General features: G+C 37.3%; 4 protein-coding genes and 1 pseudogene across 4 annotated transcripts; all 5 read left to right on the top strand.

Moving 5' to 3' along the window:
• The first annotated feature begins 19,330 nt into the window (after nt 1–19,330).
• Nucleotides 19,331–20,290, top strand: LOC100773942 (olfactory receptor 143). Its single transcript, XM_027412227.1, has one exon. The coding sequence runs from the start codon at nt 19,337–19,339 to the stop codon at nt 20,288–20,290; it is 954 nt and encodes a 317-aa protein (XP_027268028.1). The 5' UTR covers nt 19,331–19,336.
• Nucleotides 20,291–31,957: 11,667 nt separating this feature from the next.
• Nucleotides 31,958–32,859, top strand: LOC100771919 (annotated as a pseudogene).
• Nucleotides 32,860–35,743: 2,884 nt separating this feature from the next.
• On the top strand, nt 35,744–36,685 carry LOC100773653 (olfactory receptor 143). The gene has a single exon (XM_027412228.1). The coding sequence runs from the start codon at nt 35,744–35,746 to the stop codon at nt 36,683–36,685; it is 942 nt and encodes a 313-aa protein (XP_027268029.1).
• A 19,110-nt stretch (nt 36,686–55,795) lies between these two features.
• On the top strand, nt 55,796–58,445 carry LOC100773361 (olfactory receptor 143). Its single transcript, XM_027412229.2, has 2 exons — nt 55,796–55,805; nt 57,505–58,445. The coding sequence occupies exons 1-2, from the start codon at nt 55,796–55,798 to the stop codon at nt 58,443–58,445; spliced, it is 951 nt and encodes a 316-aa protein (XP_027268030.1).
• Nucleotides 58,446–67,593: 9,148 nt separating this feature from the next.
• LOC100771627 (olfactory receptor 143) lies at nt 67,594–68,535 on the top strand. Its single transcript, XM_027412230.1, has one exon. It carries the CDS (start codon nt 67,594–67,596, stop codon nt 68,533–68,535), a length of 942 nt encoding a protein of 313 aa, XP_027268031.1.
• Nucleotides 68,536–72,089: the final 3,554 nt, after the last annotated feature.

Here is a 72,089-nt window from a genome sequence, read left to right on the forward strand (position 1 = left end):
TAAAGTGACATTGATGATAGAAACATCTCATCCATATACTATGTATGATATATGTCACTCTAAATGGTCAAAAGAGACACATAGCAAATTTACTTTTACTGATAACTCATTTCTTCTAATAACCATTTACTATTGTTCATTGGATCAAAGTTCATCTAAAGAGGCTATTGAAAAAGTAGCCCTGTGAATTAAGGGTGAGCTATTGAAATGAAAAAAAATACTAATAGAGTCTGCCAAAAAGATGGTGGCTAGTGTCCAGAAATTACCATGTTAACTCAGCATTTATTTAAGTTTCTTTTGTCTTTGGCAATAGTTAAACACAGGTTTATGTTAGGAAAGTGCTGGTGACTACAGCCTTGTAGGCATTGCTCCAATGTAAGGGGCCATGGGCCCAAAACTATGCGGCTTAAAGCCCACCTTTGTAAGCCTTTTAATGCCCTTTAAGTTTTTGGCTTAAAGCCAGCTCTGTTAGCCTCCTGTAACCTGTAATTAGACACAGTTTGGCCAAGCGGAACTGCTAACTGCTTCTGTTCCAAGAAAGTGTCTGGGGCTTTTCTGTTTGCTGTTCCAAGGAAGACCACAAGACGTTCCAGCTGATAAGAAAAATGTTCCAGCCCCAGCAAATACCAGATGTTCCTTCTGTTATTCCCCCCAATTCTATTGTTGCAGGGCTATTTAAGCCCACTCTAAGCCCCAATAAATCAAGACCTTGACATTGCATAAACGGACTCTTGTCCTTTCTTGTGCCGCTTGGTCTCCTTTCTTTCTCTCGCCCATGACTCTTTCAGGCAGGCCCCCTTTGGACCCTGAATAACTGGACCCACGGGACGGGTCACTCCAAAGTTGTTATACTTAGTAGTTGTCAATCTATGGGTCCTGGTGTTTCTGTAAACCTTAAAGCTATGTTAGTCACGCAATGAATGTTTAGCCTAGAAGGGGACTAGAGAGAAGAGGAAATTTTGGTGTATCTCAATCTTTTACTGCCTTTCTCTAAATGTTTGGCATGTTGGTGTACAAAGTTTAACAGAAACAATCTGACCCAAAGGTAAGAGAGCAGAGGATACTGACACAGTACAAAGGTGAAAATGTCAAACTTATGGCCTGTTTTGTCACCCTAGAACAATCTGCAGGTTCAATTGAAGAGTCTGTGCTTTAAGGAAAAGTCTATGAAAAATTACTCAGGTAACCACCAAAAATCATCATGCTATTTACAGCAAAGCAAAGTGAGAGAATAAGTCTTCTGTTCTTCATCTGCACAGTCCAAATTCGTGATTTTCAAATTAGCTGAGAGCAAGAGAAGTTACAGGGTCTACTTATATTTCAGTAGCATGTAAAAAAATTAGATTAAATTCTTAGGACATTTTGAAAATGTTCACATCTGTCCACTTGGGGGCATTATGCGCTTATTTTTTATTTAAATTCAATCTAGGTTACAGAACAAGTCTTGGAAGTTAAATGATAACTGGTCTCAATGCAAACACATGTGTCACTTCAAAGACATTTTTTTAAATTTTGGATTGACTACAGCTCAGAGACACAGATTCCAAATACCATGCAGGAATACTGTAACAATTTTATGGAGGCTTTTATAGTAACAGACCAAAGAAAGTCACAAATCAATGAACCTTTAAAACACTAGCAGGGCCACCAGGTAAGTGTAAATGGAGTTCTTAATAGTCCTAGATAGTAAAACACTGGAGTCAGAAAAGAAGGAAATGCTAGGCATCAGAGAGAAGGAGCAAGCCATGGCTACACCTTACCTCCTTAGCGTCTCAGCAGACAAGACAGTGATTTCCTGTTTCTCTCTGCTTATATCCTGTTTCTGCCCAGCTACCTCATTTCCTGTCTTTCTGCACAGACCTTCAGACCTCTATGGTTAGCTAGTGGTAAGCCCCAATCTCTGATCCTCCGACAGGCTTTATTTGTACAAGCAAGTTATCACCACATATCCCCTGTTTTTGTCTAAAATTAAATTTAATGTTGTTTACAAGCAGCTGCCTGCATGCTTCGTGGTGGAGGCATGGACCTAGAAATTCTCCATAGTTGTGGCAATAAGCATGGCTTCTACCAGGAACTCTGCCATGAAACTACTCCAAGAAAGTCAAGGAAAAGGGATGGACCAGCTATTTAGCATATTAAAGACTCATGTGGTCAGAAAAGGTAGACATATACAGTAAAGACAGATTCAGAAAAACAAACAAACAAACAAAAAACAAACCAAAATCCTCAATGGTTTACACTGTGTTTAAAAATATATGTAGGCTAGGGAGACAAAAGCAAAAGGATAAAGTCCTTAAGAAAGAATTAGAGTAGCTGGGTGTGTGGCACATGCCTGTAACCCCAGCACTTGGACAGCAGAGGCAAGCAGATCTCTGTGATCTCAAGGCCAGCCTGGTGAACAGAGTGAGTTCAAGGGCAGCCAAAGTTACACAGAGAAAGCCTGTCTCAAAAAATTCAAAATAAATAAGTAAATTAATTAATTAATTAATTAAAAGAATTAGAGTAGGTGCGCTGGATCCGAGTTCTGTGGTGGGATCCGACACACCAAGGCCCAGTGGCAGTTTTGTTTCCATCCAATGGCACAGCGGGACCCAACACACCCTAGCGCTGCCGAGGCCCTGGTAACAGTGACACCTCCAGCCAAGAGAAGAGGACAGACATCGGAGTATTGGATCTCTTTGTATCTACCAGAAGAGAACCTGGGTCCCACACCCACCAGGAGAGCAAGAAACTCCTGTTACACCCACCAAAAGAAAAGCAAAGAAGAGGGCAAGGTAAAAGCACATTCAACAACAGAAAACTCAATATAACACCACTGGAGACTAGGAACCATACACCAGCAAGAACTGAACATCACGATGCAGATGAACTAGAAAAGAATGACCTTAAAAACATTTTCAGAAAAATGATAGTGATCCTCAAAGAGGATATGAGAAAATCCCTTAAAGAAATGGAAGAAAAAACAAACCAAAAAATACAAGATATCAACAAATCTCTCAAGGAAACAGTACAAAACCTAAAAACTGAAATACAGACAATAAAGAGAGCACAATCTGAGGGAATGCTGGAAATAGAAAATCTGGGTAAACAATCAGGAACTACAGATGTCAGCCTAACCAAAAGAATATAAGAGAGAGAATCTCAGGAGTTGAAGACACACTAGCAGAAATAGATGCATCAACCAAAGAAAATCTTAAGTCCAACAAATCCCTAACACAAAATATCCAGGAAATATGGGACACCGTAAAAAGACCAAACCTAAGAATAATAGGTATAGAAGAAGGTGAAGAAATCCAACTCAAAGGCACAGAAAACATATTCAACATAATCATAGAAGAAAACTTTCCCAACCTTAAGAAAGACATGCCAATGAAAATACAAGAAGCCTACAGAACACCAAATAGACTGAACCAAAAAAAAGGTCTCCTCACCACATAATAATCAATATACCAAACATACAGAACAAAGAGAAAATATTAAGAGCACCAAAGGAAAAAGGTCAAGTAAACTATAAAGGCAAACCTATAAGAATCACACCTGAGTTTTCAATGGAAACTCTGAAAGCCAGAAGGTCCTGGATAGATATTCTACCTACACTAAGAGACCATGGATGCCAGCCCAGACTACTATACCCAGCAAAGCTTTCAATCAATATAGATGGAGAAAGCAAGATATTCCATGACAAAACCAGATTCAAACAATACATATCCACCAATCCAGCCCTACAGAAAGTACTGGAAGGTAAACTACAACCCAACGAAGTTAACTACAATCAGAAAAATATAGGCAATAGATAACCCCACTTTACCAACAGCCAAAAAGAAAAAGTGATAGAATCCCACAAATAATCTTGCCACCATCACCAAATCAAAACAAACAAGAATGAAAAATCAATTGTCATTAATATCCATCAACATTAATGGTCTTAACTCCCCTATAAAAATACACAGATTAGCAGAATGGATAAGAAGACAGAATCCTTCCTTCTGCTGCATAAAAGAAACACACCTCAACTTCAAAGACAGATGGTACCTAAGAATTAAAGGTTGGGGAAAGATCTTCCAATCAAATGGACCCAAGAAACAAGCAGGGGTAGTAATCCTAATATCCAACAAATTGGACTGTAAACTAATATCAATCAAAAGAGATGAAGAAGGTCACTTCCTACACATCACAGGAGAAATCAATCAGGATAAAGTATCAATTCTGAACATTTATGCCCCAAATACAAGGCATCCACGTTTGTAAAAGAAACATTACTAAAACTCAGATCACACATAAAACTGCACACACTTATAGTGGGAGACTTCAACACCCCACTCTCACCACTGGACAGGAATACCAGACAGAAACTAAGAAGCAAAAGAACTAATAGAAGTTATGGCTCAATTGGACTTAACAGAAATCTACAGAATATTCCATCCAAATACAAAACAATTTACCTTCTTCTCAGTGCCACATGGAACCTTCTCTAAAATTGACCACATTCTTGGAAACATAGCAAACCTCAACAGGTACAAAAAAATTGAAATAACCCCCTGTGTCTTATCAGACCACCATGCTTTAAAATTAGAATTCAACAACAACACGAACTACTGAAAACCCACAAACTCATGGAAATTAACTAACACCATATTGCACAATTCTTGGGTCCAGGAAGAAATAAAAAAAGAAATTAAAGATTTCCTAAAATTCAATGACAATGCAGACACAACATATCCAAACCTTTGGGATACTTTGAAAGCAGTGCTAAGAGGAAAGTTCATAGCACTGCATGCACACATGAAGAAACAGGAGAATAATCACACTAGAGAATTAACAGCACAACTGTAAACTTTAGAAAACAAAGAAGACAGGAAATAATCAAATTGAGGGCTGAAATCAATAAAATGGAAACTAGGAGAACAATAAAAGAATCAGCCAGACAATGTTGGTGCACGCCTTTAATCCCAGCACTCAGGAGGCAGAGGCAGGTGGATTTCTGTAAGTTCGAGACCAGCCTGGTCTACAAGAGCTAGTTCCAGGACAGTCTCCAAAGCCACAGAGAAACCCTGTCCCGAGAAACCAAAAAAAAAAAAAAAAAAAAAATCAATATAACACAGAGTTGGTTCTTCGAAAAAATCAACATAGACAAACCTTTATCTAAACTTACCAAACAACAAAGAGTGAACATGCAAATTAATAAAATCAGAAATGAAAAAGGGGACATAACAACAGACACAGAGGAAATCCAGAGAATCATCAGGTCATACTTCGAAATCCTATATTCCTCAAAATTTGAAAATCTAAAGGAAATGGACAATTTTCTGGACAGATTTCACTTTCCAAAATTAAATCAAGAACAGATAAGCAACTTAAATAGACCTATAACACCTAAAGTTATTTCAGCGCACCATTCAGTACAGCAGTAAGAAGCAGAAGGGTCATTATCAAACTCTTTTTATGAGGCTTTAATACCGTTGATACCTAAGCCGCACAAAGACACAACTAAGAAAGAGAACTACAGACCAATATCCCTCATGAATTTCTCAATAAAATTATACTGGCAAATCGAATCCAAGAACACATCAGAGAAATCATCCATCCAGATCAAGTAGGCTTCATCCTAGGGATGCAAGGGTGGTTCAACCTATGAAAATCCATTAATGTAATCCACCATATAAACAGACTGAGGAAAAAAAATCACATGATCATCTCACTAGATGCTGAAAAAGCCTTTGACAAAATCCAACACCCCTTCATGATAAAGGTCTTGGAGAAATCAGGGATAACAGGAACATACCTCAACATAATAAAAGCAATATACAGCAAGCTGACAGCCAACATCAAATTAAATGGAGAGAAGCTCAATGCAATTCCTCTAAAATCAGGAACAAGGCAAGGCTGTCCACTCTCTCTATACATCTTCAATATTGTACTTGAAGTTCTAGCTAGAGCAATACGACAACAAAAGGAGATCAAGGGAATACAAATCGGAAAGGAAGAATTCAAACTCTCACTATTTGCAGAAGATAGTATAGTCTACATAAGTGATGAGAAAAACTCTACCAGGGAACTCCTACAACTGATAAACACCTTCAGCAAAGTGGCAGGATACAAGATTAACTCAAAAAATCTGTAGCCCTACTATATATGGATGACACATTGCTGGAGAAAGAAATCAAAGAAATATCACCCTTTACAATTGCCACAAACAACATAAAATACCTAGGGGTAACACTAACCAAAAAAGTGAAAGACCTGTACTGTAAGAATTTTGAGTCTCTAAAGAAAGAAATTAAAGAAGATACCTGAAAATGTAAAGATCTCCCATACTCATATATGGGTAGGATCAACATAGTAAAAATGTCAATTCTGCCAAAAGCAATCTACAGATTCAATGCAATCACCATCAAAATCCCAACACAATTCTTCACTGACCTTGAAAGAACAATTCTCAACTTTATATGGAGAAACAAAAGACCCAGGATAGCCAAAACAACCCTGTACAATACAGGAACTTCTGGAGGCATCATAATCCCTAACTTTAAGCTCTATTACAGAGCTATAGTCCTGAAAACAGCTTGGTATTGGCATAAAAATATACAGTTAGACCAATGGAATAGAGTTGAAAACCCTGATATTAACCCACACACCTAAGAACACCTGATTTTTGAAAAATAATCCAAATATGTACACTGGAACAAAGAGAACAGAGATCAGTAAGGATGGCATCAACTGGCAATCTAAGTACTAGTGGAGAGGCCAGCTTAAATGCCCTTTCCAGATAATGAGATTGATGACTACCCTAAATGTCATCCTAGAGCCTTCATCTAGTGGCAGATGGAAGCAGAGGCAGACACCTACAGCTAAACACTAACCTGAACTCCTGGAACCCAGTTTTAGAGAGGGAGCAGTGCTGAGCAAAGGGGTCAAGACAGCTAATGAAACCCACAGAAACAGCTAACCTGAGCAAGGGGGACCTCATGGACCCCAGACTCATGGCTGAGAGGCCAGCATGGAACTGATCTAGAACACCTTGAATGTGGGTGTCAGTGAGAAGGCCTTGACAATCTAGGTGGCCTCCAGTAGTAGATCAATATTTATCCCTGGAATATGAATGGACCTTGGGATCCCATTCCACATGGAGGGATGCTCTCTCAGTTTGGATACATGAGGGAGGGCCTAGGCCCTGCCCAGGATGATATGTTAGTCTTTGGAGATCCCCATGGAGGGTTTCACCCTCCCTGGGGAGCAGAGGGGTGATGGGGAGGGGGTTTGGGAACATTGGTGGGGGGAATGGAAGGAGGGGAGGGAGAGGGAGCTTGAATTGACATGTGAAGCAAGTTTGTTTCTGATTCAAATAAATAAATAAATAAATAAATAAATAAATAAATAAATAAATAAATAACTCAAATGGTCCTGAATAATCTTGATTGGTTATAGAACAAACCAAACCAAAGTCAACACTAAATGGCCTATACCCTCTTTACATTTATTGAATAAATTCACATTGCAGGATTAAAAATAATACTTATTTCAATTGAATCTTTTTAAGTATAATTGAGCAATGTTAGCCTGATTTTGCGAACTTGATGTCCAATTTAAACCTACATTACTTTATATTCTCCTTTGGGTCTGGATCATAAAGGGAGTGTTTCAAACTTAAAAAAAGAAATAGAGTAATAAAAAAGCCATATAAAGATGACAAATATACATGTTTTGGTTACTGTAAGTTATTATGTTGTCTTTCAATTTTTCGATTGCTGAGGAAGGAGCAATAGCTGCTAAAATCACTTGATTATAAATGCTGCAGTATTAATCCAATGTATATACCTTTAAAATGCCTTGACTACAGAATTTAAGTCTGAAGACATGTTATTTTGGAAAAGAGGTTCTGTTTGTGTTTCCACAGCTGAAAATCTATGAATTCCTTCCAGACTAATATGATTTGATCATGCAAGACTTCTTGAAACACTGGCTCAGGTGTTCTAACATCCAAAAAAGTTGGGATGATGCAGCCTTGCAGTTTACTACTGTCAGGAGTTGGCCATGATTCTGGGTTTTCTCAGGATCCCCTTGGGACTGAGAGTGCCCCCCAAAAGCAGGAAGCAGTTTGGAGAGAACTATACCCACATTCCCAAATATTGTTTATAAATGCTTGTTTCACTTAAATGAGGTTGATTATAAGTGGTTAATGATCAGATTCAATCTCTTTGTAAAGAAAAAAAAAGGGACTATGATATGGCAATGAATACTTTGCATTGGTGTGGATTTTGTTTTTTTGATACAAATTTAAGGTCAATTTTGTTATAGGTATGTTTCTCCTCTTGTTTAGGTGTTGTGTTTATATAGCTCATTTAAAAATATATTGTATAGTTAATACTTCACAAATATTTAGGTTTACCCAGAGTGACAGAATCAGCATTATATGAGGGCTTATTAATCCTTACATAAATTCTACTACATCTTTTTCAAAAAAAGTCAAATTGCAATTTTATACAAACACATAAAGCAGCATGTATGATTTGTACAATTATCACTTTGTCTATCTACTATTACTTTGTGTTGTATAAATGGTTTTCTAAACTTTGTCTCTTCTGCAGAGGTGAGGGGGATGGACAGAGGGTAGTTAGTGTGTGCAGGAATGTATAAAACTTGGAGGAATAACTTTTAATGCTCTAGTATGCAGGACGAAAGCTATTGTTGTTAATTAGTGGTATACTTCTAAAGAGCCAATAAGGAAGGTATTGAATGTTTTAAACCCAAAGAAATGAAAAATGCTTGGAGTCATGGGATGTGCCAATTACAGTCATTTGTTGAATATGCATTGTATACTTTATTTACATATCATTGTACTCAGTAATTATATAAGTTTTCACTTATCAATTAAAATGAAAGCATATATATTAAAAATGTATTGTATAATTAATTACAGATTACATATTTTCACCTATAGTTGTCAAAACTTATGTTAGTTAGGTTTTCTAGATATACAGAGATATATTTGAGATGGATAGAAAGTCTTCAAACCTTTACAGAATATGGCATTTAAAATGGTTTATTAGGGGTTTTCATGACAATGGGACACAACTGCTCCTGGCAACACCAATTACATCAGAAAGGAAGATAGAAATCAAAGAAACTCAATATGGAGTTTGTTTTCAATATGGTGAGACTGGCCATTTAGACAAGAAATTGCCCTTGCCTGGACTGTTTGACTGTATGCTGTACAAAATGGACATGCAGGACCCACAGAAAAGGGACTGCTGAATTTAGCAAAACAAGATGGGGCAGTCCTTCAGGGTTCAAGCTTCATGAAAGAGTCTGCCAGGCATTATGCAGGACACAGAGAAAATTGATTGACAAACTGTCAATACAGATAAAGATGGATGCCCCAACATTAGAGAAGAAATTTGGGTGATTGTGCAGGCAGCGAGATGTCTCTGTCAATTCTAGAGTATATGTATTATCCTTCTGGCATCATTGAAATAGTTGAAGACATATAGTTATGGTTTCTCTTAGGTATGTTAAAAGATAAGTTACGTATAAAACTTTACATTCACAAAGATAGGATGATGATAGAATATTTTCTTTAAATTTAGCCAAATGTAAATGGACTATATATTGTTAACTATAGTTCTTGCTTGATAACTTTTTTATATATAGTTTTACTATGTTAAAGTTAAAACCTAACTTTTTATTTAGACAGAAAAAAAGGAGATAACAGGGTATTACTCTTGTACATAAGTTTCTCTTATATGTTGATTAATAAAACACTGATTGAGCAGTATCCAGTCAGAAAGTTTAGGCAGGGACACCAATGGGGAGAATTCTGTAGAGAGTAAGGCAGAGAGGAGCCCCCAGAGATATGCCATGTATCCCCTGAAAGAGTAACATCCTGGGGCATTCTCCAGTAAGCCAAAACCACATGGATATACACAGTTTAATAGAAATTGTTTAATAATTAAGGGACAGTTAGCTAGTAAGAAGCCTAAGCCAATGGCCAAATGGTTTCTAATTAATATAAACCTCTGTGTGTTTATTTAGGACTAAACAATTGTGGGACAAGGTGGGACAGAGCCTCTGTCTACAGGAAGGAGATTAGAGCAAAGAAGAAACATCTTTGTAATAGTTCTCAGAAGCTATCTGTTGACATTTTTATAATTGGAGTTGGTGGAAACTAGTGGTTAGTTAGTGTATTCCAAAATGATTTTGTCTGATGGTTACAAGGATAGAAAGACAGGATTAAGGAGGGTTGGGTGAGTGATAACTATCACTAAACTGTGAATGAGATATCAACATTACACTCCCTCATCCCAAGGTGCAGGCATCTTCTTGGCACATAGGGAAGAATAAATGTAAGATCAAGAGGGAGTAGACATTACCAGGGAAACAACATTCTTTGGCTATGATAATGAAATACATCCATTTGCTCTACTAATGGCCTGTATCCCTGTGCACAGATTTGATTGTAATCTGTTAAAGCAAAGAAATTTTTATTTGCCAGAATAGAATAATAAAAAATCATTTCAATGAAGTAGTCATTTTTTTTATTATACAGTGCTTTTCTTTAAACCCCACAATACAGCTTTACTTCATAGTTTTCAAATATTCATACTTGGTTATTTAAATAGTGAATCAAAACATGAAACATAAATAAATAATATGTGGTATACATACTTTTAGTAAAAGTCAAACATTATAATTCAACTTAGACAATATTAATGGTATGAATTATGTTTGTTTCTCTATGAATGACTGCAGAGGGTCCTAGCACCTATATTGAAAGACTGCATAATTCTAAGTGAGAAGTACATATCAAGTATCAGGAATTTAGGATATAACATAGGTACTTTAATTTCATCCTTTCCTATTTGGTCATCACAGAGGATTCCTAAGAATGTCCCACTCTGGAAGTCTAAGAAAGTCCAGATGAACCTTATAAGTCTCATGAAAATAACATGTGTGTTACAGCATGGTGACCCTGCTATCAGCTCTGTACCTTTCTTTCAAATCCTCTTGGTTAATGATGAACTAGTAATATGATCTTTGCTGCATAGTGATTCCTGAAACACTCAGAATGCTTCTTGTGTGCTATCTTGCTATTTTTCTGGTAAAGGGAGAAGATTCTCTAATAGTCACTGATCCCCTTTGACACATCCAGAGCTAGAGACTCCTCCAGGAAAGTGGAAGTGAGATACACACAAGGGTCAGCACTGCTTTCTCTGGGGGGATGCAGAGTGAGTTCATCAAACTTCTATTAATCTCATTCATGTGATTGATAGAGTAAAATTGGGTTGTAGACCAGCAGTAAACTAGACAATACCATCTCTGACTTACTATTTCTCTCTTTCATCTGAGATTTTGCTGTGTTGACTGCATTCTTAATCTGGTAGCAAGGCAGATTTAGGAGCTCTAGGTGATTTAGCAGCTCTAGTAGCAAAGCAGATTTACGAACTTCAGGTACACAATGACATCATTTGTTCCTTCACAAAAACTGATGCATGCTATAGATAAAAGGATGTTATATACAATAAAAATTCATTTGTGCATTCTTTCATGTTTAATGAGTAATGAAATAATGCTCACATTAATTATTTCTCATTTACCCATAAAACAACCTTTGAAAACATTTTTATCCTGTATTAATCCCTTGTCTATCTAGAATGGAGTAGAGAAGACTCCACAGAGCCACTAGGATCTGGTATGTGATTAATTATAAAGCTTAAGGTACCAACTGTTTCTTCATATGTCATGAATTGTTCAGTATGATATTTGAAAACCCTGTAGAAGAGGCAGACTATATTTTTAGTCTCTTCCTGAGAGGAATTCTTTTTCCTACTAACCATCATATGGGAACTGAGTTGTCTAGTAAAATAATGGAAAGCATGATGGTGATTAGAGTTAAAGGGAGGTTTGAGAGAAAATTCTTTATAAACAAACTCAGCAGGCAGGTTTAGATATCAGGTAATTATTTATCTTCAGTAAGGAATGGAGAAATAATTTGTCACATTCAGCTCAAGTACAAAAAAACCAGAAACTGCAATGTTGAAGGTTGTGTGTGCTTGTTCATTCAGAATCTATGGACAAGGGAGAACTTTCTTCATACTTTTCCACCAGCCCCTGGTTATACACATGAGTTGGAAGCAGATTTTTGGTGTGTTTATCAAGGAAAATTTCTTCTGTCTCCCCAGATTAATAACAATGACAATTCTGGCTGTAAGTGGCTCCTTCATGACTGAGTTTGTTCTATCTGGATTGACAGATTTTCCATAGCCCCAGTTGTCCTTCTTCTACCTGTTTCTAATGATCTACAATGTCACAGTGGTGGGGAACGTTGGGTTGATCATCCTGACTGGCCTCATTCCTCATCTGCACACCCACTTCCATTTCCTTTCCAGCCTCTCCTTCATTGATCTCTGCTGTTCTTCTGTCTCCAGTCCCATAATGCTGATGAATTTTGTCTGTGAGAAGAATGTCATTTCCTGTATGGGGTATATGAGTCAGACTTTTTCTTTATCATTTTTTGTCATATCTGAATGTTACATGTTGACTTCAGTGACTTATGATCAAAATGTAGTCATGAGTTAATTTATTGTTTGGAGAAACCATTAATACCCTTGCTCTTACAATTAATAAATAATTAAATAGTAATTCCTACTAATTATAAACAATTTTAGGGTTTAGTTTGTCACTAGGACTTTGGCTTTAGATGATCCTGCTAAGCTCTTTTTCAAGAGAAGCAGGTGGATTGTACACAGTTGATGATGACCTGTGGCTGTTAAGTCTTGTGTGCACTGTAGTGATCAGGGAAAGGTAGGTTTACTGTGAGATTCTGTAGCCAATGACTAAGCATGGTGTATCTATGTGCCTGGGTTGACTATTTTCTGCCTAATATACATTGCTCATAAATCTGTTCAAGATTTTTTCTTCTTTTAAATTTAAATTAGAAAGAGGCTTGTTTTACATGTCAATCCCAGTTCCCTCTCCCTCCCCTCCTCCCCTGGCCCCCACTGACCCTTTATGCCATCCCCTTTTTGCTCCCCAAGGAGGGTGGGGCCATCCATGGGGCATGTTTAAAGTTTGTCATATCATTTTGGAGCAGGGCCTAGACCTTTAGAAATCCCCTGTAGTTTGAGACATTTTCACCACTAAGTCCTTCCATTTTTCTCCTGTTTCTTAGCTGTCTTTTGTTATTTTTTCATTAGTTAAGATATTAGTTCATCAGTGGGCACATAACCTAATCATGTGACTTGCATGTTATTAATAATGGCCTAATTATCAAAATTTTACGCAGTAAGATTTATTGTGTGACTTTAGATCTTTATGGTATATACCCAGGAACAATGAAGTTGGATTACATGACAAGTCCAGTTGTAGTATTTTTTGATGACTTTCTATACTGATTTTCATAGTGACTGGCCTAGTTGACATTCCCATTACTAGTGTACATAGTAGTGCAATTTTATGAAAATATCTTTTACATGAAAAAAGACTGGACTTTTGCTTGGTTTCAAACCAAGTTAATTATACATGTTGATATTATTTAAGCGTTAAGGTTTATGACACTGTATATTCATTTTGTTTGTTTATTCTGCTTTTAAGAGAACAATGTAACAAGCAACCATATTTGCCTTGGATTTTCCATGTCTTCAGCTTTTACAACTTAATCTAATATATAGCTTTGATGTTGGATTATTTGTTCTTTTATATTCATGACCAAAATTATTCTTCTCTGTCCCTGTCCCAGAGTGACATATAGGTGTAGGTGCATGTTTTGGTACTCATTTGCTAAATACAGTCAACATGTTGGAAGCAAACTTACAATAAAATTTGAAAGCAACATACAGGTATATCTTGATAATGTCTCTTTTACTATTTTCAGTGAGTTGGGGGAGTCAGTGAAGTGACTTCTACTCTTTAAATTTCTGTTATATACTTCTGTAAAGAATCCTTCATTTCTTCCTAGGACAGACTTTCTATGCTGTTCAAAAAATACAGAGCAAAGCCCTTTATTAGTAAGAGACATTAGAGCAGCCAAGCATCATATAGATAAACACAGTGGCCAGAATACAAATAGACGAGTAGTCATAAACTATGTATAGACAGAAGTCATGGGGACTGAAGTGGAGATTTCAAATTTGGCTTTGTCTTGATCAAATTACTTCAAGAGGAAGTCTGTGTCTTTAACCTTTAATACATTATTGACAAAAATGTATAATTGAACTTATAAAATAAAACAAATTAAGAAAGTTTTAAATGGCTCAGAACAAAATGTTGACTTTGTATTTTAGTGTGTAAAGTGATTGAAATATAGAAAGCAAAATGTCATATATGAAAAGGAGAAAGTTCTGTAGGATAGCACCTGGATAGTGAAAGTTCTAGGTAAGGAACAATCATCCCATGCATCCTTTCCAAAATCCTAGTGAAGGCTAACATGCACAAAAATGAAAAAAAAAAAAAAAACTCTAATAAGGAGAAAGGTGCCTCAAGAAATATATACCTAGGTCGGCATAGAGATCAATAGACTTCTTAATATAATATAGTGATGATGTGAGATTTCAATATTTCAGATTTGTATCAGAGAATATCATCCATCAATATATGAATGAACCAAAAATCCACCCAAATTATCATTTTAAAAGAAGGGATTTAATACCTGAAACTGGTTGTACTCAAAGAAGAGTCATAAAAACTTAGACAAGTTGAGAAGAAATCAGAGAAATACAGGGTATACTATGAAAACCAACAAAAAATGAAAATGGATATCAAAGAAAATTTAATAATGATGGAGCAACAATTTACAATATTTTAGAATAGTTGACAGTAGAAGCAAGAATATTGATACAATTGAGTTCCTAGTTACAATAATAATGGTAGGAACTGGTAGAGGGAAACATCAAGAAAAGTTTATGCATACACACAGTGCTGGGGAGTAGTAGGAGACCAACTTCGAATCTGTCAGAATACCTCAAACATAAGAAAGATCTGATAAGTGTGTACAAATGAGAGGAGTCCACGCCTTTCAAGGAGGCAGTTCTTGGTTTTAGAGGCCAGATGAAAACAGTGAGATAGGGAGGAATCAATGTTAGATTGTTCATCAGTTGCCTGCATGATGGTGAAAATAACAGAAGAAACAAAGAACTGGGTAAGAGAGTCACTGGCTATCATAAGAAAAATTTTGAAGATTATTTGAGTTTTAAGCACATCAACAGGAACGAAGTAGAATGGTCTGTGAGGTAGATGTAGTAGAAGTTCAGGCTTTAGAGTATGGGAAACAATGAATTCCTGAGTGAATGGCTGTTATTGACAGGAGAATCATATCAATACTCAAATGCATTAGACTCAAGGTAGGGCAAAACCTTCCCTGAGTCAGGCTCAGAGAAATAGCAAAAAGAGTTGCCCTGTTCTGTGTGGATATGGACAGAAAGTATTATCTACAGCTTCCTCCTCCCAGATGTTTACAATCTGAGAGTGCTCCTCTATAGAAACCTCCTACTGAGATTAGGTAAATCTGTTTCCTCATTCAGCTGATGGAATAAACCTGCCTCCTCCTTCAGGTATATACAATAAACTCACTATGATAATTTGAATAAGAATGACCCTTGCAAACTCATACATTTGAGTACATGGTCTTCAGTTCATGGAACTGTTTGGTAAGGATTAGGAGGTGTGTCTTGTTGGAAGAGGTGTGTCACTCATTGTTATGGGGATCCATTCTGCCAATATGTTTAGATACTAGCCTTAGTTTGAGGTCTGGGGTGCTATGTGAAGGACTGAGAAGCCTGAAACAAAAGCATGCTTTGTCTCTCTTGCTCTGGCTTGTTCTTGGCATGGACAGAGACCTAGGAGGCTGAGGGTCCATGTAGAATCAGAAGTGGCTTCAACCTTACTCAGTATCAGTAACTTTGTTCTTTTCATTGCACACCTTAATAAATTGGCTGTTTATACCTTTGTGATTTCACACTTCAACTTTTGTTGGTCTTTGAAGTTTCAAATGCCTATTCCAAACCCAATCTCTCTCTCTCTGCCTCCTACTTGAGAATAAGGATTCAAGCCCTTGACTACTGTTCCAGAACCATGCCTGCCTGTGCTCTGCCATGTTCCCCACCACAATGGTCATGGACTCTAACCTTCTGGAACCCTAAGTCCAATAAACTATTCTATAAGTTAGCTTGGTCATGGTGTTCAAAGTAATACAGTATAACTAAGACACCTACCTCCTTGATTTAGATGTTTAGAATAAAGAAGCTGAGTTTCTAGGCTATTTTTGGTGCATTTCCATTAGAGTGCCTCATCCATTCAATCTCAGCTTTTCTGTAAATGTGTCTGTGCGTCTTTCCTTTCTTTAGTACTTATACACCCCAGACATGTTTCCAGGAAACATTCATGTGGACTACAGAAGTACAATTAGACCAGTGATTTATTTGAACATTTTTACCATGGTAAAGATGGACAGATATGTTCCCTTATCTACTGTTACTGCCATTATGAGGGTCATGACCATTCTTTCCTTTACCAATCTTTCTTTCTTCTTTTCTTAATTTAATCCATTACCTTTCTTTTTTTACTATATAACCTTGGATTTTTGATTCCTCATCTAAGCTTCTTGAATGCTGTGATGCATAGAGTAACTGTAGAACAAGTCTAGCATTCTTTTTTTTATAAGGACAGATTGATAAAACAAAAATATAATAGATTAATTTGCCCAAGGTTTTGAGTGAAATAGGAACTATCGGGAACAAAAACTTAGAAATCAAGGAAAGGAACCCAATGTTATGACTAGGACTCAGAGAGACTGAAAGGTGAACTATAAATGTGATTTCACAGAAAGGTAGGGATTAATTACAAACTTGGAATATGACGCACAGTTAGCCTGTCTATTCTGGTTTTTCTTTGTCATTTTGTGCCATATTCATTCTTCCTGAGTACACACCAATGCCCATTCTGGAATGGATGTTTATTGATTCACCGTAAGTTAGGGAAGGTAGGACAATTTCTTTTTGGTCATCTGACTCACACATAGAGACACAGAATTGGGAAGAAGATTATTTCTGTTTGATGGTTGATTTTATGGTGAGTGATTCTATATTCTATAGCTTAGCTTATGGAAGTTCTTTGTTTCATGGTCTACCTTAATAGAGGAAAGGCTCAGCACAGAGTATGGACAGTTGCATTAGAGAAAGTTCAAGTTACCTACAAGTTCTGTTTTACTGGAATAAGATCAGGTTACTTGTCAGAAAACATCAAAGCCATACAACTTTTTTTGTTTTCAGCACATTGTTTTTCTAATCTGGAATATTGCCTATGAAACATATTACAATGTCTAGAGAAATGTTATTGGCCATGACTGGTTTGTAGGTGGTGATGATGTGCATTGTAATATTGGCATGCAATAATGATCAGAGTCAAGGGATGATCTTCAATCTCTTACCCATAAGAGCAACACAGCATACATTTATTTCCTCTGTATGCATTGTGATGATGACGAGAAATCCTGGTTTATCTGTATAAAGATATGCAATAGAGAAGGGAAATTACACCCTTATATATGTCTAGGATAGTCTTACATGCTATATTATGTGAATCTTTGAATTTAATTAAACAATATTATGATAACAGTAGCTCTTTTTTCCTGATTTATATTACTATTATTATCATTATTACAGTGCTAAGATTAGGCCTAGAAGTATATATATGCAAAGTAAGGCATCTACCACTGAGCTATATCCCACACCCTCTTTTACGAGTCATATTATATAGATATCTAGATAAGTATGGATGTGTAAATAAAATTAACAAGGTGAAAAATTATAACTTCACTAAATAGTTTATTTAGTGAGAATTAGAAAAATCTGGATTTAAACTCATACTTTCTTGAGTGCTTTATTGCTTCAAAACCTTTTTTTGTGGTAGAGTGTTCATCTATGAACTAATAGTTACTGATGCAACTGCCAGGATTGTAGAAAATTACTAGAAATGACAAGGGAGTTTGTCCCTGGATTTTTCTCTTGCTGAGTTGTGCAGGGAATAATGAGTAGAATTCTGAAGGGAACAACCCAAATATTCTTCTCAGGGAACTAGGTATTCCTGGTGGGAAATTACAATCTAAGCAGAAGTTTGTGTCTCAAAAGAAAGAGTATTTATATCCATGCTACATGATAGAAACACAGGCTATGTTATTTCTACCCTTAAGGGACTCACTCAACCTGGGAGGTATCATCAAACAGAGAATAATTTTCTATACTTTTCTGAAGGCTGTTCTTGGTTGTCAACTTACTATAACTGGAATAAACTATAATACAGAAATGGAGGACACAATTGTGATCCAGATGTTGAGGCAGAAAGACACGTGCCATTAATCTAGACAGTGTGACTAGAAGGCACACCTTCAATCTGGGCCACACCTTCTACTGCAAGCCTGTAAAAAGACAATGGAATAAGGAGGGGTTCAGTTTTCACTTGCTTGTCCTCATCTTGTCAGAACATCTATTCCTTCTTGGGGATTCCAGAAGACTAGGTGAGATACCCAGCCTTGTCTGACTAAGCAGCTACTAGATTCTTGGACTTACCATTAATAACTAGTCATCGCTGGAATATATATATATATATATATATATATATATATATATATATATATAAGTTCTGGTTCTGTGTATCTAGAGAACCCTGACTAACACAACTTCTGTTAAATTTTGCTAGAATGATAGTTTATAAGAATCTCCCTTGAGGGAAATAATGTATTGGATGCACATATGAGATCATTATTTTCCTTTGTACAAATAAATAGAACATTTAAGATAAATTCTTAATTTCAAATCATGCCATATCACTGGCACATATATTTTAGAAGGTCAGATCCAGTTTTGTATTGATAGCTAACATCACTTCATTATCAGAAATGGAGAAACCTTAGGACATTGGAGTAAAAGGTCCTGTGTGGTCCAACAGCAGTGAGATATTCAGGTGAACAGAGGTTAGAGTTTCATTAATCTTCAAAACATCACTGAAATCTCAAAGCTATAAAAATTATGTGTTCAAGAGACAGTGGTAGTTTATTTCTCCTTCTATCCCCAACCCCTAAGGAAGACTAAAGAGGCAGGAGGAAATGGGCATTTAAAGACTTCAGGAGGTGTGTCAGTGTTTTCTCAGAGTAGATGCTCATCATGCTCAGGAAAAGAAGAAATGGGGATGTCTCAGGAATGGGAAGGAATTTTCTTTGAGTGCTTTTCTCAGTGGCTTCAGGTAACAATGAACTTGTAACTGGTTCTAGCTGTCCCTTTGGAGTCAGTGACAGAGTTCCTTGTTAATGTGACCCTTCACTACTGTTTCTACAGATCTCCTGGTGACACAAATGGCTATGAAGAATGACTCATCAGTGACTGAATTCATTCTCACAGGATTGGTAGACCAACCAGAACTCAAGCTACCCTTGTTTGTTGTGTTTCTGGTGAATTATATAGTCACTGTGGTGGGAAACTTGAGTTTAATGAGTCTCATTTTCTTAAATTCCAACCTACAGACCCCCATGTACTTTTTTCTCTTTAATCTATCCTTTATTGATTTATTTTATTCATTTGTGTTTACTCCTAAAACACTAATGTGTTTTGTCTCAGAGAAGAACACCATCTCCTTTGGAGGATGCATGAGTCAGCTGTTTTTCTTCGGCTTTTTTGCCCACTCTGAGTGTTATGTGCTGACAGCCATGGCCTATGATCGATATGTAGCCATCTGTCAACCCCTTTTGTACATGGTCATCATGTCTCCTAAGAAATGTTCCCTGCTGATGTTTGGTTCATACTTGATGGGGTTTGTTGGTGCCATTGTCCATACAGGGTGTATGATAAGACTCAACTTTTGTGATTCTAACATCATCAACCACTACTTGTGTGACATCTTTCCCCTTCTCCAGCTCTCCTGCAGCAACACCTATGCCAATGAGCTTGTGAGTTCTGTTGTTGTCAGCACAGTAGTCCTTGCATCTAGCCTTATTATCTTACTGTCCTATGCTTTCATTCTTTTTAATGTTACTAAATTGTCATCAGGTAAGGGTTTGTCCAAAGCCATGAGCACCTGCAGTTCTCACATAATAACTGTTGCCCTATTCTATGGATTTGGTATGCTTACACATATCAAAACCTCATCTGATGAATCTGTGGGTCAGGGCAAAATTCTTAGTGTATTTTGTACATTTTTGCTGCCCTTGCTGAATCCTTTCATTTACAGTCTCAGGAATAAGGATGTCAAGCTTGCTCTAAAGAGAACTATGAGGAGATTCACAGTGAGGGAACCACTGAGGCTGCCCTAGCCTAGGCCTCCAATTTAGGTCTTTCTTACTACTGCATTTTCTTATCACCTCCTTTTTGACATTGTCTTTCCTTCTGTTCACCTTTCTTTTTATATTCTGGAAAGATTTCCAGTTTAATAAATCTTCTCTTTGCTCTACAAAAATTCTTGACTTTCTTATCTGGGTATAAGAAATTATTTTTGATCTAGGGACTCATCCTGAATGTGGATCCAGGTTCATCTTTGTACAAGGTAGAGACAAGATGACATATGTTGTGTCTTAAGACACTTCTATTTACTATTTATCTATGTACTTCTATAACCAAGGATAGCAAGGGAGATGAACATTTTCTAATAAGTTTACTTGTGTTGGCCTTTTGAGGGAGAAATTTGTAAAGGATTTTCCATTACAGGTTTTTAAAGACACTTGTGATTTGCAATAACACAGAGAATGGATGATAAAAATTGTGGTCACAGTAAAGCTGTCAACATTTCTAGGACTATTTATTGTCTTTTAAAATTCTTATATTTTGGATTTTGTACCTCATTATTACAAAATGGCATTATGTATTTTCTTGAAATAACTATCAATTTTTAAAATTATTGAAGTATGAATTAGGCTAACTTTGTATTCAGACTTTTAAAATATCTCTAACAGTGACAGTGGTTTATTTGTAATAGGGTGATTTGTCATAAATACAATTTGTCACTGCATTTGACTATTGATAAAAACTGATTACTTTTAATAACCACATAATAACAACATGTAATGTCCAAAGTCATTATTCCCTTGTAATATAACAAGGATGATGTTTTCAAATAACAGCCTACTTACTTCTGAAAAAGAAACTGTAGGTGACATATAACCCAGTGATAGAGTGCTTATATATGCTCTTGTTTGATTCTTACCAGACATGTCCATACACCTATTCACATACATCTATGTATACCTTTTAAACATATGTTCATAAAAATGTGTTTATGGCACAAATATTGAGCAACTGGAGTTTTAATTTAAGTGTGGAAATCTAATTTTTTCTTTTGTTTATTTATAGGAAGTCCTCCTCCAACTCACGTGCTATGTCAAACAAAAAGCTAATCTACCTGAAAATTTGTGTAATGTGTAACATTCTTTAATTTAATTCTTTAATTACTACTTATATTTATCCATTCCCCCATTCCTCCGAACTCCCATCCTCTCATGTTCCCCACCAATCCTCCCCAACCCATCTCAAACTCCTCCCCAAGGATAGTGAGGTCCTCCACCAGGGACCTTCAAAGTCAGTCATATCGTTAGGCGGAGGGCCTAGGCCCTCCTTGCTGTATCTGGGCTGCAATAGTATTCCTCCATAAGGAATGGGCTTCCAAAGTCCATGTGTGCTCTAGGGTTAAAGACTGGGTCAACTGTTAGAGGTCCCATAGACTGTCTTGGCATCCTAGCTGGCACCCACATTCTGAGGGCTTGGTTTGGTCCAATGCTGTTTCCACTGCTTTATGACTAGGGTCTCCATGCTTTCACTAGATCAGGTCAACTGTTTCTGCAGGCTCTGTTTCCATCTTGGCTCTTTTGCTAATCCCTCCTCCCTCTCCACAATTGGATTCCAGGAGTATTTTTCAGTTCCTAGCTGTGGGTGCCTGTTTCTGCTTCAAAGAGCTACTGGATAAAGGCTCTAGGAATAGACACCAATCACATTATGGAGGAGGGCATCAATGGAATTTTCTACATCACTGCTTGGATTCTTAGTTGGTGTCATCCCTGTGGATCCCCTAACATTCCCCTTCTGCCAGACTTCTCTCCATACCTGTACTGTCTCCCTCTATCAAGACATCTCCTTTCCTGCCCTCATCTATTCCTCCCCTGTCTCAGTCCTTTTGTTATGCTCCCCCCTCCCCTTCTTCCCTTCCCACCTCCTTCCCCTCCACCCTCTCTCCATGCTCAGTGGTTCTTGTTCCCCTCCCCTTCTTCAAGGGACTATGAAATCTTCTCTTGGGGGTTCTCCTTATTTCCTAGCTCCTCTTGCAGTATGGATTGTAGACTGGTAATCCTTTGCTCTATGTCTAAAAATCACACATGAGTGAGTACATACCATGTTTATCCTTTTGTGACTGGACTACCTTACTCAGGATGGTTTCTTCTACTTCCATCCATTTCCCTGCGAATTTCAAGATTCCATTGTTTTTTTTTTTCTGCTGAGTAGTATTCCATTGTGTAAATGTACCACATTTTCTCTATCCATTCTTCAGTTGAGGGGCATCTAGGTTGCTTCCAGTTTCTGGCTCTTACTAATAATGTTACTATGAGCATACTTGAATATATGACCCTATTATATGAATATGCATTCTTTGGGTATATGCCCAAGAGAGAAATTTCTGGGTCTTAAGGTAGACTGATTCCCATTTTCCTGAGAAACTGCCATACTGATTTTCAAAGTGGTTTTACAACTTTGCACTCCCACCAGGAATGGAGGAGTGTTCTTCCTTCTCCACATCCTCTTCAGCATATATTGCCATTGGTATCATTGACTTTAGCCATTCTGACAGGAGTAAGATGGTTTCTCAGAGTGGTTTTGAGCTGTATTTCCCTGATGACTAAGGATGTTGAACACTTTCTCAAGTGTCTCTCATCCATTTTAGATTCCTCTGTTGAGAATTCTTTATTTAGTTCTGCACTCTACTTTTTAATTGCATTGTTTGGTGTTTTGGTAGCTAGCTTGTTGAGTTCATTGTATATTTTGGTGATCAGCCCTGTGTCGGATGTGGGATTGGTGAATATCTTTTCCCATTCTGTGGGCTGGTGTTTTGTCTTGCTGAGTGTGTCCTTTGCCTTACAAAAAGCTTCTCAGTTTCAGGAGGTCCCATTTATTAATTGTCAATCTCAATGTTTGTGCTACTGGTGTTATGTTCAGAAAGTGGTCTCCTGAAACAATTTGTTTGAGGGTACCAACTACCTTCTCTTCTAGGAGGTTCAGTGTGGCTGAATTTATGTTGAGGTCTTTGATCCATTTGGAGTTAAGTTTTGTGCAGGGCAATAAATATGGATCAATGTGCAATCTTCTACATGTCCAAATCCAGTTATGCCAACACAATTTGTTATAGATGCTTTCTTTTTTCCATTGTACAGCTTTAGCTTCTTTGTCAAAAAATCAGGTGTTCATAGGTGTGGGGGTTAATTTCAGGGCTTTCAAGTTGATTCCATTGGTCAACCTGTCTATTTTTGTGCCAAACTGTTTTGAGGACTATGGCTCTATAATAGAGCTTGAAGTCAGGGATGGCGATGCTTCTGGAAGTTCTTTTGTGTACAGGGTTGTTTGGGCTATCCTGGGTTTTTTGTTTTTCCATATAAAGTTGAGAATTGTTCTTTCAAGGTCTGTGAAGAATTGTGTTGGGATTTTGATGGGAATTGCATTGAATCTGTAGATTGCTTTTGGCAAGATTGACATTTTTACTATATTGATCCTACCTATTCAAGAGCATGGGAGATTTTTGCACTTTCTGGTATCTTCTTTAATTTCTTTAAAGACTCAAAATTCTTACTATACAGGTCTTTCTCATTTTTGGTTACTGTTACACCAAGATATTTTATGTTGTTAGTTGATATTGTAAAGGGTGATGTTTCTCTGACTTCTTTCTCAGCATATTTATCATCTGTATATAGCAGGGCTACTGAATTCTTTTTTAGTTAGTCTTGTATCCTGCCACTTTGCTGAAGTGTATCAGCTGTAGTATTTCCCTGGTAGAGTTTTTCAGGTCACTATCATATCAGCTACAAACAGTGAAAGTTTGACTTCTTCCTTTCCAATTTCTATCCCCTTGAGCTCCTTTTCTTGTTTTATTGCTCCAGCTAGAACTTCAAGGACAATATTGAAGAGATATGGAGAGAGTGGACAGCCTTGCCTTGTTCCTGATTTTAGAGGAATAGCTTTGAGGTTTCTCTCCATTTAGTTTGATGTTGGCTGTTGGTTTGCTGCATATTGCTTTTATCATGTTTAGTTATGTTCCTGGTATTTCTGATCTCTTCAAGACCTTTATCATGAAGGGATGGTGGATTTTGTTAAGGGCTTTTCAGCATCTAGCAAGATGATTATATGGTTTTTCTTTTTCAGTTTGTTTATATGGTGGATTACATTGATGAATTTTCCTTTATTGAACCATCCCTGCATTCCTGGGATAAAGCCAACTTGATCATGGTGGAAGATTTCTCTGATGTGTTTTTGGATTCCATTTGCCAGTATTGTGTTGAATATTTTTGCATAGATTTTCATGAGTGATAGTGTTCTGTAATTCTGTTTTTTTTTTCATTGTGTCTATGTGTGGCTTGTTTACCAAGGTAATTTAGCCTCATAGAAAAATCTTGGCAATGTCCCTTTTGCTGCTACTGTGTGGAACAACTTGAGGAGTACTGGTGTTAACTCTTGTTTGAATTTCTGGTAGAAGTCTTCACTGAAGCCATCTGGCCCTTGGCTTTTTTTAGTTGGTAGACTTTTGATGATTGACTCTATTTCATTAGGGGTTATAGGTCTGTTTAAGTTGCTTTTCTGTTCTTGATTTAATTTTGGTAAGTAATATCTATCCAGAAAATTGTTTATTTCCTTTAGATTTTTGAATTTTGTGGAGTACAGGTTTTCAAAGTATGACCTGATGATTCTCTGTATTTCCTCAATGTACATTGCTATGTCTCCCTTTTCATTTCTGATTTTGTTAAATAGCATGCTCTCTCTCTGTCTTTTGGTTAGTTTGGATAAAGGTTGTGGACTTTCTCAAAGAACCAACTCTTTGTTTCATTGAGTCTTTGAAGTGTTTTCTAATTTATTGATTTCAGCCCTCACTTTGATTATTCCCTAAAGTCTACTCCTTTGGGGGGAGTTTGCTTCCTTTTGTTCTAGAGCTTTCAGTTGCACTGTTAATTGTCTAGTGTGGCTATTCTCCATTTTCTTCATGTGGTCACTTAGCGCTGTGAACTTTCATCTGAGCACTGCTTTCAAAGTGTCCCATAAGTTTGGGTATGTTGTGTCTTCATTCTCATTAAATTCTAGAAAGGCTTTAATTTCTTGTTTCATTTCTTCCTTGACCCAGGAATGGTTCAATTGCACATTATTCAATATCCATGAGTTTGTAGGGTTTCTGCAATTTGTGTTGTTGTTGAATTCTAGCTTCAAAGCATGGTGATCTGATAAGATACAGGGGCTATTCCAATTTTTTTGTATTTGTGTAGTTTTGCTACATTGCTGAGTATGTCATCAATTTTAGAGAATGTTCCATGTGGTGCTGAGCAGAAGGTATATTCTTTTGTGTTCGAATGGAATGTTGTATAGATATCTGTTAAACTCAATTGGGTCATAACTTCTGTTAGTTCTTTTGTTTCTTTGTTAAGTTTCTGTCTGGTGGTCCCATCTAGTGGTGAGAGCAGGGTGTTGAAGTCTCCCACTATAAGTGTGTGAGGTTTTATGTGTGATTTAAGCTTTAGTAATGTTTCTTTTATGAATGTGGATGCCTTAGTATTTGGAGCATAGACGTTCAGGATTGAGACTTCATCTTAATGAACTTTTCCTGAGGTAAGTATGAAAAGCCCTTCTCCATCTCTTTTGATTGATTTTAGTTTGAAGTCTAATTTGTTAGATATTAGGATTGCTACACCGGCTTGTTTCTTGGGTCCATTTGATTGGAAAGTCTTTTCCCAACCCTTTACTCTGAGGGAACATCTGTCTTTGACATTGAGATATGTTTCTTGTATGCAGTAGAAGGATGGATTCTGTCTTTGTATGCATTCTGTTAGCCTGTATCTTTTTATGGGCAGGTTAAGACCATTGACATTGAGGGATATTAATGACCATTGATTATTGATTCTTGTTTGTTTTGGATTGTTGTTGTTGGTGTTATTATTTGTGGATTTCCCCACTTTTTAGTGTTTGTAAAGTGAGATTATCTAGTGCCTAGAGTTTTTTGAGTGTAGTTATTTTCATTACATTGTTGGAGTTTTCCTTCCAGTAATTTTTGTAGGGCTAGATTTGTGGATATGTATTGCTTAAATCTGATTTTGTCATGGAATATCTTGTTTTCTCCATCTATAGTGTTTGAAAGCTTTGCTGGATACAGTAGTCTGGGCTGGCATCCATGTTTGCTTAGTGTTTGTAGAACTTCTATCCAGGATCTTTTGGCTTTCATAGTTTCCATTGAGAAGTTGGGTGCAATTTGGATAGGTATGCCTTTTTATGTTACTTGACCTTTTACTTTTGTTGCTCTTGATATTTTTTCTTTATTCTGTATGTTTGGTGTTTTGATTATTATGTGGTGAGGGGTCTTCTTTTTGTGGTCCAATCTATTTGGTGTTCTGTAAGCTTCTTGTACTTTCATAGGCATATCCTTCTTTAGTTTGGGGAGAGGGCAGAGGGTTGTGTAACATTATTAAATAGAGTGCTAATATGATTCTTCTTTCATGTTCTCTGGACTTTATCCCTTTTAGGTTATATAGTTAGTAATACAAGCCCTAGTTTTTAACCCATTGTGCATCCAATAAGTAAAGAGAAGGAAAGAAAGACCGAGATTTATGAAGTGACAGAGAAAGCTAAAGAGTTGTTCAGAATGAGTCTGAAATTATGGTAGGACCTGGTGATCACATGGGCAGCCTGATCCCTGTACCTCTGCAGACTTGGAGTATATTATAATGACCAACAGTTCCCATATCTGAGACAAGGAATTCTTTGGGAACTGAAAGCTGACACTGGCAATGTTTCACATCATAAAGACAGTATATCGGGAGACATGAAGCTCTGGGAAAATACTGACAGATCACTGGGCTAGGTGGAAAGCAAGATTTACTCTTTACAGCTTTTATGATTCTATGTTGAAGAGGATTATTCCCTCAGATCCCATAACTTAGCAATCATCAATTTTAGCCAGTTGAATTGCTTATAACATTGTTTCCCACATGATGCTTAGAGACATTCTATGAATTTTATATGGTTTTGACTTAGAGTCAGAGTTCAACTGTACAAATGCATTAAGATGTGTAAACAACTAACAACAGTTGCTCAAAGTAGATTGCTGAAAAGCAGGAGGGAGAATGAACACTTCAAAAAGGTCATTATGCTTTATGCTGATCTATACAGTGGAATAAAAACATGTCTTATATAATCTCTTTAATTGTTGTCCTTATAGTAGATCATGAATATCAGAGAAGGTCAAAGCCAGACAACAGATTGAACAATTTCCTTGTCTGAGGATATCTTTACCCAGTTCCAATTCTGAACTTGAAAGTTAGAGAAACACTTTCTTACTGGTTTCTGCTGTTATCTTTAGAAATGATGGGTTGTTTATCAGAATGAATGTCAGGTTGCTTAGCCATGAGATCAACAAGGCTTATACTTCATAAGAATACATACGTCATTACAGAACAAATTTGATAAGTTAGTGTGTAATTCACCTCCGCTCTTCATGGAACATAATGAAACACCAGAATTTACAAATAAAAGAGACAAGTTTTGAGAGCTGACTATTCCCAGAAAGATTCAGTTAAGACCAATTCCACAGTCTCATACAAAAGTATACCTGAATAATAAAATGTGATATGACATACACCTACTGCATAATCTAACTGTGCACCTTGGGTATATATTACCAGTACTTTTGTTATGAATTAATCCTCCTTGCTTATGTAAATTTCTATTTTTAGTTGGGGGGGTGGTAGGGGAGGAAGGGAGGGAGAAGGGAACTGGGATTGTCATGCAATTCAATCCTGTTTGTAATTCAAATAAAAAAGTCAAAAAAGGATCAAAATACATTGTACACACATAAAATGTCAAAGAATAAATAAAAATATCATTTAAAATAAAAAACAACAAAAACTAATCAAGTAAAGAAACAGGCAGAATTAAAATTTTTAAAATGAGGTTTTTTTCCATTTTTTTTTTATTTTACAAACCAACCCCAGTTTCCCCTCCCTCTCTTCCCTTCTCCTGCCTCTCTCACCTTCCCCATTCTACCCATCAACCACTCCTCACAGGGGGTAAGGCCTTCCTTAGTGAGTCAACAAAGTCTGACATACCATATTGAGGCAGGACCAAATCCCTTCCTCTTGTATCAAGACTGAGTAAGGTATCCCACCATAGAGAATGAGCTCATAAAAGCCAGTTCAAACACTCAGGTTAAGTCCTAGTCCCACTGCCAGTGGTCTCCCAACAGATCAAGCCACATAACTGTCACCTATATTCAAAGGGCCTAGTTCAGTCCCATGCAGGTTTCCCAGCTGTCAGTCCAGAGTCCATGAATTCCTCCTACTTTGGGTCAGGTGTCTCTGTGGTTTTCACCATCATGATCTTGATCCCTCTTACTTATATGATCCTTTCTCCCTCTCTTCAGTTGAACTCTGTAGGTTCTGTGACAATTATGATAGTGACTGATTTGAATAAAGCAGGATGCCCCTTCAGACACCCTCTTCACTATTGCTAAGAGTCTTAGCTGGGGTCGTCCTTGTGGATTCCTAGAAATTTCTCTACCATTGGGTTTCTCCCTATCCCCATAATGGCTCCCTCTATCAAGATATATCTTTCATTGTTCTCCCCTCCTCTCCCTCCCTTCCTCCCTCCCTCCCACCCACCCGCCCACCCCAACTTAGCCATCTTGATCCCTCATGGTCCTATCCTTACCCCTCCCATCTCCCTTTCTCCCAGTTTACCCAGGAGACCTTAACTATTTCCCCTTTGCATACCTCAAAACCCAGCAAGCTATATCACTCTTGGGCATACACCCAAAGAATGCAGGATCATACCACAAGGCCATTTGGTGAACTATGTTCATAGCAGCATTATTTTTGATATCCAGAGCCTGGAAACAACCTAGATGCCTCAACCAAAGAATTGGTAAAGAAAATGTGGTACATTCATACAATGGAATATTACTCAGCTGTAGAAAAGTAATGCCATCTTAAAGTTTGTAGGCAGATAGATGGAACTAGCAAAAAAAAAAAAGCATCCTGAATGAGATAACCAGAAAGACAAACTTGGTATTTACTTACTCATAAGTAGATATTAAACATAAATCAAAGAATAACGGGGCTATAATCCACAATCCCAGAGAAGCTAGGTAAAAAGGAGGACCCAAAGAGAGACACACATGCAGGGCTACTGGATTGGGAAATAGTTAAAGTAAAAAGTTTTAAACAAAAAAATTTAAACAAGAGAGAAATAACATCAATTTGTTATGTTCTAAAATCAGTATTGGAGATATTTATTCTGACTTGATGAGCCATTAAATAAATATGCTTGAAATTGTTAGAAAAGTTTTTCTACTATTGACCTGAAGATAAACTTTAGTGAATTATACTTGAATATACTTACCATTGTTCTAATATTATTATCTTATTGTCAGCCAGACAGGGGATACTTTCTTAGTGATATTTGTTGATAAATTTTTTATTATTTGTCTATCTTTTTACAATTTGTTACATTACAATGAACATTTGTATAGAAGATTTTGTTAAGGACTTTGTCATTTCTTTTGAGCACACAATGTATATATTTATAGACTACTTATATCCATGCATTTAGAATGTTTCCTCAGATGTTCCATATATGTGTGGCTTGGTTGTAAAACTTGAAGGTATCTTCGGAAGTGTTTGTGTAACTTTACTTTCATGATAGTTGACAAGTATCCCAGTTGTTTCTCATCTGCATATGTAATTGGCATTGTCAACTTTGTTGCTGAGATGACTGTTTCAAGTCAATATTTGTAGCCAAGCTGCTTTGTGGAATGTTGACTTTACACATTTACTAGATAGGCAGTTTAGGAAGAATGCTATAATGTTTCCTTTTTTCCTGATATGAAAGCCTGTCAAAAAATCTGAATAAAATAACCATCAAAAACAACCACTGCAGCCAAATGACTGAAATGGAGATCCTGTCTTCCCTGAGAGGAAACTGATTCTCACATGAGACCTTTTGCTTCTTCCTTATATACCTTTCTATTGCTGGGATTGCATGAGCTCTCTTACTCTTTTAGACTGATTTACTTTTGTGTGGCCCAGGGTGGTATGGTACAGAGATCCATCTGCCTCTGTGTCCTGAGTCCAGGGATTAAAGGTGTGTGCCATCACTGCCCAGCTTCTATAGCTAACTAGTGTGGCTGGATTTGCATTTTGACCTCTATTGGCTTTATTACATCATGAATAATATTGCCACACCATGGGAAGGACTTGAAAGCTATATTGACTTGGGATTTTGGCTGAATCTCTCTCTTATGGCCAACTCTATGCAGGATGTGTTTTCTGTGTGTTCCTCCTGCTATAGTCAAATGGAGCTCCTTCTACTTCTGTGGTTCCCTGTAAAGACAGCAAAATCCCATGAAATTCTGAGACTAAATAATATTTTTGCCCTTAAATTGTTTCTATGTTTTGCAGTAATGCATATGAGAAAAGCAACTTACAGTATATTTATACATAAATGTATGTGATCTAAGCAAGAACTCTACTACCAATTCAAAACTCACATGCTTTTTTTTCAAATCTCTTTGAAATAGTCTATTTATTAGGTGCACAAGATATAAGTATATGCAGATATAACTATATGTACATAAGGGTCCTTGAACTCTATATCTACAGTGTTAAATATGGAAAGGCCTAGATGTAAAATCAGATTACTTGTATGTCTGTCTCCACTCTCTTAATTTATCTGTACAATTTATTCTATCTGTCTGTCTGTCTATCACTCTATCTATCACTCTATCACTCTATCACTCTATCTATCTATCTATCTATCTATCTAGTAGAGTTTTCAACCTGTTGGTCTACTATTTGTTATTGCAGTCATTGATGCTCATAGAAAAGTTGCAAATTGCATGTGAACAGTTCTCTGAATACTCATTTGTAGAGTTGTGCAGAGCATCATGAGAATGACAAAGGGGACAAATAATAACAATAACCTGAGAACTAGATACTCCCTGGTGGTAAATTATAAAGTTGAATCTCAAAAGATCCAACCTTAATTTTATAGCATCTGATGTAAACAAACTCAGTAATTTTTACCCTCAATGGACACATCCCACAAAAGAATACTCTTCTGTACCTAAAAAAAAAAAATTGTTAGACACCTTGATCTTCATCTTCTCATTTGGGTGAAGTGGTGTTTTGGAACTTCATGTAAGATTGCTGTTTTATTTTGAGTGTGTGTAAATGTCATTTCCTGCAATAAAACTCTTCTAGCAAGTGATACATTATCTGTACTAGTTGCAATCACACACTTCATTACCACTAACTTTGGTTCTCCTTGAACAGTGAGAAGTAATGTACCAAGAGGTACTACCAAAGCAAGAATATTTCTAGATGACCAATGGTAAGCATCAACAATTTCCCTTGAAATTCAGAGTTTCAGAAATCTTGAGTTTTGGAAGAAATTCCATATGCATTATCCTTTTCAACCCTAATTAACAGGAAAGCCCAAAGGAAATGGAATAAATTGTATACTGAGTCACTGAAGGACAGTTGACATCTTTTTTGGTGGATACATATTATTGGTAGAGGAAACAAAATAGGGATTTCTTAGGAATCATCATGAAGACATGTTTACTCTTGGAAGTCCAGTATTCTCTCAACTCATGCTTGCAAATCACTAGATCAGTATTCATTTCCATATCAACTTGGAGTGAAAAATGCGCTATTGGTTAAAGTTAATTTGTATAATTTTTCTTGAAGACGCTACACATGAAGCAAATGATTATGGAAAATGACTCTTCAGTATCTGAGTTCATTCTTATGGGACTGACAGATGAGCCTGACTTCCAGCTGCCCTTATTTGTTCTGTTCTTGGTGAACTACACAGCCACTGTGATGGGAAACTTGAGCTTAATGAGTCTCATTAGCTTAAACTCAAACCTTCACATTCCCATGTACTTTTTTTTTTAATCTGTCCTTCATTGATTTCTGTTATTCACTTGTCTTTACTCCCAAAATGCTGATGAGACAAGAACACCATCTCCTTCAGAGGATGCATGACTCAACTATTTTTCTTGTGAGCTCAGAGCATTATGTGCTGACATCCATGGCCTATGATCACTATATGGCCATCTGTCAGCCACTGTTGTACAAGGTTATCATGTCACCTGGGATATGTTTTATGCTGATGTTTGGTTCTTACTTGACAGGATTTGCTGGGGCCATTGGTCACATAGGGTGCATGATCAGGCTCAGTTTTTGTGATTCTAACATCATCAACCACTACATGTGTGACATCTTGCCTCTCCTCCAGCTCTCTTGCAGTAGTACCTATGTCAATGAACTTGTGAGCTTCATTACAGTGGGTACAGTTATCTCTATCTAGCTTCATTATCTTAGTCTCATATGCTCTTATCCTTTCCAATATCATTCAAATGTCATCAGCTAAGGGTTGGTCCAAAGCCTTGGGGACCTGTGGGTCTCACATCGTCACTGTTACTCTCTCCTATGGATCTGGGTTGCTTGCATATGTGAAACCATCCTCTGCTGAAACTGTGGGTCAGGGGAAGATTTTCCCAGTCTTTTATACCTTCTTGTTGCCCATGCTGTATCCTCTCATTTATAGTCTTAGAAACAAGGATGTCAAGCTTGCTGTGAAGAGAACCATCTAGACTCTTAGAACACTCTTTTACTGGAAGGAATAATCTGTTTTCATATTCTTCTGACTGAGATTTATTCTTACGTATTTTTATGCAGAGGCCTGAGAGTCAGGTCAGTATGGCATTAGGCTTGGAGTTAGAAAATTATTGACTGAAATAAAAAAATGATCTTATGGGAGACCTTGAAAGTCCTCCAGAGGCTCAGGACCCCAGGATCTCAGCCCAGGACTGAGGCAACCCCAATCACCAGGAGGCGAAAAATTGATGCAAACAGCATGAGGCTTTATTGCAGTTGTTTAATGTTCTAACCCCATGTTAGCTCGGGCCTTTCATCCATCCACCATGGTGGATGGCTAGGAAAAGGCTCTGAGAAGCCACGGGCCTGAGATCTTATAGGACAGTGTAAGGGGAGTGTCTAGGGGTAAGCACAGGCTCAGGATTGGTGTGCCTTCAGGCTTGGAGAACTTGCCCTGTATTGATTGGTCAACTGGTTGTTATGGCCCATAGGCCCTCCCTGGGCGGTTGCTGTGCTCTGCATGTCATTGCTGTGCACTTGTCCATAAAGCACACCCAGAGCCGTAAAGCAAAGCACCACCAGCTAACTTCTGATTAGTTCCTTGCCACGAGGCAGGCATCTGACCTCCTAGTGACCAAGGCAAGGTCAGACAAGCAGGTGTTAGGCTGCTATGGCTGCCAAAATGGGGAGCTTGTCCCTTCAACCTCAGAAGAAAAGGTTGTATAGCTGTGATGAACAATGTAAAAGATGTGTCATTAATAAGTGTTCCATGGCTATTTCTGACAGACCAAACAAGTGCTCCTGTGTGAAAGGAAGGAGGGGTGAACACACATACACATACAGATGAGAGAGAGAGAGAGAGAGAGAGAGAGAGAGAGAGAGAGAGAGAGAGAGAGAGAGTTTTTTTCCAAATTCCTGAAAATAAACTTGTTTCCCTAAGGTAATCTCTATTAGAAACAGAATGCAAAGACATTTCCCCAGGCTTGTCTACTCCCTATGCTTTGAGAGCATTCTTTGGCTTTTTTACATTAACTCTTTCTCCCTAAATTTCCCATTTCCAATTTCCCTGTCCTGAAATTTTCCTCTAATGTGATCCAGGCTGAAACCCTCAATTCTCTGATAAGACTAATGAGATTTGTTTACAGTTAAAGGTCAGCCTAATATAAAAGTGTTTGCAGATCTGTAAGTCCCAGTGTTTTTCTCATTTTACAGTCTTTTTGTAAGTGTTATGGCTTTAGTCTTTGTATTTAGATAGATGGCATGTTGTGTATTAATTTTTGTGTGTAGTGTACATAATTCTTAATTTTATACTTAAACTTTCTTCATATTTCCAATGTCCTTTTGTTCAAAATAGTCCCCATCAGAAAAAATACTTCAGCGTGTCATTTTCTAAAGGAGATTGCTATGCAATGCACATTTGATAATATCTAGAGGAATGTTGTAGGCTATAGTTCATGTGTGTATAGTAGTGAAGAGGAGAGCATGTCATGAAATGAGCCAAATAATCTGTTTTGTTTCCACTATACATGAACAATAGCACAGCAATAATGTTGTTTCTTAAAGTGTGTCAAAGAAATGACAACTTCACTTATCTGAATAAGCACATGAACAGTATAAGGAAACAAACACTGTTGTATTTTTATTTATCCAGTAAACTTCTAATACATTGTGTAAATTGTCTCAAAACATGACAGGTCTTTTAATATTTTAATTTATTATTCTTTATACAAATTGTGCCCATAAATTTCTGTTTGATAACCAAGAAATTTACTACTGGTCTAGAATTTAATCAGTTTTTATTAGAATTTCTTATAGTTATTTATAAAAACATGCATATATAAATAAATAAGGACCAGCATAGTCGATAGTTTCATATCTGGGAAGTGGAAAGCTCTAATGTAAATTTGCAATAACAGCCTATTTAATGTAAATTTGTACTAACATAAGAGCCTATTCATGCTTTTATCCCTTTCATACAATTATTTTTGTACAGCATTAATCCTTGGTCAACAATTTATTACTGAAATCATAGGAAAGTTAAAATGGCAAGTGAGTATGTCCCTGGATATTTCCTCTTGTGAGTGAGTTGTGCAGAGATTAATGAAGAGAATGACAAAGGGGACCACTCACAGTTCTGCCCTGGGGACTAGATACTCATGGAAACTGAGTAGAACTTTTAATCTCTAAAGGACTGGTGTTATTTCTGGGGCACAAAATCAATAACTTCTACTCTAAAGGGATTAATCAAACATGGGGAATATCATAAAGAAGATAATAATTTTCAGTGCTTCTAATGAATTTTCTCAAAAATCTTGACAATGAGACATTGGAGACTCATAAAAGAAAGTCATTGTCTTTTTTGTGTTAGACAAAAATCTTTGTGAAAATCTCAGAGACCCTGTCATCTCTTCTAGGGAGCATCCTCTAGCAAATCCAACACATTGTCCCTACTGAATGCAACTGCTTACTCCATTAATGGCAACTTTGGCCCACTGAGCACAGTGTGGAGGAAGATGTCATGAATTCCCATGTCAGGGAAGGACCCAAGTGAACCAAGGTGAGCACTGAATAATCTTTATTTTGACATGTCACCTTCAAAACCACAACTATATAAGTCCTAGGTTCTGAGGAAAATGTAAGCATTTCTCTTTTCATCATTAATCCTTAGTAAACTCTTAGTGAAAAAAAGGATGTAATGTTCAAGAATCTTTCTGGAGTGATAAACACAACATGGATAGAGAAAAGAAGAAACAGAGATTACTCCATATTCCTTGTTCCTTCACTCAAAATTGGAACTCAGTAAATCCAACTCTGCTGTTGGAGTGAAAGATCGTTTATGGTTTAAATTTGCTTTCTATACTTATTTTTGCAGATGCCACAATGATGCAAATGGTTATGGAAAATGACTCTTCAGTATCTGAGTTCATTCTTAGAGGACTGACAGACCAAGCTGAGCTCCAGCTGCCCTTATTTATTCTGTTCTTGGTGAACTACACAGCCACTGTGATAGGAAACTTGGGCTTAATGAATCTCATTTGCCTAAACTCAAATCTTCACACTCCCATGTACTTTTTTATCTTCAATCTGTCCTTCATTGATTTCTGTTATTCACTTGTCTTTACTCCCAAAATGCTGATGAGTTTTGTTTTGGAGAAGAACACCATCTCCTTCAGAGGATGCATGACTCAGCTGTTTTTCTTCTGTGTTTTTGTGAACTCAGAGAGCTATGTGCTGACAGCCATGGCCTATGATCCCTATGTGGCCATCTGTCAGCCTCTGTTGTACAATGTTGTTATGTCCCCAAAGATCTGCTGTCTGTTGATATTTGGTTCTTACTTGATGGGCTTTGCTAGTGCCATAGTTCACACTGGGTGCATGATTAGGCTCAGGTTTTGTGATTCTAATATCATCAACCACTACATGTGTGACATCTTCCCTCTTCTCCAGCTCTCCTGCAGTAGCACCTATGTCAATGAACTTATGAGCTCTGTTGTGGTGGGTACAGCTATCATTGTATGCTGCCTCATTATCTTTATCTCATATGCTATGATCCTTTTCAATATCATTCATATGTCATCAGGTAAGGCTTGGTCCAAAGCCCTGGGCACTTGTGGATCTCACATCATAACTGTTAGTCTCTTCTATGGATCTGGGCTACTTGCTTATGTCAAACCATCATCTGCTGAGATTGTTGGCCAGGGAAAATTTTTCTCAGTGTTTTATACCTTATTGGTCCCCATGTTGAATCCTCTTATTTACAGCCTCAGAAACAAAGATGTCAAGCTTGCTGTGAAGAGAACCTGGCAGAGACTCACAAGCTGATTCAATCCTTGATGATTCATTTAGCCCCATCCCTCTGAGCTTGATGTGTCTTTTTCTTTCTTGACTTTTACATTACCTCTATTCTATTATTTTGTTTATCATTGCCCTTCATTAGCATTGATGGAATTTATACTATAACACCTCTTTTCTCTTTCCTCCATGCAATATAATTCTGTGTGACCCAGGAGGAAATGAGACATCCTCTGATTTAATATGTTTTTATGAGGATCTCATGTCCATTGCTTACAGAAAATTAAGACTGTGTTCTTACCAGAGGATAAAGATTCTTAGTACTTTTTCTTTCATATATTTCTATTTAAACTATTCATACATTTATTTAAAATTTTTATTTTTGTGCCTGAGCCTTCCTGAGGATAAGTTTACCATATGCCTACCGAGTGTGTGGTGAACAGAAGAGGTGTTAGAAGTAGAGTTACAGGCACTCAGCATCTACCATGTAGGTTCTGAGAATGTAATCCATGTCTTCTGTAACAGCATTAAGAACTCTTTACAACTGAGCCTTCCTCATGGCCCCAAGTATATGTATTTTTTTCTAGTTAATAAAATTTCTGGAGTCCTATAATTTATTTTTAATTAATTTCTATCTTCATTTTCTGATATAATTTTGAGTTATTTATTTGTAGGGTTATTACCTGCATATTCACTCAAAGAGATGAGAAGACAATTGTGGACATAGTATAATTGTCAAAATCCTACCAATTATTTTTTTGGTCTTTTCGTAGTGTTTTACCTTGAAATTGATGATGGAAATGTGTAATTTACTAGCATAAGCTTTTACTTTTATGGTTATCGGAGCATGTATTAGGCATATTCCTCTGCTCTTGTTTCTCCACACTGACACGAGTTTTAGTAGCATAGCCTGGTGCAGAACAAATTAGCAAATAACCTGGGTCAGTTCCAGGAAATGAATAGGCTTTTTTGACATGCATAGTTGTTTGTAGTGTCCTAGGAAAATGAAATGATTTGACATTTTAAACAAATCTGCAAGAATATTTTTAAAATAATGTTTATGTTTATTTTATGAATATGAACATGACTGCATGCATGTGTATTCATGTAGTGCCCACAGAATGACATTAGATGACATCAGATTCTGGAATTACAGATATTATGAGGAACAATGAGGTTGTTGGAAATCAAACTTGGGTCCTCTGGAAGAGCAGCTAGTGCTCTTAACAATTGAACCATCTTTTCAGCCCCACATATTAATACAAGCCTATGATTTTTAGAAGTTCACACAGAAAACAAATTAAAAACAACATAACATTAGTACATATAAATATATTTGATCTCTGTGGGTCTAAGGATTGTTGCTTGGTTATCATTTACTTAATGGCTAATATCTATTTATAAGTGAATATACACAAGATATAGCTTTTTGGATCTGGGATACCTTACTTAAGATGATCTTTTCTATTTCCATTCATGTACTGCAAATTTTATGATGTCATTTTTTAGAAACAGCTGAGTAGTACTCCCTTGTTCAAATCATTATTCTGTTCAGAAAGTCTTCTGTGCCAATGAGTTCAAGGCTACCTCTGGCTTTCACTTCTATCATGTTCATTGTATTTGGTTTCATCTTGAGGTCTTTGATACTTGGACTTGAATTTTGTGCAGGGTGATCTTTGTGCAGCATGGATCTTTGCATTCTTCAACATGCAGACAACTAGTTTAATCAGAACCATTTGTTGAAAATTCTATCTTTTTCCAGTGTGGATTTCTGGCTTCTTTATAAAAAAAAATCAGGTGTCTATATATGTGTAGATTTATGTCTGGGTATTCAGTTTGAGTCCATTGACAACATGTCTGTTTTTATGCTAATACCATGAGATTTTTATTACTATTGCTCTGTACTACAACTTAAATGTTTGGAATGGTGAGACTTCCTACAGTTCTTTTGTTATTCAAGATTGTTTTAGCCATGCTGTCTTTTCTTTTTTCCCATATGAAGTTGAGAATTATCCTTTCAAGATATGTTAGGAATTGTGTTAGAATTTTTGTGGGGATGGCATCGAATGTGTAGATTGTTTTAGGTAAGATGTCCACTTTTATTACATTAATCCTACTGAACCATGAGTGTGGAAGATCTTTCCATCTTCTGATATCTTGTTTAATATCTTTCTTCAAAGACTTGAAGTTTTTACCACACAAACACACAAACATTTTACTTGCTAGGTTAGAGTTACCCAAAGATATTTTATGTTGTTTCACAACATATTGCTATTATGAAAGGTGTTTTTTTCCTGATTCCTTTCTCTCTCCTTTGCCATTTGTATATAGAGGGCTATTGATCTTTTGTTAATCTTGTATCCAGCTACTTTGCTGAAAGTGTTTATTAGCTGTAGGAGTTCCCTGGTGAAATTTTTAGGGTCACTTATGTATATTGTCATATCTTATAAAATTTGTAGACAGAAGTTTCTGTCCTACTTAGTTCCACAGCTGTTCAGTTCCACATAAACACACAGAGGTTTATATTAATGATAAACTGTTTTGCTAATGGCTCAGGCTTCTTATTGGCTAGATCTCTCTTAATTATTAACCCATTTCTATTAATCTATGTATTTCCACATTGTTTTGACTTATAAACATATGCCTGGGCATCCTACCTTGAGACTCATTCTCCACATTCCTCTTCCCAGAATTCTCCTAGTCTGATAGCTCCACCTATACTTCCTGTGTGGCTTCATCCTATGTATCCATTGGCCAAAACAGCTTTATTCATCAACCAATAAGAGAAACATATATTCACAGCATAAGAAGGACATCCCCCATCAGAAAATAATGATAATTTTTTTTCTTCTTCCTTTCTAATTTCATCACCTTGATCTATTTCTGTTGTCTTATTTCTCTAGCTAAGACTTCAAGTACTATATTGAATAGGTATGGAGAGTGTGGATGACATTGTATTGTTCTTGATTTTAGTGGAACTGCTATGAGTTTCTCTACATTTAATTTGATGTTGGCTATAGGCTTGTTGTAAATTGCCTTCATGATGTTTAGATATGTCACTTGTATCTCCACCTTCTCCAGTGCTTTTATCATGAAGGGTGTTGGAGTTTGTCAAAGGACTTTTATGCATCTAATTTGATGGTCATGTTCTTGTTGGCTTTCAGTGTGTTTATAGTGTGGTTTACATTTACAGACTTTTTATATTGAATCATCCCTGAATCTCAGAAATGAAGACTACTTGATCATGGTGAATGATCTTTTTAATGTGTTCTTGGATTTGATTTGCAAGTATTTTATTGAGTATTTTTGCATCTATGTTCATAAAGAGAATTAGTATGTAATTCTCTTTCTTTGTTGAGTCTTTATGTGGTTTTGGTGTTAGGGTAACTGTGTGAACTCATAAACTAAACTTAGCAACACTCCCTCTAATTTTATTTTGTGGAATAATTTGAAAAGTACTGGTGTTAACTCTTCTTTGAATGTGTGATAGAATTCTGTGCTAAAACCATCCCACATGGGTTATTTTTTGGTTGGGAGACTTTTAATGACAGCTTCTATTTCACTAAAGGTCTATTTAAATTGTTTATCTGATCTTGATTCAACTTTGGTAAGTGATACCTATCAAGAAAATTATATATTTCTTTGAGATTTTCCAATTTTGTGGAATACAGGGGTTCCTTATGATTCTTATGATTCTTTGGACTTCCTAGTTGTCTGTTGTTATGTCCCACTTTTCATTTTTGATTTTGTCAATTTGGATATTCTCTCTCTACATTTTAATTAGTTTGGATAAGAGTTTGTCTATCTTGTTGATTTTCTTAAAGAACCAACACTTTGTTTCATCATTTGTATGTGCTATTGTCTTTGCTTCTATTTTTATTGATTTCAATCTTTAGTTTGGTTGTTTATTACCATCTACTCTTCTTGGGTGTGAACACTTCCATTTTTGTAGAGCTTTCAGGAGTGCTCTTAAGTTGCTAGTATTAGATCTCTCCATTTTTTATGTAGATACTTAGTGCTGTGAATTTTCCTCTGAGCGTCATTTTTATTGTGTCTCATAAGTTTGGATATGTTGTGTATCCATTTTCATTGAATTCTAGAAAGATTTAATGTCTTTCTATATTTCTATTTTAACCTGTTTTTCATCCAGTATATAGTTAGTTGTCCCATGAGTTGGCAGGTTTCTTCTTCTTTTTTTTTTTTTTCTGATATCCAGATTTAATCAGTGGTGGTTTGATAGGGTGCAAGGAATAATGTCAATTTTCTTGTATATTTAGACTTGTTTTGATTCTGAGAATTTGGTCAGTTTTGGAGAAAGTGCCATGAGGTACAGAAAAGAAGGTATATTATATTCTGTTTTGATGAAGTATTCTGTAAATATATATTATGTCTATTTTGTTAGAGCCTGTTAGCTCCAGTATTTCTCTGTTTAGTTTTTGTCTAGATGACCTGCCCAATGTTGAGAGTGGGGTATTGAAGTCTTCCATTATCAGTGTATGAGGATCAATATATGATTTAAGCTGTAATAATACTTATTTTACACACTTGGGTTCCCTTGTGCTTGGAGCATAGATGTTAGGAACTGAAATGCAATCTCAGTGGATTTTTCCTTTGATGAATATGTAGTGTCCTTCCCTTCTCCTTTTATTAGTTTTGATTTGAAGTCTACTTTGCTAGGTACTAAAATGGCTGCCCCTGCTTGATTCTTAAGACCATTTGTTTGAAATATGATTTTTTTAATCTTCACCCTGAAGTGATGTCCATCCTTGACATTGATTTTTTTTCCTTTGATTCAGCAGAAGGATGGATCCAGTTTTCATATCCATTATGTTAGTGTGTGTAGAATTGAGAAATCAATTTTGAGAGATATCATTGACCAAAGATTATTGATTCCTGTTATTTTTTTGCTGTTATTTGTGATGGTGATTGTGATGCTCTCTCTCTCTCTCTCTCTCTCTCTCTCTCTCTCTCTCTCTCTCTCTCTCTGTGTGTGTGTGTGTGTGTGTGTGTGTCTATGTGTTTGTGTTGATTTCCTATTCTAAGATTATTTATTTTTGTTTTCATGTTATTTTTTGTAGTTAACCTCCTCTGGTTGGAGTTTTACTTTTAGTATCTTTTGTATGGTTGAATTTATAGTTAGATATTTTTAAAATTTGACTCTATCATGGACTATCTTATTTTTTTCTGTGGTGATCTGAAGGAAAATGACTACCAAAGGACTAGCACTATTAGGAAGTGTGACCTTGTTGGAAGAAGTGTGTCACTGTGTGTGGGCTCTGTGGTCTCTTTTGCTCAAGCTTCATCAGTGTGACTGTCAGTTGACTTCATGTTACCTGCAGGACATAGCACTCTCAGCTCCAGCACTACATCAGCCTGCATGCCACCATGCTCTCCATCATAATGATAATGGACTGAACCTCTGAAAATGTGAGCCCCCTTAATTAAATGTTTTCCTTTATAAGAGTTGCTATAGTCATGGTGTCTCTTTGCAGCAATGAAAACCCTAAGACAAAAGTTGGCACCAGGGACTGGGGAATTGCTGTGATATGCTTGACCATGTTTGTTTCAGAGGAAATTGGACTTTGGTACTTTGGATTATGAAAGCAGTGGAATGCTTTAGCACTGCTTAATGAACCATATAAGTAGGAACATGGAAGACAGAGGTGCTAGGCATTATTTGAACTGTCTGAGGCTCACTCAATAGGTTTCAGAGAAGAATTTTTGTAGGTTGCCTAGAGATCATTCTTGTGATATTTTGGTGAAGAAAGTGGCCGCCCTTTGCTCTTGTCTTAAGAATCTGTCTGAGGCTAATGGGAGGAGTTTTGGATTAATTCCATTGGCAGAAGAAATCTCAAAACAGCCTAGTAGTGATTCTGTCATGTGGTTTTTAGAGGTAACTCCAATGAAGATTTATAATGAAAGGAGCAAGTTGAACATGATAAATTATACTAAGTAAATTTTGAGGAGAAAAAGAACAGCAGGAAATGGAATGAAACTAATCCTATGATCAAGGAGATAAATAGACTAAGACATGTAATAAAGGGAGTGGTGACATCAGGGTGACCACCAACCTAAGTTACCAACTTGTGAAAAGGATGAAAGAAAGCTTAGAGCTGGGTGCGGTAGGATACACTTTCAATCCATATACTGGAAAGGCAGAGGCTAGCAGATCTCTGAGTTTGAGGTCAGTCTGGTCTACAGAGCAAGTTCAATGACAGCCTAGTTTAGGCAGCAAAGGAAAACAGAAAGTTGGTAAAGATGTAATTAAACAAGGGGGACATGTTCCAGCCCCATTGAGCAGCAGAACTTAACAGCTTGGCTATGTGGTTCTGGCTTTAGATTTAAGGGTAGAAGAAAAGGCCATGTAATAAAGCCACTGAGGCCAGGCATATGTCAGGGGTGAGGCTATTGCATGATGCTGTGAAGTTGAAGACTGAATTGTCTTGGAGACCCCAACATGTTAGGGACACCAGAGTTGTGGGATACCCACCATGGAGAGCTGCTAACAGGAAATGGAACCATCTCAAGAGAAAGAAGTGTGTTGCAATCAACAAATCTGAAAGAACAATGTTGGAGATCTGGTGTGTTTTGACATCAGACATGGAGCTGCAGAGTATGGAGTTCTTCCAGCTGGTTTTTTGGTCTTTCTTTTGTCCGGTATTTCCTCACTATGTTCTCTTCCCTGCATTTTGGAATGCTAGTGTATATCCTGTGCTATTGTATGTTGAAAGTATGTGATCTGCTTTTTGAATTTGATTTTTATAGGGGAATTACAGTTAAGAGAGTTTATGAATCTCAGAAGAGACTTTGAACTTTAAGACAAGTTGGAGACTGTTACAGACTATGGGAACTTTTGAAGTTGGACTGTGTCATTGTTTAAAAATGGTGAGAGAGAGAGAGAGAGAGAGAGAGAGAGAGAGAGAGAGAGAGAGATGCCATAAAAGAGAAATAGGGAAAATAGAGGGGAAAAGAGATGGAGAGAAAGAGATGAGAGAGCAAAGAGACGGGATGTGGGCAAGGCCCACCTTTTAAAAGGGAACACAGTGAATGTGCACAGGAGGTGCTCTTAGTGACTGCAGCTAAAGACACATCCTGTCAGAACCCTAAGGGCAGGCCAGTACAGATGCCTGAACACTAACATTCCTCCCCCTTTTTTAGAAAGCAGTAGCAGGTGAGGTAGAGATAAGGATGCCATGTTCTTGAGACTGCTTCTTGCTGACCTGGAGGTGTCATAATTTCTGAAAAAGCTGGGGTACTGTCTAAGTCCAGGAATAGCTGGCTATTTCACTTTGCTGTCCAGGATCTGTTGGTCTATCTGGTACTTCTTGGATTTGGCAAGGTAATGTTAGAGGTAGATCCAAGTTACCTGCCTGGATCTTACAATTGTTGGTATTGATTTGAAGGCAAAGTCATTAGGGAATAAGAAAGCAGATTTGTTGCAGGTGGAAGAAAGCAGACCAGAAAGCAATATCTAAGGAGTATTTGGGCCAGATCAGACTGCAAATGTAGATGAGACAAAAGTCAGGGATTTTCCAAAAGGCACCCCAGAGAGGAGCTTAGAAGTATAGACAATGACACAGTTTCCCATGAGTGAGACAGATAAGTGAGACCCAAGGGTCTATAACTCCTAGCATCCTAGGAATTCAGAAAGGATCCAGAAAATTTTTGAAAGACTCCTAAGAGTGGATGGCGTTCTAAAAGTAGTGTCACATGTTGTTCTGTCCAGGAAGCTTTTATTTGTTTTAGGGTGGAAATTATCTGCGAATTGTGATGAGTCTCATTCAGTTTATTCATTTATAGGCATATTGTGGGCAAAACAATTTGGGATTCACCACATTATGTAACTGTTTCCTCATTCCAAATAGGGAAGTGATTATGTGTGCCTGTGCCTGTAGGTTATTCAGTGGTTGCACAAATGAAGACAATGAAGTCCTTCCCCAATAGTTTGCTGGAACAAATGGCTCATTAAGGGAGCTTAGGGCCTGTAAGTAACTCCACAATCAATGTTTGACTGTTAATAGGCCCAGTCATTCTTGTATAGGTCCATTGCAGTCAGCCACAGCTGATGTAGGCCATTACTTCATTGACTGTATTATGCCCCTTCTTTCTGTCTTTCATCGCATTGTTTAGCATTGTTTCTGCCTCCTTTCCTGTGAGGTTTCTGAGCCTCAGATGTGTAGTAATGGCCAGTGCTACAACATTTCACAGGTTCAGGTGAGGGAATCTGAGGGTTAGAATAAAGACAAGACAAGGGGTCATTCTTGCAAGGAGAATGCCATTTATTTTCAAAGGGGAGAAGACTTATATACCAACAACAGCCACAGTGGGAGTTTACTCAGGTCAAGGTTTTTGCCCCCAAGCTCTCCAGCAATGGGGGCATAATTTGCATTCTTGCATACAGGCCTAGGCAGAAGGAGGGAAGTGAATGCCTAATCTCAAGGCAGACAGATAACACCACGGGCACCTTAGGTCACCCATCAGGGTCCAAACACAGAGAAGGTAATATAAATATTTTCTTTGGGGCTGAGCATGCAACTGTGACTTATTCTCAATATTTTAAACAGCCTTATATTTCTGAATTTGTAGCAATTCTTTGCAAAGTGAAGTTTAAGGAATACACCACAATCACACCACAAGGAAACTTGCTCAACTACATGCATAGCAGCAGTATTTGTAATAGCCAGAACCTGGAAACAACCTAGATGCCTCACAATCAAAGAATGGATAAAGAAAATGTGGTAAATTTATACAATGGAGTATTACTCATTGGTTAAAAAAAATCATGAAATTTGCAGGCAAATGGATAGAACTAGAAAAAAATCACCCTGAGTAAAGTAACCCCGATCCAGAAAGACAAACATGGTATGCATTCATTAAGAAGTAGATATTAGATGTAAAGCAAAGGACAACCAGGCTACAACCTACTGTGCCGGAGAAGCTACGGAACAGGGAAGACATTAAGAGGAACACACATGGATCACCCAAGGAAGGGGAAAAACGTAAGATCTCCTGGGTAAAGTGGGGGTAGGGGAGGAAGAAGGGAGGGTAAGGAGGATAAGAACATGAGGGGACAGGGTGGTCAAATTTGGGGAGGAAAGGAGAGAAAGCACAATGAACGAGATATCATAATAGAGCCATTACAGGGTCAGGGAGAAATCAGCAGCTAGGGAAACACCCAGGAATCCACAAGGATGACCCCAGCTAAGACTCCTAGCAATAGTGGAAAGGGTGCCTGAACTGGCCTTCTCCTGTAATCAGACTTAATTGTCATCATAGAATCTTTATCCAGTAGGTAATAGAAGCAGATGCAGAGATTCACAGCCAAGCAGTGTGCCTAGCTTCTGGAGTCCAGTTGAAGGGAGAGAGGAGGAATTACATGAGCAGGGGGGGTTAAGATCATGATAGGGTATCAAGGGCCATGAGAAATACATCAGGATAACTAATTTTCAACAGCCTGACCTAGCACATGAGTAATAAGGGAGCTCCATCTGGCAAGCCCATGGAGTCACTTCACTTCTTCCCTAAAAATAGCTTTGGGTGATTCCCTCTGCTTGTGTGTGTTTATCTGATGGCAATATTCCATCTGCTGGATACATATATCTGTGGATGTCTGAAGGATGACTTTATTTTGCTGTATAATCTTGATAAATAGAATATATACTGGGTGCTTTGTATTCTCAAAAAGGCCCCAGAGGGAGTAAATTCCTTCTTACTGAACCATCAGTAGTGCTTATCCTGAGGCTGGAAGCACCAGCCTCCTCCAGATCTTATAGTACATAGGCTTAGCTTTTCCCTTTGATATAGCACTAAGAAGTCCCCTTTAATCAGCTAACATTTGGTGAAAATGGTAATGTGGGTCAAATGCCATCTGTTTTCCTTCTGCAGCTTATGCCAGTTGCCATGTTACTACAAATGCTATGTTCCAACCACCCAAATGTGGTTTTATGTACTAATACCCCTTTTTCCTTCTTAGACATCATAGCACCTCACTCTATGAACTCTTCCCCACCTCTTAAGCTATGCCTGGATATTTTACAAGTCACATTCCCTATGAGACTTAAGTTTGCCCATATATTTTATTTATTTTTGTATAAGTTTATTTAAATTAGAAACAATCTTATTTTATGTTTCAATCCCAGTTCCCTCTCCCTCCCATCCTCCCATCCAGTCCAGTGATCTCCCCATCTCATCCCCCATCCACTCCCCAGGGAGGGTGAGTCATTCCATGGGAGATCATCAAAGTCTGGCATGTCATTTGGAGCAGGGCCTAGTCCCTCTCCCATGTATCTAGGCTGACAGAGTATCCCTCCATGGGGAATGGGCTCCCAAAATCCATTTGTACACTAGGTATAAAATACTGGTTCCACTGCCAGAGGCCCCATAGACTGCCCAGGTTTCCTAATGGACACCCAGGTTCAGGGAGCTGCCAAGATGTTTTATAAGTCACTTTTTTCAGATATTATCTGCCCATCTAGCACTGAAATATACATGCCTGTTATCCTTGCTATTGCCAGAGAGTTGCTAATTAATTATGTCTGTATGGGTATATATACTGGAAACCTTGTGGAATCAGAGAGCACTTTTGGACAGAATTTTTTGAGAGAGAACTTTTGGAGAGAAACATTTAAAGAGAACTTTAGGGGATCAACAATTTTTGAAGAATAAAGAGCCACAGCAGAATGATACATGTTTGAACAGATTCGTTCACCTTCAGATCATATTAGTCAGCCCTACCCACTTGTGAGTGTCTTGCCTGAACCTTGAGATAATACTGAGGCTGAAACTCAGAAATTCTCATTAATGGGGAAACCCACAGAGATAGCTGACCTTAATTAGTGGGAGCTCATGGATCCTCGACTGAGAGCTGGGGAGTCTGCATGGAACAAAACTAGGTACTCTGAATGTGGGTGACTGTTGTGTGGCTTGGTCTTTCTGTGGGGTCCTTGATGGGGAATGTACTGTGTATGTTTATCATATTGATTGTTGAATAAATTACTGTTTGGTCAATGAGACAGCAAGTTAGATGAGACTAGAAGTCAAAGTGGATTCTGGGAAATGTAGTAGAGAAGTGCTGATCCAGGCAGGAAGTGACATAGCAAGGAGACTCATATTTAAGCAAAGGAGAAACAGGAAGGGCCCCTTTTCCCCTCTGCTCCTGCTCCAGCTGCACAATGTGATCCATTGGCAAGGAGAGATGCCAGTAAGGTGTCCGATAAGTCTTATAAAATATATAGATTTATGATAATTAAGACTGAGCTAACAGATGAGGAATCCTAGTCATTGGCCAAGCAGCTTTGAACCTAATGCAAGTTTCTGTGTATTCATTTGGGCCCTAACTCAGGTGGGTGGCTGGCGTAAAATCTCACACGTGGTGGTGGGGCTCAGGTGGCTTATGGCGGAAAGATTTATCATAACAGGTCCTTGATAGTGGGTCCAGGATTTATCCCTGGTTCATGAACTGGATTTTTTGAGCCCATTCCCTATGGTGGGATACCATGCTTAGCCTTGCTACAATGGGGAGGGTCCTGCCTCAACTTGATATGACAGGCTTTTTTTTTTTTTTTACTCCCCATGAGAGGCAATACCCTTTCTGAGGAGTGGATGGGAGTTGAGAGGAGGGGGAGGTGAGGAGAGAGAGGGACTGTGGTTGGTATGTAAAATGAATTTTAAAAAATCAAAAAATACTAATTCAGGGAGGATAATTTATCTAGGGACATGCAAATAAATATTTTAAAGGCCACTTGTCTTCATGACAATCTACATAAAGAATAACAGTGAGTTTACCCCTAGTCCCCAAGTCCCCTCAGCCATGGGCTTTTTTGACTGGGTTTACAATACACGTCATGAATTTTCTCTTGTAGAACAGGTCCCAAATACAAGCAAATAGTGATTGGTCAATTATACAACAGCATGTCACTATTACAACAGTAGACACACCTTGCTTTTTAGGTTTAAAAATCTTACATATGCTTGATACTTTTTTCTCCTTGGAGCACCCATGAAAGCTAGCCATACGGAGAAAGTACCCAGCAGAGTTCTAGCTTGATTACTTACCTCTTTTAGCTAAAGTGTATAGTATCTACAGAAACAGGGTCACATAGTCCTGTTGTGCAACCAAGAAAAATGGAAAGGGTCAGTGTTGCTTTGTGTACTTTTGGTTCATCCCCTTATTTACAATATCTGAAGGAGGTTTCTTACACTGGTCACTAGCATTTTTGTTTAATAACTTCTAGCTTTCAGAAGCATCATTATCCAGACATGGATGAGGTTTTTTAAGTTTCCATATGACTTCTTCATACTGTCATCATTTTATTCTTCTCTGCCCTCCTCTATTGTCTCTCCCACCTATATTTCATTGCTACTTAAACTTCAGGCTCTAAAATTTTCCCTCTCTGTTTTTATATTATCTATGTGTTGCTATTTCAGTTCCCTTAAGATATCTACAACTTCGTGGCCTTTCTCTGGTTTCCTGACTTCCACAGATACTCTGGGTTAAACATGAAATCTAACAATCTGAAGCAATGATCCACATGAAAGAATATGTGAAATTTTTCTTTCTGTCCTAGATTACTTTGTTCAGTGTCATTTGTTCTATTTGTATCATTTAATTGAAAATTTCATAATTCCATAATTTATCCTTACAACTGATATATCTATGAATTTTAGTAATAATCTCATTTAATTATCCATTCTTCAGTTGACAAACATCTTTGCTCTCATTTCCTGAATATTGTGAATAGAGCAGCAAGGAACATATTTGAGATAGTATCACTGTAAAAAACAGTCCTTTACTTGTATGTAAACCTGTATAGCTTGGTCAAATTATAGTTCTATTTCCAGAGTTTTCAGCAAAGACTGCATAGATTTCTATAGTAGTTGCACCAATTTACCTACCCATTGACAATAAACATTCCTTGCCAGTGCTTTGATGTATTGATGATAGTTATTCTGACTGGGTGAAATGGAATATCAAAGTAGTTTTAATTTCTTTCCTCTCACAGCTAATGATGTTGAATACCTTTAAAGTATTTAACAGCCATTTGTATTTCTTCTTTTGAGAGTTCTCTGTTCATACACATGACTCAAGCTTTAAGCTCTTTGTGTAATCTGAAAATTTAATTCTTTGTTATAGATATAACTGACAAAGATTCTTTCATTCTATGGACTGCTTTTTCCATTGATTGGCCATGTGCTATGTGATACAAAGTCTTGTAAGTTTCATGAAATACCATTTTTTAATTAGTAATATTATTCCCTGGTTTAACAGTCATATTTAGTAGGTTCTTGCCTTCACTTACATGTTGAAGTATTACCCCTAATTTTTCCTGCAGTAATTCCAAACCATTATTATATTGAGTTCATTGATCCATGTAGAGGTAGGTTTCATGCAAGGTGAGAGATAAAGATCTATTTCTACTCTCTCATGTGTTTTCATCCATTTTTTTAAACGTCATTTGTTGAAGATACTGTGTTTTTCTCCAGTGTATACTTGTGGTATGTTTGCCAACACCCAACTACCTTAGTTTTGTAGAATTACAATTGGATTTTCAGTTCTATTCCATTTATCTATGTGACTGCTTTGTCCCAGTACCCAACTATTTTTATTACTATCCTCAGTAGTATAACTTGAAATTAGCCACAGTGAACCTACCATTATTATCATTTTTATGTTGGATTCTTTCATCTAATCTTGTTGTTTTGTGATTACATATAAATTCTGAGATTTTTCTCTGTCTTTGAATAATTGTCCTCAAATTTTGATTGGGATTACAATGAATCTCTATGTTTGGCACTTTAAAACATAGTAGTCTTAAAATACTTTGTAATGTCCATATATTCTTACAATGTACACTGATTGAATCCATCTATACCTAGTTCTTTCCAACTTCCCCTAGTGAGCCCCTACCTCATCTCTCTCCCAGCTATGTGTTCTCTTCTTAATGTTTTAGTTATTATTAATAATCCCCTGGGTTTAATTAGTGCTACTCATATGTCCACAAGTGTGATAATGTAATGGTGGCTGTATCTCCACAGAGGAATGACACTTTTTCAGCAGTCATCAACTGCCAAAATTTCTCTTGCCATATATTGACTTTGGGGCATATTTCCCCATCCCTATTGAAATTTTTACTGACTTGATGTAAATGTTTTGTGCAGGTAACCATTGCTGGTATAAGTGGATTGTACAACAGCTACGTCATGTTCAAAGTCAGTACTTCTCAGATATTCCCCATCTACTTGCCCTCACATTATTTTATTTTGAAAATATATTTTTCATATAGTATATTTTGATAACAGTTTTCCCCTCTCTCAGCTTGTCCAATGTCTTCCCTACTCCCACTCTCTCTGTATTTACATACATACTCTTTCTGTATCTCCTTAGGAAACAAACAGGTATCTAAGGAAAAAGAATAAAAACAATAAGACAAAGAAAACCAAATAAGTCATAACAGTAGAAAAATATATAGAAGAAAAGGAACCAAAGTAAAAGCACAGAAGAAACACTTATGGAAGCAGAGACACTCATGCTTGCACATACAAGGATCTCATGAGAACAAAGCCAGAAGCCATAGTACGTATCTAAAGGATCTATGAGCTTGAAGAAAAATGTGCCCTAACATAACTTTATGAGACAAAGAACCCCCAAAGATACTCTTGACTTGGTTTCCTGCTGACCATCTACAGCTGATCATGGGGCTTATCGTTAAGTAAGACTCCCTTGGTGAATACCAATTTTCCATTTGAAGTGGTTATCAATTGGAGAAATCTTGTGTGTTAAGGATGTAGACAATGTATCTGCTTTTCCTCTTAGCTTTAAGATCACATCTCTATCTGGTACAGACACCTACAGTAGTTGTGACTGGTCCTACCATCTCTGTGAGTTCATATATGTATCAATTCTGTTGTGTTTAGGTGGTCTTGCTTCCTTTGGTCAGCTATCTCTTCTGGCTTTTACATTTTTTTGTCTATTCTTCCACAGAATACCTAAGCCTCAAGTGGAGAAATTTGAAGGAGATATTCCCTTTAGGGCTGCATATTCTAAGGTCTCTCACTCTCTTCACATTATCTGGCTAGGAGTCTCTATATTTGTTCCCATCTACTCTTGGAGGAAGCTTTTCTGATGGTGGTTGAGTAAGGAAATGACCTATGAGTAGCACATAATGTCATTAGAGTCATTTTATTGCTATGTTCTTTTAGCAGAACAGTAGGACTTGGTATTACCTTGGGCCCATGACCAATGTAGTCCCATGCACACTGCCTACTCAACCAGTATTTGCCATTGGTTCCCTCTCATGGAATTGGCCTGAAATAAATTCAGACATTGGTGGGTTGGTTCCATGCACTCTGTGCCATTATTATACCTGCAAATCTTGAAGATAGATCACCATTGTAGATTGAAGTGTTTTTAACCGGGTTAGTGTTTACCTTTCTCCTTTGGTAGCATTTAACTTTCTCCTTCCGGTACCATGAGCATTTGTTCATAGGAGTAAAGGCTCTAGGTATGCACCTCCTTTACTTCTTTTCCTTCAGTGAGCTGTGTTGGGGTTTTCTTCAGCCATCAGGCCTTTTTGTCAAATTGCGGAGAGCAAACCACAGTTTTGTCTATAGCCTGTGTTGTTTGGGAGTTCCCATGGGATCCCTTTGGCCAACAACTTGGTTAGATGTAACCCCTTCCTGGTATTCTAGAAGCTGCTTATGGTGATGAGAAACATCTATTTGAGATTCTGCCTTCTATGTTATTTGGCAATTTCCATTTAGATCGACATTATATATGCATCTATTTTAGAAAGTTTCTCTACTGTATTAGGTTTCCAAGTACCTCCTTAAGTTGACTTTAGTTTTAACTGTTCTTACCCATATTTCCCTTGCTGCCTTTTATCTCCCTCTCCTTGTTTGATCCTCCTGATCTAGACCCCATGCTATCTACCTGTAACTATTTTATTTTCCCTTCTGAGGGAGATCCATCTCTCCACTTCCTATCCCTTATCATCTGTTGTCCTATACATTGTAGTTTGCTTATCAATGACTTAACAGCTAACATCCAGATATAAGGGAAAACATACCATATTTGTCCTTCTGCTTCCAAGACTTTCCTTGAGCTTTGGTTGGTAACATGTTAACAGTGATGATGTATCCACAGCTGAACGCTCAGTTTGACTTATAGTCTAACCAATAGATTAAAAAAAATATCAAAATAGAGACTCAGGAGCATCATCAGAGGTAGGCCTGAACTTCAGGCCCAGAGCAGCAGCAGCAGCAGAGGGAGGTTTGAGCTTCAGGCCCCAAGCTGCATCAAGAGAGCCAAGAGCCCCAGACTTTGGAGCAATGTCAGAGGGAGGCACTAGCCTCAGGCCCAGGAGTGAGAAGTGATGACCAGGTGAAATAATTGCAGTAGTTTCCATCAGTAGCTTCCAGAAACTATCACAAAAAAGTATCAAAGTGGAGAAAATGCAAAGTTGTAGTACTCATACTTCTAAATTTCAAAATTTCCTGATCAGGACAATGTGCTATAGAGTAACTATAGACAAATCAGAGAAACAAAATGAGAATGCAAAAATAAACCCTAAAGTCATCATTGATCAATTCCTACAAAGATGTCAAGATATACAAATAAAGACAAATAAAGAAAATTATTCTACTATAGATAATGGGTAACTTTGAAATGAGTGCATATCTATATTCAACAGTTCTGCCTTTTCCATATCCACTCAAAAATAACTCAAAATTGGCCAAGTTAAATACAAGAAAGGGGCATAGCAATTTTCTTTGAATTGAAAGAAAATTAGAGGGAAGAGAGAGGATCATGAGTATGTAAGGAAATCTCACAAGTCTAGGACAATTAAAACTTAGATTCTCAAAGCCACCCTGTCATAGAAGCAGTAATTAACTGCTACAGGGGGAAGACTGACTAGCTGAGTTGTTTGGAGGACTATCTCCCACCTGTAGAGGTACCTGCTAGTTTTGTAGACAGCTCCAGGGATGCAGGTTTTGAATAGTCACCTAGACTGTGGTAGGCTTTTTGACTATGCAGCTATCTACTCTCCATATAATGTTCCCTCAACTGTACTGCTGGTTCTTGTGATGGTGCCCCACAACAATGCTTCTACAAGGTTCATAATGATGACATCTAGCTGATAACACTGGTGCAGGATCAGCTTTGGACTAAAAGTGCTCAAGACAATTCCAACTTGGCTAGCTGAGATGGTCCACCTTCTTACAACACTCTAGCCACAAACTTCAGATAAGGCTTACCCTCTGCTGAGAGACTGGCTACAAATGTTACAGCTAGCCCTCTTGAAACTTCATCATTGTTTTAATTTTTTTTACAGGATTCCCTGGATATACTGTTACCCCCTAGACAGCTGAAAATAATTCTAAGTAAAAGACACCCCATTTCCCAACAGTTGAGATGGATGGTTTTTGGTTTTTCTCAGTGTTGGTTGTAAGTTATTATAGGGTTGTGGATAAAGTGATAGTAAGCTCAGGAATCTTGTTTGGTTTATAAAAAAGGAAGAAAGATAGGGTAGGATTAATAAGGTAGATTAGTGTATCTACTTGCAAGCTATTTTAATAACTATTAACTATAGACAATTTATATTGATATAGATTCTTGTATAGATACATATGTAAAATTATTTTTGTATTCCTGTCTAAGATAATTTGTATATTGATACAAGTCAAAATTATATTTGTCATACTGTGTATGTTCCTATTCCTATTTACAATGTTTTTGTACAGAAATATAAAATTATTTTTGTTTAACTATATGTACGTATGTTTCTATGTCTGCTTAAGGTGTTTTGTATATTGATACATTTTAAGGATGTTTTTGTCATATTGTAGTATGTATTTCTACCTCTGTTCAAGATATTTTTATATATTTGTTATAATTTCTAGGTCATTGTCCTCAGGATGCACATCTGTTTAAAGATTGTTCGATTTTATGTGAAGTTCTAGTCTGTAAGCTATATAGGCTATTGAAAATTACAGATTATAGTCACCTGTGTTTGTCATACTTATAATTAGCTTCTCTAGATACAGAGATGTACTCCACATAGATAATCTTCAGACACTTCTAAGATCTACAGAACAAGACATTTAATAATTTAGAATTCTCTTGATGTGAGACAAGACTGCTCCTGGCAGCACTGAGCTGTTCCCAAGAGAATGATGAGCTTGTTCTCTTCTTGGCAAAACCACCCTTCCCTTGACAGCTTACAGTAAGCACACTGTCCAATCTGAACAAGCAGGAGTCAAGGAAATGTGACTTTTGTACCTTGCCAAGACAGGGTAGGACAGTATTTTGAATTTTCCTGATTTTGAATGTGGTCTGTCAGATATTCTAGGATTATAGCCAAAGTAGGCTGCCCCAACATTACAGAGCGACATTTGATGATTGTCAACATGGCCAGCTTTTTCTGTCATTTCTTGCACTTTTTGAAAGTTGCTTTTTCTTGCACTTCCTGCTTACTCAGGTAATATTAATTTCTTCTCAGGCCTTTGATGGGGTTGAAGACTTGATAGTCACAGTCACTATCTTTGCATGTTTTAGTTGAGGCATCTTACATACAAGACTTAGACTCCTCAGGATAGGATAGTTGATGAAATAATTTCTGTTCTTTGCCAATTACCTATAGCCTGGACATTGAGTATGTTTCTTGCTTGATGTTATTCTTGTTGGTTGTAGTTCTGTTTTTTTGTATATTATAACCCATTCTCCTGGACAATACTTGATATTTGTTCTGATTGTACATAGTCTTGTATTAGGTTTAGAACCCTCTTATTTATAAAAAGGGGAAAGTGTTGTGGGAATTCATTCCACCAATAGCTTTAGGTGCCAGCTTTAAGGCATGGCCTCGGATACTACAGGAGGACCGATGAGACTGAGAGGAAAGCACACTCTGTCTCTTGCTCTGGCTTGGCTTGGTGTGGTTGGAGACCCAAGGGAGTCAGCACAGGATTGGTGAGGGCTTCAGAATTTCCCTGTATCTGTGAGTTTGTCCTTTAAATTGGACCTCTTAATAAATTGTTTTTTTATACCTTTGTGTGTTCATGCTTCAGAGTAAAGCATGTCTCTCACTCTTTTGCCTGCTCTTAGGACTCTTTTTCTCTTCTTGGATTCCCTAGTCCAATGCTGATATGAGGGTTTGTGCCTAGTTCTATTGCATCTAGTTATGCCATGTTCAGTTGATATCCTTGGGGGAGTGGTGCTCTTTTCTGAAGGGAAACTGAGGAGCAGTAGATCTGGGGAGGAGTAGAGGGAGGCGATATTGCAGTCAGGATCTATTGTATAAGAAAAGCATGAATAAGATGGAAAAGGGTAGTCCCATGGGAAAAAATCCTTCAGCACCTTATTTTCCTAACAGAATTACTATGCAATGCATATTTGATAATATATAGAGAAATACCACAGGCTACATTTGAGTGTGTATGGTGTTGAGGAGGAGAGTATGACATGGAATGGTACGGGACAAAGGTTCTCATTTATTGCCACTGCATAGGTAGGACACAGTGCACCAAGAATTTATCTTTTTCAAGTGTGTCAAGGCAAGAGCAACTTTATTTACCCAAGTAAGCATGTAAACACTATAAGGGGACAAACACTAGTATACTTTTATTTATTTAGTAAACTTTTAATACATTGTGTAAATTTTCTCAAAACTTAAGAGATATCTTGTGTATTTGAATTATTGTTTGTGTAAGATATACCCACAAATTTCTTTATGATAAATCAGAAATTTTCCACTGTTTTAGAATTTATGTCAGTTTTTTATGCATCTATTTTTATAGTCATTCATAAGAGGATACAGATGTAAGTAAGTGAGGACCAGTTTAGCCTATAGTTACATAGCTAGGAAGTAAAAAGTTATAATGTAATTTGTACAATTTGTACAAACTTGGCAACCTATTCATATACTTTTATCCTCTTTATACAATTATTTTTGTACAGTGTTAGCCCTTGCTAAATGGTTTATTACTGAAATAATAGGAAAGTTAAAATGTCAAATGTACATGTCCCCTGACATTTCCTCTTGTGAGTATGCAAAGCTTAATGAAGAGAATGACAAAGGGGACCACTCACAGTTCTGCCCTGGAGACTAGCTACTCCTTTTGGAAATTTATAAATTGAGTAGAATGCTTAATCTCTAAAGGACTGTTGTTAACTCTAAGGCACAAGCTCAATAAATTCTACTGTTAAGGGACTAATCAAACATGGAGAATATTATAAAGAAGAGAATAATTTTCTGTGTTTCTAATGAATCTTCTAGGAAATCTTGACTATGAGAATTTGGAGACAAATATAGGAAAGCTATTTTGTTTTTTGTATGAGGGAAGAACATTTATGAAATTCTCAAATAGAGATCATGTCATTTCTCCTCAGGAAATCTCTTCTTAGCAAGTCAGACACATTGTCTGTACTGATTGCAACTGCTTGCTTCATTATTAGCAACAATGGCCATCTGAGCACAGTGTGGAAAAAGACACCATGAACTTCAATGTCAGGGAAGGACCCAGGTGAACTAACGTGAGCATTGAATAATCTTTATCTTGATATTTCACCTTCAAAGCCACAGCTATCTAAGTCCTAGGTCCTGAGGACTATGTACTGCTCTTTCCAGAGTTAATCCTTAGTAAGTGTCTAGTGTAGGAAATTCTGTAATGCTCAAAGAATCTTTCTGGAGAGATACAAGCAATATGGGTAGGGGGAAGAGGAAAGAGAGATTCTGCAGGGCTCCTTGTTCTCTCTATCAAGCATGGAAAACAATACAATCAACTCTGCCCTTGGAGTGAATGATGGTTTACAGGTTAATATTGCTTTCTACACTTATTCTTGCAGAAGCCACAAGTGACGCAAATGACCATGGAAAATGACTCTTCAGTATCCGAGTTCATTCTTATGGGACTGACAGACCAAGCTGAGCTCCGGCTGCCCTTATTTGTTCTGTTCTTGGTGAACTACACAGCCACTGTGATAGGAAACTTGAGTTTAATGAATCTCATTTACCTAAACTCAAATCTTCACACTCCCATGTACTTTTTTATCTTCAATCTGTCCTTCATTGATTTCTGTTATTCACTTGTCTTTACTCCCAAAATGCTGATGAGTTTTGTTTTGGAGAAGAACACCATCTCCTTCAGAGGATGCATGACTCAGCTGTTTTTCTTCCTATTTTTTGTGAACTCAGAGAGTTATGTGCTAACAGCCATGGCCTATGATCGCTATGTGGCCATCTGTCAGCCACTGCTATACAAGGTTGTTATGTCCCCTAAGATCTGTTGTTTGTTGATATTTGTTTCTTATTTGATGGGTTTTGCTTGTGCCATGGTTCACACTGGGTGCATGATTAGGCTCAGGTTTTGTGATTCTAATATCATCAACCACTACATGTGTGACATCTTCCCTCTTCTCCAGCTCTCCTGCAGTAGCACCTATGTCAATGAACTTATGAGCTCTGTTGTGGTGGGTACAGCTATCATTGTATGCTGCCTCATTATCTTTATCTCATATGCTATGATCCTTTTCAATATCATTCATATGTCATCAGGTAAGGCTTGGTCCAAAGCCTTGGGCACTTGTGGATCTCACATCATAACTGTTAGTCTCTTCTATGGATCTGGGCTACTTGCTTATGTCAAGCCATCATCTACTGAGACTGTTGCCCAGGGAAAATTTTTCTCTGTCTTTTATACTTTATTGGTTCCCATGTTGAATCCTCTCATTTACAGCCTCAGAAACAAGGATGTCATGCTTGCTGTGAAGAAAACCTGGAAGAAATTCATGAGCTGATTCATCCTGTGGTACTTCCTTTAGCCCCATCCCTCTCAGTTTGATGTGTTTTTTTTTTCCTGTCTTGTCTTTGACATTACCTATATTCCATTAATTTTGTTTAACATTTGTCCTTCATTAGCACTGATGGAATTTATAGTATATTCTTTTTCTACCATGCAATATAGCTCTGTGTGACCTGTGAGGATATGAGACATCCTCAGATTCAATGTGTTTTTAAGACGATCTCAAGTCCACTCTCTATAGAAGATTAAGACCCTGGTCAGCTTTTTGTTTTTCAACCTTACTGGAGGATAAAATTTCTTCGTAGTTTTTCTTTCATGTCTTTCTTTTAAAAATATTTGTACATTTATTTCAAAATTTATATGTATGTGTTTGTGTGTCCCTGAGTATATGCTTAACATATGAACTTAGGGGCTGGTTGGGAAATGAAGAGTGTGTCAGATTTCCAGACAGAAATGAATGTCAGAATATTCGCAGGCAGTCAGTAGCCACCATGTGTGTGATGGTAAAGAAACTTATGTCTTCTGTAAGATCATGAAGAGCTCTTAACAACTGAGCTCTCTCCATGACTCCACTCACATAGTTTTTCTAGTCAATAAAATTCTTGGAGCTATATGCTGTATTTATAGTTAATTTCTTTGTTTTCTGGTGTATGTCTGTATTTAATCTCCTTATTTGAATAAATTTTCATATTCATTCAAGGGGATGAGAAGAAAATTCTGGGCATGGTATAATTGTCAAAATCCCAGAAATTACTTAATATTGTTTATTTTTCTACCCTTTTGGTTCAAAAATTATGATTGAATTCTGCAATTTGATGGGATAAGGTTTTCCTTTTATGATTATCAGAGGGTGTATTAGGCCTATTCCTCCTTCCCTTTTTCTGTATTCCCCCATGATTTTGAGACAATTTCAGCAAACTGTTAATTTTTTTGTGAATATATTTGAAAGTGTCACATTTTTGTCTATGATATGTGGATTGTGTCTATGACTGTTTTTATAAAATTACATACATTTTGGCCATTGAACACAGTGTTATAATAATATCTAGACTATCCCCCTGTTCCATAGCATGGATGTTAATTGTCTAAAAAGACAACAGTTTACTTCTATTTAAGAAACTGCACATGGGGTCTATTGGTATAGTTTATACATTTGTGCCTTCAGTTCCAACAACCAAGGATATCCCAACCTCTATCCCTCTTTCAGTCTCTATATTTATATCAATCTGCCATCTAATTTAGGAAATGGTAGTATGACTACTGGATGACCATATAACTGATGATTCACAATTCATTTTCACCCACTGCATTTTTATGCAGTAATACATGAAAAGAAAATGATAATGAAGAAAGATGTAACTTCCTGAGAGTTATTTTCCATAATTTCCCAAGAGAGGGATGTATGAGAATATGGTCCCAAACAAGGTGCCTATATTAAAGAGCTTAGTCTACAAGATTTTGAAGGCCAAATTTTAAAAGTGCACATCTCCCTACAGATGCCTCAGAATAATGTGGTGTAAACCTGTTGAGCTACAAAGCAACATTTTAACCTTTTAGTTTTGATTAGTGATTGTCATTGTGAATTGACAAAGTGATGTGGTTGGTTAAAACTTTCTGGAGAGTTATGTCACTATTCTCATAGGTTAGCATAGACTTTAAAAAGTCTACCAAACATTTTATCTTTATTAGATAGAAACATAATTTATTCATGAAATATACAATTAGTAATTTGACATATATTATACTTTCTTATTGTCTGTGATAGGTAGGAGTTGTACTCTGTACTGTTCACTGAAAACTCACAGACATGTGGCTGGTGAGTGTCTAAGCTCCCTCAATGAAGCTCCCTGCCTAGACTGCAGTTGGCTTCACTGAGGAGTCTGTTTGCCTCCTGACTCTGTATACTGATGATGTTCTCAGGAAGTGCCTTGTGAAGACGATGAGCTTTGTTATTTCATGAGTGTGATCAGCACTTGTCTTCCCTCCAGGAGGGAATATGTCAACTTAAAAAAAATCTACATGATAGAGGATACATCATGCTTAGGGTTCAATAGATCATGAAAGTATAATTTTTATATTAATAGTGTTTTTGAAAGTCTAATACTTTTAATCTAGAACTGCAGAAGTAGAAAAAAGGTGTCTTTAAAAAGTTAAATCAATTTGATATATATGAATGTTTCTAGAAAGTTAAACATTTCTATTTATTCTAAGGATGGTATGGTTATTGGATATTCTTAATTTCTTCAGTGTAGTCTAAATACCTAGAACATTTTTCAGTTTTTCTTTTGTAATCATTGCAGTGTGAAAGCAAACAAGAGTTGTGAATGCTTTGTATGCATTCTCAAGCACACATGTTAAAAGACCAACAATGTTTATAAAAGACAAATTGATCTAGGCAATATCCAGTCATATAAAGGGTTGAAAGTGAATGTGAGCCACAATCACATCATAAAAAGTGTGGTCTGACTTCTATATTACAGTCAACAGTATAGATTGATGCAGAGAAAATCAGCAAATAGCCAGGATCAGTTCTGGGAAGCGAATAGGCTTATTTGACACACATCATTATTTGTTCTGAAAATGAAATGAACAAACTTAATACCGTAAACAAATCCCTAAGAATATTTATTCTTAAAATATAAGCCTATGATTATTTTTCAAGACAGGGTTTCTCTGTATAGTCCTGGTTGTCTTAGAACTCACAATGTAGACCAGGCTGTCCTCATAATCATAGAGATTTGCCTGCATTTACCTCCCGAGTTTTGAGATTAAAGGTGTATGCCACTATTGGAGGCCATGACTATGATTTTTAAAAAAGCATACAAAGTAAATTTAAAACAGGATAACATAAATACATATGAGTGCATCTGGTCTCTCTGGGCCTACCAATTGTAGCTTGTTATCATTTACTTAATAGGTAATATCCACTTGTAAGTGAATGCTTACCATATTTATATTTCTGGGTCTGGGTTAAGTCATTCAGAATGATCTTCTCTTCAGTCTATTTGCCTCCAAATGTCATTTTTTAACTGCTGTGTAATACTCTATTGTGTAAATGTATCACATTTTGTTTTTTCATTCTTCTGTTGGGGGACATTTAATTTGTTTCCAGTTTCTGTTTTTTTTATTTTTATTTATTTATTTTAATTAACATTTTTCAATTTCTTTTACATACCTATCACAGTTTCCCCTGACTCTTCTTCCATTTTATCCATGTCCCCCCTCCACCCTGGCTCCCATCTACCCCAAGGTCCTCCTCAGGCATCAAGGCTGGGTAAGGTAATCCAAAAGCCAGCTAAGCATCAGGGACAGGTCCTAATCTTACTGCTAGGAGCCTTACAAACAGACTCAGCTACATAAGTGTCATACACATGCAAAAGACCTAGGTCAGTCCTAAGCAGGCTACCTAACTACTGGTCTAGATTTCCCATGAGCTCATTTCAGCTGTCTATGTGGTTTCCCCCATCATGATCTTGATCACCCTGGCTCATAGAATCCTTCATCCCTTTTTTCAGGAGGACTCCCAGAGCTTATCTCAGTACATGGGTGAGATTCTCTGCATCCATCAGTTACTGAATAAAGACTCTCTGATGACAATTAGGGTAGTCACCAATGTGATTCCAGTAGATGACCAGTTCACACACCCTCTCCACTATTGCTAGGAGTCTTAGCCAGGTCATCCTTGTGGAATCATGGGAGTTTCCCTGGCACTATAGTTCTCCCTAATCCTAAAATAGCCTCTTGTATCAAGACATCTCTTTCATTACTCTCTTTCATCCTACCCCCAACCTGCCTTCAGTGCCCATCCTGTCCAGGTCTCTCCTTAAGTTCCCATCCACCATTCCCCCTACCCTGACCCCAGTTTATCCAGGAGATCTCTTGTGTTTCCCTTTCCCAGAGAGATCCATGCATCCCTCTTTAGTCCTTCCTTGCTGGGGCTGTGGATTGTAGGTTGGTTTTCTTGGACTTTACTCCTAATAACCACTTATAAGTAATTATATATAATTTTTGTTTTCCTGGGTCTGGGTTAACTCACTCAGAATGATTTTTTTTCTAGTTCCATCTGTTTTCCTGAAAATTTCATGAGGTCATTGTTGTTTTTACAGTTGAATAAATTCCATTGTGTAAACATTTTCCTCATCCTTTGGTTGAGGGGTTTCTAGGTTGTTTCCAGGTTCTGACTATTATGAGGAAGGTTGTTATGAACATAGTTGGCAAGTGATCTTGTGGTAGAATGAAGTGCCCCTTGGGCACATGCCCAAGATTGTTATGGCTGGGTCTTAAGGTGGATTTATTTCCATATTTTTGGGAAACCACTATAACAGTTTCCAAAGTGGTTAAACAAGTTTGCACTTCCACAAGCAGTGGAGGAGTGTTCCCCTTACTTCACATCCTCTCCAACATAAGCTGCCATTTGTATTTTTGATCTTAGCCATTGTAACAGGTGTAAAATTATATCTTAGAGTTGTTTCAATTTGAATTTCTCTGATAGCTAAGGATGTTCAACAATTCTTTAAGTGTATGTTGGCCATTTGAGAATCTTCTGTTGAAAACAGTCTGTTTAGATCTGTACCCCATTTTTTAAAATTGGATTGTTTGGTATTTTGATGTCTAGTTTCTTGAGTTTTTTGTCTATTTTAGAGATCAGCCCTCTCAGATGTGGTTCTATTCTGTAGGCTGTCATTTTGTCTTATTGACAGTGTCCTTTGCCTTACAGAAGCTCTTCATTTTCAGGAGGTCACATTTATTAATTGATGATCACAGTTTCTGGTATTATATTTAGGAAATATTATCCTATGACAATGCATTCAAGACTATTTCCCACTTTCTCTTTTATAATGTTCAGTATAACTGGATTTATGTTGAGATCTTTGATCTGCTTGGAATTGAGTTTTGTGTAAAGTGACAGATGAGGATCTATTTGTATTTTTCTATATGCCAACTTACAGTTATACCAACAACATTTATTGAAGATGCTTTCCTTTATCATTTGCATGAATTTGGCTTCTTTAAAAAAAAATGTGTCCATAGATGTGTAGATTAGCATCTAGGTCTTTAATTAGATCCCATCAGCCCACCTGTTTGTTTTTATGCAAATACCATCTTCTTTTTATTTCTATGGCTCTGTAGCACAGCTTGAAATCAAAGATGGTGATGCCTCCAAAAGTTCTTTTATTTTTTAGGGTTGTTTTAACTATCCTGTTTTTTCCCCCCATATGTAGTTGAGTATTGTTTTTTCAAGATCTGTAAAGAATTGTGCTGGAATTTTGATGGGGATTTAATTAAATATGTAAATTGCTTTTGATAAGATTGCCATTTTTGTTTTACTATGCTAACCCTACTTATTCATGAGCATGGGAGATATTTCCTTCTTCTGATATCTTCTCCAATTTCTTTCTTCAAAGACTTGGAGTTCTAGTCATATGGGGCTTTCATTTGCTTATTTGGAGTTACATCAACCTATTTTATAGTATTTGTGGCTATTATGAGAGGTGTTATTTCTCTGATCTCTTTCTCAGTTTATTTATCATTTGTATAGAGGAGGGCTACTGATATTTTTTGAGTTAATTTTGCATGCAGCCACTTGTAAAGGTGTTTATCAGCTGTAGGAGTTCTGTGGTGAAATTCTGGGGTCATTTACATATACTATCATGTCATCTGCAAATAGCAAAAGTTTGACTTTTTTCTTTCCAATTCCCTTTATCTCCTTTTGTTTTCTTCTTTTGTTATGTAGAACTTCATGTACTATATTAAATTACATGGAGAGAGTGGACAGATTTTTCTTGTTCCTGATTTTAGTGATATTGCTTTGAGTTTCTCTTCATTTAGTTTGATGTTGGCTGTCTGCTTGCTGTGTATTACTTTTATTATATTTAGATATGTTCCTTATATCTGTAATTACTCCAAGACTCTTATTATGAAGGGGTGTTCAATTTTGTAAAAGGCTTTTTCAGTATCTAATGAGATGGTCATGGGCGTTTTTTCTTTCAGTTTGTGTTTATAGTGGATTACATCCACAGATTTTCATATGTTGAACTGTCCCTTCATTTCTAGGAAGAAGCCTATTTTTTTATGGTGGATAATCTTTTTGATGTGTTCCTAGATTCATTTTGTTGGTATTTCATTGAATATTTTTGTATCAATGTTCATAAGTGAAATTGGACTACAATTCTCTTTGTTGAATCTTTCTGTAGTTTGTATATCAGGGTAACTTAGGGCTCATAGAATTTATTGATTTCTTCCCATTTTTTGTTTATCTTTTTCTTAATTTCTTTAAGGGATATTTTTCCATTTCCTCTTGAAGGACTTCTATCATCTTCATAAAGTTATTTTTATGATCATTTTCTTGTGCTTCAGCTGTGCAGCATTGTTGAGGTCTTTCTGTAACAGGATACCAGGGTTCTGGTGGTAACATATTGACTTTTCTGTGCTTTTACACTGGCATTTAGGCATCTGAATTTGGGGTGACCACAAGCCTAGGTGTTGATTCCTGTGTTTATTTTTCTTGGATGGGTGTTTTGTTGTTCTTCCATTTCTATTTCTGCTCTGGTCTTCTGGCCTAATTGGCCAAGGGTTCTGGTGACTGGGGAGTCTTAAGGTACAGTAGTGGGTCTTCACTGGTCTTTTTGGTGCTTTAAGTGCGTAGATACAGCCTGTCTAATTTCAAAGTTGCACAAGTTTGTGCATACACGTGTGTGTGTGTGTGTGTGTGTGTGTGTGTGTGTGTGTGCGCGCGCGCGCGCGCGTGCACTCGCAGTCTGGGGTTGTTGAGCAGGTTTTCAGAAGTGTTACTAGGCAGTGGTTAGAGTCTTACCTTGGGTATCTAGATCCAGCTTGGCCTCCAATAAAGCATGTCCTCTTCTTCTGGAGTTGCAGGCAGGCATATAGAGCCCAGGAGAGGAGGTGCAGTCGGGGCTCATTGGGTGGGCTTTAAGGAATGTTAGCAGGCAGTGGGCTGTGTGTTACCTGGGGTACCTAGGACCAGACTGGCCTCTGGTAAATCTTCCAGAGCTATGGGAAAGGGAGAGAGTAATGGAGTATGCTATAGGGAGAAACCCTGATTATAAGTGTCACTGACCACGCCTGCTTGGGCGTGGTCACAGTTATATAACAAGGGTTTAAGAAGGAGGGAGGTGAGCAGGCTGCACTCTCCCGCTTGGCTGAGCTGACTGGGAAGCATTTCTGGGTCCATCCTGCTCAGGTGCAAACCTGGTCGCTAGTTCCCTTGTGTGAGTATTTTCTCCTAATAAACTACCATTTATTAACACATCTCTGACTCCACTTTGTAATCATCAATAGTATACCTTAGGGAATAAGGTCTGGGGGTGGGGCAGCTTAGCTGGGAGACAGGTCACTCATCTGTGTAATGAGTATTCTTCCCATCAGCCTGATCCCAGAGCTATGCCAGTTCCAAATGATGGCACTGACGCTATATTAATTATGAAACCGTTAGCCATTGACTATGGTTTCTTGTTGGCTAGCTCTGACTTAATTATTAACCCATAACTACTAATTCATCTATTTCCATGTGGTCTTGGCATACCAGACCTGCAACTCCTTTGCCTACTACATCATGATGGCTGGCTCAGCATCTCCACAGAGAAGAGAATAGATTCATTTCCTGTTTGTCCCTGCTTATATTCTGATTCTGCCCAGCTACATCCCTTCCTGCCTAGACAATCAGCCAATAAGTGTTTTATTCATTAACAATAAAAGAAATATGTACACAGAAGAACTTCCCCTGTTCATCAGACTGGTGTGGATTGTAGCTGGGCATGGAGTCTGCCAGAGCTGTGGAAAACTGGGAGGATGCTGGTGTGGGAGGAGTTTGGTGTCAGAGTGTGTCTTGGGGGTACAGAATCCGGGGGCTGGGGGCAGTCCAGCTGGCAGGCAGGTCACTTGCATGCTCATCCACTGGTGAGGACTTTACCCATATCTAATAACTTGCTAAAATATTGTGTAAATTGTCTCAAAACTTAATGGAGCTTTTATTATATGAATTTCAATTTATTATTGTTTGTACAATATATACTCACAAATTTCTGTATGATAACTGAGAAGTTTACCACTGATCTAGAATTTAAGTCAATTTTTATGAATCTGTTTTACAGTTATTCATAAGAGGATACAGATGTAAATAAGCAAGGACCAACATAGCCCACAACTGAATAGCAAGGAAATGAAAAATGCTAATGTAAATTTATACTGACTTGGGAGTCTGTTCATATTATTTTATCCTCTTAATACAACTATATTTGTACAGTATTTATCCTTGGTAAACAGTTTATTGCTGAAACCATAAAAAAATACAAATGGCAAGTGAGCATGTCCCTTGACATTTCCTCTAGTGGAGTTGTGCAGAGCTTAATGAAGAGAATGACAAAGGGGACCACTCACAGTTCTGCCCTGGAGACTAAATGCTCCTGCTCGAGCATTATAAATTGAGTAGAATGCTGAATCTCCAAAGGACTGATATTAGTTCCAAGGAACAAACTCCACAATTTCTACCCTCAAGGGATTTAGACAACATGGAGAAAATCATAAAAAAATAAAATAATTTTCTGTGCTTCTAATGAATTTTCTCAGAAATCTTGACCTTGAGACATTGGAGCCTTATAAAAGAAGTTCATTGTCCTTTTGGGGGGGGGGTAGGAGATGAGAATGTTTGTGAAATTCTCAAACAACTACCATATCATTTCCCACATCGAACCTCTTCTAAGGAGTCAGACACACTGTCTGCAGATTGCAATTACCAGATTCATCATTAGCAACTTTGATCCTCTGAGCACAGTGTGGAGGAAGACATTGTGAAATCAAATGTTAGGGAAGGATCCAGGTGAACAAAGGTGAGCACTGAATAATCTTTATCTTGACATTTTACCAAATGGAGGCATTACTGTTTTCAGTCTTAATCGTTAGTAAACTCAAATGAAAGAAAGGATGCTTCATGTAAAGGAACTGAAATTCCCCCAGCATTTTTTGCCATACACAGCATGGGTAGGTAAAGGAGGAAATAGGGATTCCTCAGGACTCCATTCTCCTCACTCAAGCTTGGACACCAATAAATTAAGCTCTTCCCTTGGAGTGAAAATTGGTTTATGGGTTAATATTGCTTTCTACACTTCCTTATTGCAGATGCATGCATGATGCAAATGACCATGGAAAATGACTCTTCAGTATCTGAGTTCATTCTTATGGGACTGACAGACCAAGCTGAGCTCCAGCTGCCCTTATTTGTTCTGTTCTTGGTGAACTACACAGCCACTGTGATGGGAAACTTGGGCTTAATGAATCTCATTTGCCTAAACTCAAACCTTCACACTCCCATGTACTTTTTTATCTTCAATCTGTCCTTCATTGATTTCTGTTATTCACTTGTCTTTACTCCCAAAATGCTGATGAGTTTTGTTTTGGAGAAGAACACCATCTCCTTCAGAGGATGCATGACTCAGCTGTTTTTCTTCCTATTTTTTGTGAACTCAGAGAGTTATGTGCTGACAGCCATGGCCTATGATCGCTATGTGGCCATCTGTCAGCCACTGCTATACAAGGTTGTTATGTCTCCTAAGATCTGTTGTCTGTTGATATTTGGTACTTACATGATGGGATTTGTTAGTGCTTTGTTCCACACAAGTTTCATGATCAGGCTCAGCTTTTGTGATTTTAACGTTATCAACCACTACATGTGTGACATCTTCCCTGTCCTTCGGCTCTCCTGCAGTGACACCCATATGAATGAGCTTGTGCATTCTGCTGTAGTGGGTACAGCTATCATTGTATGCTGCCTCATTATCTTTATCTCATATGCAATGATCCTTTTCAATATCATTCATATGTCATCAGGTAAGGGTTGGTCCAAAGCCTTGGGCACTTGTGGATCTCACATCATAACTGTCTGTCTTTTTTATGTAACTGGGCTACTTGCTTATGTAAAGCCATCATCTGCTGAGACTGTGGGACAGGGAAAAATTTTCTCTGTATTTTACACTTTTTTGGTTCCCATGTTGAATCCTCTCATTTACAGTCTCAGAAACAAAGATGTCAAGCAGGCTGTGAAGAAAACCTGGAAGAGACTCACAAGCTAATTTATACATTGATATGTCCTTTAGCCACATCCATTACAGTTTGATGTGTCTTTCTCCTTTTTTCTTGTCTTCTACATTATGTATATTCTATTATTTTCTTTCTCCTTGTCCTTCAAAAGCATTGATATAATTTATACTGTAACAACATCTTTTCCTTTCCTTCATGCAAAATTGCTCTGTGTGTACTATGAGGCTATGAGCCATCCTTAGATTCAATGTGTTTAAGATGATGGCGTGTCCCTTGCATATATCAGATTAAGAGACTTTCTGTATTTTTTTATTACCCGAGAATAAAAATTCTTAGTACTTTCGTTGAAAAAAATCATTATGCACTTATTTTAAAATGTGTGTGTGTGTGTGTGTGTGTGTGTGTGTGTGTATTTGTGTGTAAGTGTTCCTGCTTGAAAATTTACCATGTGCATTCAGGAGCCTGAGGGCGACAGAGTGGATGCCAGATTCCTTAGTAGTGGTGTTTTAGGCATGAGTGTCACCTTGCAGGAGCAGAGAATAGAACTCAGATCTTTTGTAAGAGAGGTAAGAACTTTTAACACTTGAGGGCAACAATTAAATTTTCTTCCTAGCTACTGAATTTTTTTGCATTCTATGCTTTATTTCTAATTCATTTCTTTGTTTTTCTTTACAATTTTGATGTTTTCCCTCATTTGTAGGGTTTATTACCTGTATATTAATTCAAAGGAATGAAAAGAAAATTATGGCCATAAAATAATTGTTATCATTCCAGCAATTATTTGATATGGTTCTTATTCTAGCATTTTAGCTTCAAATGACAATGGAAATTTTAAGTCATGGGGATAAGGTTTTACTTTTACACAATTAATAATTTGCCTTATATATACTTTGTTATTTTCTGTGATGGGTAAGAGATAGTCTCTAGACTGTTCACTGAAAAACCACAGATGTGTGGATGGCGGGTGTCTAAGCTCCATCAATGAAGCTCCCTGCCCAGCTTGCAGTTAACTTCACTAAGGAGTCTGTTTCCTCCTGAATCTGTATACTGATGATGTCCTCAGGAAGTGCCTTGTGAAGATGAGCTCTATGAGCTCATGAGTATGATCTGCACCTGTCTTCCCTCCAGGAGGGAATTTGTCAACTTTAAGAAAATATTGACATGATAGAGTGTGTATCATGTTTAGGGATCAATGGATCATGAAGGTATTATTTAAAAAAAACATTTATTTTTATTTTATGTGAATTGATTTTTTCCCTTCATGTATGTCTGTTTGAGGGTGTCAGATCTTGGAGTTACAAACAGTTGTGAGTTGCCAGGAGGGTGCTAGGAATTGAATCTTAACTGCTGAGCCATTTCTCCAGCCCTGAAAGTATACTTTTACTATTAATAATGTTTAAAAATCCATAAGAGATTTTACTTAGATCTGCAGATGTAGAAAAATGATGAGTTTGAAAAATTCATCCTAATAAAAATTAGTGGTACTAGAGAATTAAACATTTCCATTTATTATAATAGTGATAATATTGTTGAATGTCTTTAATTTCTCAGTTATTCTGAATGCCTAGTGTCTTCTAAGTTTTTTTTATTTATTCATTATTTAAAATGTGTGATTAAATAGATAAAGTGAATATGAGCCACAAGCTCATAAAAAGTGTGTTCTAAGTACCATACTGCAATCAGAATCATAGCCTGGAGCAGAACAAATCAGCAAATAGCCTGACTCACTTCTGGGTAGTGAATGGGTTTATCTGCCCATGGAACAATGTATATTTACCCAAATAGTTTGCACTCTAGATATTTTTTTGATGGCCATAAAAGTTCTCAGGTACATCTCTCCTCAGTCCTCACCCTATCTCTATCATGAATAAATATTAAGACAAAGTTTTCTAACAAAAGCCTGTATCTCACATTAAGGTATGGTGGCCATGCCTATCATGGGTGACTGTGGTTGTGCTGGCTTTGTTGTTTAGAAAACAGTCTGATGGGGCCAAGAGTAAGGAGGTCTGATATACCAGAAAACTATGGCCCTGTCAGCAGAAAGGACAAGATGAATATCATTACCTAATTCATTATTACAGCTCTAAAAAAGATACATACCTTCACAATAGCTGTGGCAGTTATAGGCAGGGAACAATTTCCACTGTGGACAAGAGGTAGCTTGGACTTCTAGTGGATCTTTTGCTTGTTATACTGAAGGAGGACTTTTTCCAGCCTTAGGCACCACTTCTGTGGCAGTGGAAGGCCAGGACAGCATTCTTGTGGTATCACCTCTCCCAGAAGAAGCCTTTACCTATTTGTTTCCAGGACAGATATAGATACTTCTGTTCATTTTTAGCTGACATTCTCATTGGCCTCTTAAATAGTTGCAGTGAGATTGCTCCAATATGGTACAAGTTTTCTGGTAGTTAGATTTTTGCCTTTGGTATTTAGAAGTACTTGAAACTGAAAGATGATTTTAAACAGTTCAAAGTTCAGTGTGTCAGTGAAAAGGATGATATCTTGTATTATCTAAATGCAATTGAATTAAATAATTTTAAAAAGTGTAATCAATATTTGAAACAATGTCACTTTGCTGGAATACCATGTAATGGTGATTACACAGAGCTGAGTGTCATTATATTCTTCTCCATTGTCTTAACTCTTAAATTCTCTCTGTCTTTTCCCCTGTGATGTTCCCTGGGTCTTCAGAAGTGTGTGATGTAGAGGTCCTATTTAGGGCTGAGAGCCCATCATTATTATATTCTTAGTACTTTGACAAGATATGAATCTCTGCATTAATATAGATCTCTGAAAAAATAATTTCTCACTCAGGCTGGGGGTAGCACTAGCCTATGTGTATAAGGATGAACAATTAGAAGCCCAGGGACAGATGAATTCAATGCAGAATTCTACCAAACCTTCAAAGCAGAATAAATATCAAAAATTATCCAATTATTCCACAAAATAGAAAGTGAAGAAACATTGCCACATTTACCTTAATGCCTAAGCAACACAAAGACACAACAAAGAAAGAAAATTACATTCTAATTTCTGTTATGAACACAGATGAAAAATTTTCAATAAAATACTTGAAAATCTACACCCTCCCTTGTAGGGGAAGCTGTAGCCACTCCTACTTAGGGGCTGGCTACAGGTGTGACTTACCACGCTTGTGAGTGAGTGGTCAGGGTGAGGTAGAGTGAGACTTTCAGGGGACAGCATTTCTCTTTCTGTTTCACTTTTGTACTTGCTGGACAGATTGCTGCCATGCCTGCTGGCTAGGTTGCTCTGTAAGTAAGGCTTCTCCCTAATAAATACCCTTGTATTCTACCTGACTCTGTATTGGTAATTTCCCACTATATCTGGTTGTCAGGAGCAGGATATTGGAAACCTACACCCCATTTGGGACAGGCTGTGGGACCCTCTGGGCCTGTGGCCTAGGCTGGGAATGATTCTCTCTTCACAGGTGTTCCCAGCTCCCAGCTGACGTGCTGCTGCTGAGCTGCTCCCAGCTTGGAGACTCACACAGACCTCCAACGGTTTTACCACCATGCGCTCAGGACCAGCTTGGACTGCTGTCTACCCGCACCCTGAGGTCTCCAGC

The sequence above is a fragment of the Cricetulus griseus genome, chromosome 4 (assembly GCF_003668045.3).
Source record: "Cricetulus griseus strain 17A/GY chromosome 4, alternate assembly CriGri-PICRH-1.0, whole genome shotgun sequence".
Lineage (NCBI taxonomy): Eukaryota > Metazoa > Chordata > Mammalia > Rodentia > Cricetidae > Cricetulus > Cricetulus griseus.

Coding starts and splice junctions, on each gene's coding strand:
- LOC100773942 (XM_027412227.1), top strand. CDS start 19,337: ATGGCTATGAAGAATGACTCATCAGTGACTGAATTCATTCTCACAGGA.
- LOC100771627 (XM_027412230.1), top strand. CDS start 67,594: ATGATGCAAATGACCATGGAAAATGACTCTTCAGTATCTGAGTTCATT.
- LOC100773653 (XM_027412228.1), top strand. CDS start 35,744: ATGATGCAAATGGTTATGGAAAATGACTCTTCAGTATCTGAGTTCATT.